This window comes from Lactuca virosa, chromosome 8 (assembly GCF_052849685.1).
Source record: "Lactuca virosa cultivar CGN04683 chromosome 8, Lactuca_virosa_CGN04683_v6, whole genome shotgun sequence".
NCBI classification, from domain to species: domain Eukaryota; kingdom Viridiplantae; phylum Streptophyta; class Magnoliopsida; order Asterales; family Asteraceae; genus Lactuca; species Lactuca virosa.
Window position 1 is genome coordinate 157595420 of NC_136433.1, and position 72089 is coordinate 157667508.

A 72089-nucleotide genomic window follows, 5' to 3' on the forward strand; every position below is an offset into this window, starting at 1 on the left:
AGGTGAACGTTTATCTCGATATGTTTGGTCAACTGATGAAGAAATAGATGACATCATTCAGTAATGTCGTTTTAGCAATTTTACATACAAACAAACGAGTGAATAAAACATAAGGCACTAAAAATTTAAAACTTCAAAATATAATTGGTTAGTATTTGATTGATATTGGTTCCAAAATATCATAAGTTGTATAAGACTCACATCAAATTATATACCTCGAGCCAGGGTCGGTCCTTTGATTTTGAAGGTCTTGTACGAAAAAAGAAAATATACCTCCAAATATAAAAATTTTCTATATACCTAAAAAAACATTAATACTGCGTTAAGTCAATAATTGTTATATAATTAATCAAAAAAAAGTTGTCATTAACCTGTCACGAATTTATCATTGATATGCTACTAATCTCTCGCAAATTAATTGGTAAATGTACGTAACCATCCCACCCCCCCCCCCCCCCCCTTCAAACGAAATGGTTCATATGTTGTCATACACCCCACATAGCCAACCTTGCCTCAAGCAACTAAATTTAACTTAAAGTGTAATTTATCTCTATAAATTGAACGATTGAATTTAATTTAAATCTTAGTTGGTGTTTGAATACATTTCAACTCAAGTGTCTTGGGTTGATCATATTAATTAACTAGGTTACGGCCCGTGGGAACCACGATTACAAAATTAATTAAATTTTCATAGTAAAAACTTATAACTATTAATAAATTATTGTAAAGGATTTTTTAATTAAGAGATATGTGGTTTTTTAGTTATGTAAAATTATAATCGTTGATTCATACAAATATATGAAATTATTTTTGAAGATATATGAGACAACTTTTATTTGTGAATTAGTGAAAACAATAATGATATTATATAATGCAATATTAAATTTATAATAAAAATAAAATAAGTGAAATAAATTAAAAAAAATAAGGTATATTAATTAAATTGGACATATATAATTAAATGATTTTTTAAATAATTTTATTTATTTTCAATAATGATATCTAATTTTAAAGTTTGAGACATTCGGTTTATCAATTAAACGTAATCATATTAGTCGACTTAGATATAATCATATGAATATATATATATATATATATATATATATATATATATATATATATATATATATATATATATATATATATATGTATTCAAATATGTTTATTTTATATTAGTATTTAAATAAAAATAACTATAAATAAATAAATAAGTTAGAAAATAATCCATTTAAACATAAAAAAAATATAATATGTCAATTAGTAACAACATAAATACAAAGAACTTGCCTTCAAAATTTAGTTAATAAAAACAACAAAATCATATATTTAATTTTAAATTTTAAAACATCAATATAATAAATTGTATTCTTCACTACAAAGTACACACATAGCATGTATACTGCTTTAGTGCTCTTTAGTGTTTAATAGAAAAATAGAAGGATATCAAACACTCTTTTTTTTAATGAAAACAAATTAGTAGAAAGAAAAATTAGTCTCTGGTGAAATAAAGAACGATAAAGACAATGAAAAACAATAGGTGTTAGGATTGAATCCTAGTTAGATCGAATAGATTCAAACAAGTAAATAATATGAACACGACAAACAGATCAAAATGTGCTTAATGATTATAAGCTACAGCCTCAGAAGAACTCGATGAAGAATTGCTACTATAGAGGCGTGTAGGGTTACAAGACTATATCCAAAGATCCAAAATATGGTGCATGCATGCACCTTAAATACTATAACCCTAATAATAAATAATGGGTGGACATGCCCAACCCGGATATACAAATGACTAAATAAAGGCCCAAAAGACGCAACACTAAAATATTCAACAATCTCCCCCTTTGCGTGGATTGAGGCGAGAGTCCTTCAAGGACGAGTTCGCTTCTGCACTTCAAAAACTTTTGGAATTACACCCAGCAGAACCTTCTGAACTTGAATATACTATAGAATCATATCCGAGAAGCACTTCTTGTATCCTTTGCTGTTAGCCTTGTGCTTATTGATGAAGTCCAAGATGTATTCCAAGCATAAAGTGGTGAATAAGTGTTTATCACAAAGATAGAAGCAAGCCTTGTGAAAGTTTGCATCTGGTCGTTTCTTGAACTGGAATGCGACACACCACCCTTCTTTATGAATCTTCCTAAGTTTCATTTTATCAAAACTGTAACATCCCGAGATTTTGCAGGTATTTCCGAATCCCCTCTTCTATCATTATTGTCATTTGTAGTCCTTGAGCTTAGAAGTGTAGAGCCAAGACAAGTCTGAGGGCCAAGGTTGCAACCTTGGATCAGGAAGGAGTACGTTGTGCGTACATAAGGGTACGCTGGGTGTACTTATGTCAAGAGAAAACCCTAATATTTAGGGTTGGGGGCTATATAAACATCCTTATGGCTCATTTCCTCTCATCATTCTTAGCCTCCATATCCCAGAAAATGTACCAAACCCTAGTTTTATGTGTGAGTGTGAGTTGGTGTGTGTTTTGAGCTCTTGAAGGTGAAGACATTGCATCAAATAGTTGTAGAAGGAAGGCAAGCTTGTAGATCTGAAGTTTCCTTGTGCTATAGAAGCTCCAGAAGGTAAAAAGCTTCAAATTTTATGCTTGTATGATATAGATCTAGCCATTCTAGCTTTATGGAACCATTTCTTGTCCCAAAAGTCCCAAGTTGGTGCATGATATGATTTGGACGAGATGAGCTGTCCTTTCAGACCTTACAGAGGGTCCTAAGTGATAAAAATGATGTCCCAATAGCTAAATGTGTCTCATGCATGGAGTAGGAAGGTCTTAATGGATTAAGACCATGTGTTAAGAACTTTATGGACGTCCAAAGTGATAAAGTTAAAGACTTTATGGTTCTAAGGCACTTTTGGTCGATGGATCTGGAGTTTGGACTTAAGTACTTAAGCCATTAAGCACTTATTAGGGTTTTGGCAAAACCCCGCGTACGTCCCGCGTAAATTCTGTATGCCCAGCGTACTGGGTCAACCACCCGGATGGTGGTCAACATCAGACAGAGTACGCCCAACGTACCAGAGGAGTACGCCCCGCGTACGTCCTCTGTTGGGCTTTTGACAAATTGGGCTTCGAGATTGGGCCGCTTTTGGACTAATTGGACTTGGGCCTTGTTGGGCCCTCTGAATAATTGAGGTTGGGCCAGTTTTGATAAGGGATCCTCTAATAAGGCCCAATTAGGAAGTTAGGCCCAAATTGGGAAATTTGGACCATTAATGGGCCTTGGATATATGGGCTTTTAAGATCATGGATTTGGAAATTGGGCCTTGGCCCAATAATGAGAAAGGACAAAATGGATTATGTGGACCCTTAGTCAAGATTGATATTCCATGTATTGACATAGTGTTTATTATTTGGATAGTTCGGGATTTTTGGTGAGACAACGATTCGGGAGTTTGATTCGTCAGTTGAGTTCGACATTGCGAGGTGAGTTATCCTCACTATACTAAGGGGTCTAAGGCACCAAGGCCAGCCCATTGGATTTGATATCCCAGTAGTCGATTATGTGTTGAGTATGAGATGATTATACATGCTAGTTTGCTATGTCAGTTAGGTAGATCTGTAGGACTACCTGTGTTACTATTTGATTATATGTATGTGCAATTAGTTGTATATGTAGACATGTTGTGTGGGTAGGGTTGAGGTTGCACTGTCTCGTGCAGTGACCAACAAACCCTAGAGTATGCCATATATGAGCTGAGGGCCGGGATGGCATACCAGACTCATACTGAGGACTCATTAGCATACCATATACGAGCTGAGGACCAAGTGGTATGCCAGACTCGTACTTAGGGCAGACCAGTTATGTTTCAGTTTTAGGATTGAAGGGGGCAAGCCAGTCATAAGCTGTGGGCTCGAAAGAAAACCAGACTTATGTTGTGGGCTTTGAGGCAAGCCAGATGTGAGCTGTGGGCCCGTAAGGCAAGCCAGACTCACACTGTGGGCCCAGGGGGTAATCCAGTCTGTAGAGCTGTGGACCCATTACATGCTGTTATTATGTGTGCTCTTTGTTATGTATCGGTATATTGGTGGAAATCACTAAGCTTTGGGCTTACAGTTTCAGTTTTGGTTTCAGGTACCTCAGATGATCGCGAGAAGGCAAAGGCATGATCGTACAACTCCTAAAATTTTTATGACTATGTTTCTGGGATACTCTTATATAGATCTATTTTGAAAACAAATTTGTAATAACTGTTGGTTTCTAAATGTTTCAAAAAGTTTAAACTTAGCATGATTTTTATGGATGTTACAAGTTGTTATCAGAGCCTTGGTTTGAGTGAATTGGAGGAACACTTTTGTGAATCCAGTCTCAAGCTAAGGAAAATATTTTCAAAATGATTTTTTTTAAAATTGTTTTCAAAATAAGAAAAAGAGTATGCAGAGGGTACGATCAGCCGGAGCCAGAAAGTAGACCCTAAAATACCATGCAGTTATTTGATTATGTGATATGATAGAACAACATGCTAGTACAAGGATAGGGATCTTCAGGAATTGCATGATAGAATTTCCTGATTGTATAATGCTTGATAGCCTAGGGTTTTCCTTATATGATATTGACATCATTACTGTAGTTGCTTAGTGTATGCACCACGGTCATACCTAATTAAGATCTTATAGCCTGAGAATGTTTGGTTTTGCCTTATTTCCTGTTCTTGTTTGATGAAGGGCTTAAGGTAGGATCAGGTATTCAAAAGTCTATAGGGTCCAGCGTTATGTATGACTAGCATACACTAGAGCTGCAGGGTTGGTGAAAGTTTCATGGATGATTGAGTTGTGCGAGGTCAGTAGACCAGTCATGAGATAGTTAGCTTTCCTCTAGGAGTGAGGATTGAGCGATCACCATGCATATGTATGTTGTTAGGGCATTGTGATGATACTTGAGACAAATATGGGTAGGTGTGGAAGGTAGTATGGGCCCGTACTACTGAAAGCACAGGACCCATACACGTAGCAAGGAAGTCACAATCCCTAGGGTTTAGTTGGGAGTTGATTCCCTAATATTTATGCGGATTATCTGATATCTTCCTGGTGTATTTTCAGTATGGTGGTTACGAGGCGTTTTGTGACCGGATCCGGCTCGGGATTAGGGCAGGGGGATCAGGGTGCTCCGACAGAGCCCGAGGTTATCGGTCAGGGTGGGCCAACGTTTACAGAGGATCGTGTCAGGGAGATCATCCGCGAGGAGGTGGTCGGGATTGTCCGGGGTCAGATTCCATAGATGTTTGGGTCTATTAAGACCGCCATGATTGAGTATTTTGACAACAGATATGCAACCCTAGCTGAGATGGCTGCTGCAGCAGCTACAACGGTCGTAACTGCGACATGGGGAGGAGCTGGCAGAGCTTTTCAGTACCGGGACTTCGATAACACGAAGCCCCCGACATTTAATGGTACTCAGGATCCGATCAGAGCCATGAGGTGGCTGTCTGACGTGGAGGGCTGTTTCTTCACTTGCTCATGTCCTACTGACCAGAAGGTCAGATGTGCCCTGAACCTGCTGAGTTCCGGGATAAAGGACTGGTGGATACTGATGACTGGGTCTTATTCAAATGATCAGAGAGCTACTGTTACTTGGGAGCAGTTCTGGGATATGTTCCGCGCCCGCTATATTCCACGGGTCGAGCGGGAGCGGCTAGCTCATGAGTTTTTGGAGTTTAGATAGGATGGTGAGACCGTGACTGAGATCACCCGTATGTTCACAGAGAGGGCGATGTTTTGCCCAGAGTTTGCTTCCGAGCATGCTCAGATGACACGTTATCTGAGCATGCTCAAGACTGACATCTAACAGTTTGTTGCTACCCAGCGATGTGATACTTTGTTGGATTTATAGGAGGCCGCCAGGCAGCGTGAGCTGGAGATTGAGTTCCAGTTATGAGAGCAGAGGCGGGCCTCGACGCAGTCACAGCCGGCGCCGAAGCGGTCCAAGATCGCTGATACTAGGACCGGAGGTCAGCGTGGCCGCACTTGTGGAAAGTACGGAAAGGGTCATTCTGGAGTTTGTCGATCAGGTAGCGGGTTCCACAAGTGTGGCAAGGAGGAACATTATGCGAAGAATTGTCACCAGCCCACCCTAGTTCTGAGTGTGAGGTTATGTTACCACTGTGAGCAGATTGGCCATGTGAAGGCCAACTGCCCGTTGCTCACCGCTAAGTCGGCGCAGGCCCCGCACCAGCTACAATGAGGATCACTGACGGGGGTCAGGGTCAAGCAGCGCCCCCGAGGGCCCAGGGACGCGCCTTCCGGCTTACAGCCGAGAAGGCCAGAGTAACACCGGATGTGGTTGCTGGTATGTTTCTATCCCTTATCTTACTGATTATATCTGTTTTATGCTTATATGTTAGTACCTGTGATTAGGTACGTTTTTAGTGAACTCCTTACCTGCTTTGGTATTATTTGACTCGGGGGCGAGTCGGTCGTTTGTTTCTCAGACTTTCAGTAGGGATTTCGGTTTGCCAGTGGGAGAGTTAGAGTGTCCGTTGGGAGTCTCCATCGCCAACGGACACTAGGTTTCCGCTTCTTCGGTCTATCGGGTTGCGCATTGGAGATTTTCGGAGTATCTTTTCCGATAGACCTGATTTCGATTCCCATGGGGGAGGTATGTGTGATCGTGGGTATGGACTGGCTTAGTCGCTTTGTGGCTATGATCGATTGAGAGGGTCAGCGGTTGGTGTTTCGAACCCCAAGTGGCGGAGAACTGATTGTCTATGGCGAGGGTACCGGATTGGGATCAGGGTTTTGTTCAGCTGCCAGGGCTCGGCAGTACATTCAGCACGAGTGTGCGGGTTATCTAGCGTATGTGGTAGATACGCGGGCCAAAGATCAGGTTTCAGTTTCAGAGTTTCCGGTGGTCAGGGAGTTTGCCGATGTGTTTCCGGAGGAATTACACGGAGTGCCTCCAGAGAGGCAAGTCGAGTTTAGGATCGACCTAGTGCCCGGTGTGACCCCTATCGCCAAGGCACCGTACCGGTTGGCACCACTAGAGATGCAGGAGTTGTCATCACAGCTGTAGGAACTGTTGGGAAAGCAGTTCATTCGTCTGAGCAGTTCCCCATGGGGAGCACCGATACTCTTCGTCAGGAAGAGGGATGGTTCACACCCGATGTGCATCGACTACCGGGAGTTGAACAAGTTGACGGTGAAGAACCGTTATCCGCTCCCGAGGATAGATGATTTATTTGATTAGTTGTAGGGTGCATCTTGGTTTTCCAAGATAGACTTGAGGTCTGGGTATCATCAGGTCAGGGTCAGAGAGGAGGACGTGGAGAAGACCGTGTTCCGAACGCGTTATGGACATTACGAGTTCGTGGTGATTCCGTTTGGTCTCATCAATGCGCCATCAGTGTTTATGTACATGATGAATCGGGTCTGCAGACCGATGCTCGATTGCTCGGTCATAGTATTCATCGACGATATCTTGGTGTATTCCAAGACCCAAGAGCAACATGAGGAGCATCTGCGGGAGTTATTGGGAGTTTTGAGGCGATAACGACTTTATGCCAAGTTCTCGAAGTGCGAGTTTTGGCTACAAGAGGTCCAGTTCCTGGGACATCTCGTTAACCAGGAGGGGATTTTGGTCGATCCGGCCAAAATCGAGGCGGTCATGCAGTGGGATGTCCCGAAATCTCCCTCAGACATCAGGAGCTCTTTGGGATTGGCCGGGTACTACCGGAGATTCATACAAGATTTCTCCAAGATTGCAGTACCCCTCACTCATCTGACGAGGAAGGGGGTGGATTTTCGGTGGGGCACTGAGCAGCAGAGGGCGTTTGAGACCCTCAGACAGCGGTTGTGCAAGGCTCCAGTCTTGACCCTCCCCGAGGGAGTGGAGGATTTTGTGGTTTACTATGATGCATCCATCACAGGTCTGGGAGCGGTCCTCATGCAGAGAGGATGAGTGATAGCCTACGCATCGCGGCATCTGAAGCCGTACGAGGCGAGATACCCTACTCATGATCTGGAGATGGGAGCGGTGGTATTCGCTCTCAAGATTTGGAGACATTATCTCTATGGGGTCCGTTGTACCATCTACACGGACCACAAGATCCTGAGACACATCAAGGATCAGCCGGACCTGAACATGAGACAATGCGGGTGGCTGGATGTAGTCAAAGACTACGCTTGTGAGATCATTTACCACCCAGGTAAAGCAAACGTGGTTGCGGACGCTCTGAGCCGCAAGTCAGCTGGGTCTTCCACTCCGGCAATATGTATGAGGATATCAGTGGATTCTCCACTTGTGGGCTTGATCAGGGAAGCCCAGGCAAAGGGTATGCGTCGGGATAATTAGAAGTTGTAGAGGATTAGGGGTTAGAACACCCAGTTTGCTCAGGATAGCCGGGGATTATTGACCCGATGCGGTCGGGTGTGGGCTCCGATGTACCGAGATTTGAGTTTGAGCTACTAGTGGCCGTGCATGAAGCGAGAAAGCGCTTGGTACGTCGAGAGGTTCTTGACCTGCAGGATGGTCAAGGCCAAGCATCAGAGGCCACATGGCAAGCTACAGCCTCTAGAGATTCCCATGTGGAAATGGGAACAAATCACGATGGACTTCATTACCAAGTTGCCGAGGACGGTGAAGGGATTTGATGCTATATGGGTCATCGTGATCGATTGACCAAGAGTGCCCATTTCCTGGCCATACGGGAGAGCATATCGGCCGAGAAGCTGGCTGACGTGTATGTACGTGAGATCGTTGCTCGCCACGGAGTTCCAGTCTCTATTGTTTCCAACCGTGATGTTAGGTTCACCTCCAGTTTCTGGCAGAAGTTCCACGAGGAACTAGGCACGCGGCTGCACTTTAGCACAACTTATCATCCGCAAACCGACGGCCAGAGTGAGCGGACCATACAGGCCCTCGAGAACATGCTGAGCGCTTGTGTCATTGATTTCGGTGGGAGCTGGGATTCCCACCTACCCCTTGCAGAGTTCGCCTACAACAACAGCTATCATTCCAGCTTTAGCGCCCCACCTTTTGAGCTGTTGTACGGGCGGAGATGTCGCACCCTGGTCTGTTGGGGTGAGGTTGGTCACAGAGTGATGGGACGAACAGAGGTAGTCTAGCAAACTACCGAGAAAATTCAGCAGATTAGACAGCGATTGCAGACCGCTCAGAGTCGGCAGAAGAGTTACGCCGACAGACGCCGATCTGAGTTGGAGTTCCAGGTAGGTGACATGGTATTACTATGTAATTCACTTCAGAAAGAGGGGAAAGTTGGGTCCTTGATATATTGGACCATTTCGGGTTATTGACAAGGTTGGCAAGGTTGCATATAGATTGGATCTTCCGGAGGAGCTCCGTCAGAAACATAGCACTTTCCATGTGTCGCAGTTGCGAAAGTGCATTCTGAACGAGGAGGCGGTGGTATCATCAGATGACATTCAGGTCGACGAGCGCTTGAAAGGAAGGTGAAGATTCTGCGAAACAAGGAGATACCTTTGGTAAAGGTACAGTGGCAACATCGGAGGGGATCCGAGTGGACTTGGGAGCCAGAGTCCGAGATGCGGGAACACTACCCGGAACTATTTGCCGCAGCAGACTTCGAGGACGAACTCTAGGTCAAGTGGGGGAGAGTTGTAACATCCTGAGATTTTGCAGGTATTTCCGAATCCCCTCTTCTATCATTGTTGTCATTTGTAGTCCTTGAGGTTGGAAGTGTAGAGCCAAGACAAGTCTGAGGGCCAAAGTTGCAACCTTGGATCAGGAAGGAGTACGCTGAGCGTACATAAGGGTACGTTGGGCGTACTAAGGCACGCCTTAGTACGATGGGCGTACACTTGTGTACGCTGGGCGTACTTATGTCAGGAGAAAACCCTAATATTTAGGGTTGGGGGCTATATACCCATCCTTATGGCTCATTTCCTCTCATCATTCTTAGCCTCCATATCCCAGAAAACGTCCCAAACCCTAGTTTTGTGTGTGAGTGTGAGTTTGTGTGTGTTTTGAGCTCTTGAAGGTGAAGACATTGCATCAAATAGTTGGAGAAGGAAGGCAAGCTTATAGATCTGAAGTTTCCTTGTGCTATAGAAGCTCCAGAAGGTAAAAAGCTTCAAACTTTATGCTTGTATGATATAGATCTAGCCATTATAGCTTTATGGAACCATTTCTTGTCCCAAAAGTCCCAAGTTGGTGCATGCTATGATTTGGACGAGATGAGCTGTCCTTTCAGACCTTACAGAGGGTCCTAAGTGATAAAAATGATGTCCCAATAACTAAATGTGTCTCATGCATGGAGTAGGAAGGTCTTAATGGATTAAGACCATGTGTTAAGAACTTTCTGGACGTCCAAAGTGATAAAGTTCAAGACTTTATGGTTCTCACACACTTTTGCTCGATGGATCTGGAGTTTGGACTGAAGTGCTTAAGCCATTAAGCACTTATTAGGGTTTTGGCAAAACCCCGCGTACGCCCCGCGTAAATTCTATACGCCCAGCGTACTGGGTCAACCACCCCGATGGTGGTTAACGTAAGGGAGAGTACGCCCCGTGTACATCCTCTATTGGGCTTTTGACAAATTGGGCTTCGGGATTGGTCCGCTTTTGGACTAATTGGACTTGGGCCTTGTTGGGCCCTCTGAATAATTGAGTTTGGTCCAGTTTTTATAAGGGATCCTATAATAAGGCCCAATTAGGAAGTTACCCCAAATTGAGAAATTTGGGCCATTAATGGGCCTTGGATATATGGGCTTTTAAGATCATGGATTTGGAAATTGGGCCTTGGCCCAATAAAGAGAAAGGACAAAATGGATTATGTGGACCCTTAGTCAAGATTGATATTCCATGTATTGACATATTGTTTATTATTTGGATAGTTTGGGATTTTTAGTGAGACAACGATTCGGGAGTTCGATTCGTCAGTTGATTTCGACATTGCAAGGTGAGTTATCCTCACTATACTAAGGGATCTAAGGCACCAAGGCCGGCCCATTGGATTTGATATCCCAGTAGTCGATTATGTGTCGAGTATGAGATGATTATACATGCTAGTTTTCTATGTCAGTTAGGTAGATCTGTAGGACTACCTGTGTTACTATTTGATTATATGTATGTGCAATTAGTTGTATATGTAGACATGTTGTGTGGGTAGGGTTGAGGTTGCACTGTCTCGTGCAGTGACCAACAAACCCTGGAGTATGCCAGATATGAGCTGAGGGCCGGGATGGCATACCAGACTCATACTGAGGACTCATTAGCATACCAGATACGAGCTGAGGACCAAGTGGTATGCCAGACTCGTACTGAGGGCAGATTAGTTATGTTTCAGTTTTAGGACTGAAGGGGGCAAGCCAGTCATAAGATGTGGGCTCGAAAGTAAACCAGACTTATGCTGTGGGCTCAAAGGCAAGCCAGATGTGAGCTGTAGGCCCGGAAGGCAAGCCAGACTCACACTGTGGGCCTAGGGGGTAATCCAATCTGTAGAGCTGTAGACCCATTACATGTTGTTATTATGTGTGCTGTTTGTTATGTATCGGTATATTAAGGGAACTCACTAAGCTTCGGGCTTACAGTTTCAGTTTTGGTTTCAGGTACCTCAGATGATCGAGGGAAGGCAAAGGTATGATCGTACAGCTCTTCACATTTTTATGACTATATTTCTGGGATACTCTGATATAGATCTATTTTGAAAACAATTTTGTAATAACTGTTGGTTTCTAAATGTTTGAAAAAGTTTAAATTTAGCATGATTTTTATGGATGTTACAAAAACCATCAGGAACGTCTTTGGGAAGTACACTTGGCTTCTTTCTCAACACTGCAACAATCTCAACGTCCGTATGCCCGACCTCATGAATGTATGAGACAATCATTTGCTTGAGGTGAGCAAAAACGGGCTCAAATTTCTGTCCATCTCTCGGCAACAAGTTGTAAAGCACGATCCAGTCATAAGGGTTGAGACATGGCAAGTCAGCGAGGGTAAACTCGTAGACCTAACTAGATGAACCTCTCGCAACCTTAAACTTCGCATTTGGGAAGCTATCGGTTTCAAGTGGACCAGTGACCTTCACAACAGTGATCTTACTTGCACTCCACGTCTCGTATTGAGGCTTCATATGCTTGAGATAGAACGAGAACAATAAGTGGTCTGTGCCGCTGTCCGTTGCTGGGACATTCGCAACTTTCACAAAGCTACGAAACCTGAAGGCTTTTGGAGTGATTGGAAGGTCCAGTTGTGAATCTTGTGTATTCTGAAGTTCCAATGACACAACTGGTTCCAACCAATATTTATTTGGCATATCCACAACTTCACTCGAGATTCGCTTCAAGGTCCATACTGGAGACAAGTGCTTTCGGCTTTCTAGCGTGGCTTGAGCTTCGTGTTTGGCTTTTTCTTTTTCCTCAGCATCACGAATAATCCTTTGATGCTTATTCAATTGAGCTTCACGTTCATTTCTTCTTTTCATCTCGTGCTCATCAAGCTCTTCATCTTCACTGTTGTCAACAATTGGTTCTTCATTGAAAAACTTCTCTTTGCCTTTCGAAGCCGAAGCTACATTACCCTTCAGTTCTTTGTCAGTCTTGGGCTTGGGGTTTTCTTTCTGAATCAACTTCACACTTTCTCCCCTTATTTCAGAATAGTGTTAGACTCCGAAACACCCTAAATCTGGTTTAGCATTACGAACAACGACCTTAATTTTTCAGACAAATGCTTCTTGACAGAGATCATGATTATTGAGTCACGAGTCTCAATGATGTCACGGAGCAAGCCATTTGCATTTGCAACATAACTTTTGACAACAGCCTTTTCTGACAGAAGGTCAGTGATTTGTTTTTCAGCCAACTCAAGCTTCACAGCAAGAGCTTGCTCATTCGTTGTAGCCGCTGCAAGCTGATCCTTAAGACTGTTGTCAGACGCCAAGTCTTCTTGATGTTTTTGAAGTTGAGTTGAAATGGCGGTTTTGAACTTCGAGTGATCATACTGGATGCCAGTGCGAACACCTTCAAGCTTTGTTCTTTCAGAGCGAAGAGTGGATTCAAGGCTAGAAATAGCTTCATCGGCCTTCACAGTGTTATATTCTGATGAGCTCTGAAATGGCGAGCATCTGTAATTAGTTTATCGACTTTTTCGGTCGTTTCTTTGCACACTAAAGTAGAAGTATCTATAGCCTTGTTCATCTTTTCAAGGTTGGCGGAGTGCTCCTTGGTGAGGGTCTCAAGGATAGACTTCATCGAAGCTTTTGAATAATCATCAAAGGATGATGCTTTAGAGGCTTGGAGCAACGAGTCTAGTTTCTCATTTATCGCCTTCAGTTGCCCGCTTGTAACATGAACTTCGTCATCACTTTCAGTCCTAACATTGAATGGACTGTAAGTGAATCCTACGAATTCATCATCGCCATCATCACCATAGATCGTATATGGATCATCCTGGCGGAAAGGAGAGACTGGTGGAGTGGTATGGCCAACTGTTAACCTAGAAGCACCTTCCCCCACATCAGATGCGTTGACAATTACTGAAGTTTTAACAGTGGAGGTAGAGGTGGTGGCAGTGGAATCAGTGAAGAGAGGGGTTTGTATGTGCAAAACCCCCACAGACACTGGTGGGCAAGGACAATGGTGATTGGGGTAGAAATAGTGGCAGTTGGAGAAGGCACAGAAAAATCTTCAAAGAAGTGGTAATTGGAACAGAAGTTGCGATCTCAAAGGTTACCTCAGGGTTCGTAGAGACAGCTTGCGAAACCTTCGGTTGAGATGAAGTGTCTGCCTCGTCTTCGTTGTGAACCTCCTTGTGAATGCGAATCTCTGAAACCGTGTCTGAATCCGAATATGCATGGTCACTCGGTGTTGGACCTCTTGGTTTGCGAGCCGCTTTATTGATTTTCTTCTTCTTAGGAACTTGAGGGGGTTCGGAGGTTCCTTCATTAGACTTTCGTTTATGACCCTTCTTTGGTGAATTAACAGTTTCAAACGTACCGGCTTTCGCACCCTTTTGTTTTCCTCCTTTCTTGGGTTGGTCTGCTTCATCAAGTACTTTTTGAAATTCCGCAGGAATAGGGAGAAATCCTGAGAGAGATTGAGTGTGATAGGCTTGCAGTACCTCGCTCGCAGGAAGAACTTGCTTCTGGAATAGACCCGATAAAGTTGAACTTGGAGTTATCAACGAGAATAATGTTCTTTGGGTGAAAAGATGGAATCATAGCCAAAGCCGAACCTTCCATATAAGGAATGTTGAACTTGTTGATCTCCCTTTAAAAGGATACTTTGATTTTAAATAAGCATAAATTAGACGGTCCTTTCTTGTCGTGAAATTGGGGATGTCACAGTTGGTATTAGAGCATTAGTTTAAGCGAACTAGGAATTTGTAGGATTTCTAGACTTAAACATAGAATGCTAGGCGATGATTGTGAGATGAGTGTCTGCTATATTTAGGAAGTATGTTTGAATAGACACGGGTACTAGCTTATTTTAGGGAAGATGCTCAAATTACTTTTATATGCTAAATTATTTATGTTATAGCTATAAGATGCCTTATATGCTTTAGGATGTTATTATTTGATCGGATCTATGTCTAAATTATTTATGTTATAGCTATAAGATGCCGAAACATTTAACTACGATATTAGAAGAACACGCATCGACGTAGGAAATGTTAATGGGAACTAGCAGCCTGAGCGACATGTATTTAAGCATGCACCAGTTGTTTCCCCTACACCTGAACCTATCACGTTAGCAATGATACAGGCGATGTTGGGTCGTCAGATGGAAGAGACAAGGCATCTACTTCAACAAAATATGGATGGACCTATTGTGCCTGTTGTGCAGCCCGAACTGAATGAAGAACAGTTGGAGGAGGGAAACTACAGCCAGACTGTTAGTCGAGTGGAACCCCAAGTTATTAGGATATATGACCCTGAGGAAGAGAATAAAGGAAATGGTTGCAAGTACAAGGACTTCATGGAAGCTAAACCACATAGCCTATCTGATAACCCAAAACATGTGCAAGTTATGAACTTGATCTCCAAAATGAAGATTTTATTCCACATTTGTAACTGCAACAACAGACAGAAGACGATTTTCACTGTTTGACATTTGAAGACGGGAGTGTTGAGCTGGTGGAATCTATTGGCAGACTCGATGCTAAGGAGAAAAGCAAAAGGATTTCATGAGAGGATTTCCTTGCACAGGTGAAGAGGGAGTACTGCTCTGAAAGAGACCTTCTGTATTTCAATAATTAGTTCTAAAACCTGAAGAAAGGAAAAATGAGTGTTAGTGAGTATGTTGCCACTTTCACTGAGAAAATGAAGCTAGTACCCCATTTGGTCCCTACCGAACTCTCAAAAGTTGACAAATTTTCTAACGGACTACCGACAGACTTTGGTCTAATGGTCAAGATAGCAAGGAATCTGAAGGAGGCCATCTAGTCATTAAGGAACGTGAAGACCCGGATTTTGGAGAAGGGAGGTAGGAGATAAGAGAAAGTTTGAGGGATCACCGAGGTCCAACAAGAAGAGCAGATTTTCAAAATTTGGTTCCAAAATGTTTAGAGGTGGAGGAAAAGCAAAGTGGTGCGAGAAGTGCAAGAAGAAGAACTCTTGGAAGTGTGGTGAGGAGTTGACCTGTTTCAAGTGTGGAAGGACCGGTCATTAGTGATAGGTTCAATAGGTTACGAAAATTCATGTGATGGAAAATAACTTAACTCTTAAGTTCACATGCAACCTAATTGGATCTATGTTTTCACTATTGAATGCTATAATCTATTGAACATCAAGAACCATAATGGAAACCTAGTAAAATTGAAAATCATAAAAGGTTTAGGGTTTACATACCTTCTTGATTATTATAGTAAATAATCAAATAAATCCTTCTTGAATTGACTTGGAAGCTAGCACTAGAAATTTCGTGCCTCTAATGGTTTGTACCCAAACCCTAGCAATTAGATCACTTTGAGGAGAGAGGAGGAGAAAGGATATTTTCGGCTATTGTTTTGAGAGAAGGAGTGGCCGAAAATGTGAAGGGTTAGGGCCCTATTTATAGCTAAACTAGGAAACCCTAGAAACCCTAATTTGAATATAATACAATTATTTGAAATTAGGTAATTATCCAATCTCCTAATTATCTCCAAGGGATATTATAGAAACCTTAGAATATACCTCCAAAACCATCCACCACCTTGGGAAGGTTCTGGAACCCTTGTTGTTCAATTATTAAACAATTACAGCTTAGGTCCTCACACTTTTAGTTAATCCAATTAACCCCAAAATTAATTCTAATTGATTTCTGATTAATTCTTAAGTAAATAATAATATTTCTAATTAATATATTATTCTCATAATATATTAATAAATCATCAGTTGCAATTTATTAATCTGATAGAAGATCAATAAATCAACCTCTCTCTCCAAAAAAACATTCTAGTCAATTACTAGGTTTGAGGGCAACCCAAAAGGGCTTTGCTAATAATTCAAGTATATACCAATTTAGTTATTGGCTTAGACACCTAATCCAACAATTACACCAACTAGTGTACATCCAACAAAAGGGTGTGTTACTGATGTAATGAAGAAGGGCATATTGTGAAGGATTGTCCGAAGAAGAATGAGGCTAGAAAGGAAAATATGTTGCCGAAGCCAAAGGCGAGAGCATTCCAGATGACTCTGGAAGCAGCAATGGAGGAAGCAGATGTCGCTTCAGGTACATTTCTTGTAAATGGGTTTCCTGTCAATATAATTTTTGATTCTGGAGCTAATTACTTTTTTATATCGCATAAATTTGGTAGAAGACTAGCATTGACTATAGATAAACTAGACAATGCTTTAGTAGTAGAAGTTGCTAGTGGAAAATTCGTACATGTTAGTGATTGCATTAGGAACATCGCCATCGAATTGAATGGGAATAAATTCCACGAAGAATTGTTGTCCATTGAGTTAAATGGCTTCGACATAGTGTTAGGGATGGATTGGCTTAGTGCGAACGATGCCGACATCAAGTGTAGAAAGAAGATTGTAGTGATCAAACCACCTGGAAGAGAACCATTTATGGTGTACGGGGAAAAACATAGAGTAAATTCTGGAATCATCTCCCTGATGAACGCCAGAAAGTGTTTATCCAAAGGATGTACATCACACTTGGCGTTCTTGATCGATGCAAAGAAGGAGAAGAATAAGATGTGAAGGATACCCTTGGTGTGCGACTTTCCGGAAGTCTTTCCCAAAGATCTTCCTGGATTGCCCCATAACAGACAAGTAGAGTTTAGGATAGACTTGTTACCAGGTACCACACTGATAACAAAAGCACCATATCGATTAGCACCAACGGAGATGAAGGAGTTAATGATACAACTTCAGGAGTTGTTGGACAAAGGTTTCATTAGACCTAGTTCATCACCCTGGGTAGCTCCGGTGTTATTCATGAAGAAGAAGGATGGGAACATGAGGATGTGTATAGATTATAGAGAGCTGAACCAAGCAACGGTGAATAAAAAGTACCCTTTCCCAGGGATTACCGACCTATTCGATCAGTTGCAGGGTGCAAGCTGTTTCTCGAAGATCGATCTTAGGTAAGGATATCATCAGATGAAGGTGAGAGAGTAGGATATAGAAAATACTGCATTCATAATGAGATATGGACACTATGAGTTTTTGGTTATGTCGTTCAGACTAACCAATGCTCCAACATCATTTATGGATTTGATAAATAAGGTCTGTAAACCTTTCCTATACAAATCTGTAATAGTGTTTGATGACATTCTTGTATACTCGAAGAGTCAACAGAAGCATGGCAAACACTTACTCGAAGTGTTAGAAGTTTTGAAGAAGGAGAAGCTGTATGCAAAGTTATACAAGTGTGATTTTTGGATTCAGGGAGTCCAATTCTTGGGTCATGTGGTTAACCAAGAAGGAATAATGGTTGGCCCAACAAAGATTAAAGCTATAATAAAGCGGGAACAACCAAAAGTCCCACCAAGATTGAAAGCTTTCTAGGATTAGCTGGATATTATAGAAGGTTTGTCCAAGGTTTTTCTTCGATAGCTGCTCCATTGACAACTTTGACCCATAAAATAGCTACATATACATGGAGTGAGAAGCACAAAGAAGCTTTCGAGGAATTAAAGAAGAAATTGTGTGAAGCACCGATTCTTTCATTACATGACAGAGTTGAAGACTTTGCAGTTTATAGTGATGCATCTGGATTTGGGATAGGTTGTGTTCTGACCCAGAGATATAAAGTGATAGCATATGCATCTCGACAACTGAAAGAGCACGGAAAGAACTATCCCACTCATGATCTGGAGTTGGCGACGGTAGTATTTGCATTAAAGATATGAACGCCTTATCTTTATGGCATGAAGTGTAAGCTCTACACTGATCATAAGAGTCTCTAGTATCTCTACGATCAAAAGGAATTGAATATAAGACAACGAAACTGACTGGAACTACTCAAGGACTATGAATGTGAGATACTTTACCACCCTAGTAAAGCGAACGTCATAGCAGATGCTTTGAGTAGAAAGATAAACTTGGAAAGGAAGAAACCAAGAACGTTGAGAATTGATATTTGTCTCAACAATTGTAGAGAGTATTAAGAAAGCTCAAGAAGAAGATTTGGAAGGAGATAATCGAAAAGAAGATCATTTAGGCAAAATGTTGGAATTCTATACAAACGGCCAAGGGTTGGAGGTAGTCCAAAATAGGATATGGGTGCCTAAGATGGGATGAATGAGAGATATTCTCATGGAACAAGCTCACAAGACCATGTACTCTATTTATCCAGGCATCGCCAAGATGTATAGGGATCTGAAACCTTACTACTGGTGGCCGACGATGAAGCTCGATGTTGCTAAGTATGTAGCTGAGTGTGTAACATGCGCGAGAGTTAAAATGCAATATCAGAAACTGTATGGGAGTTTAGAGCCCTTGCCTGTACCTATGGGTATGTGGGAGGACATCACCATGTATTTTGTGACCAAGCTACCCAGGACAAAAAGTGGTCACGACATGATTTGGGTAATCGTGGATCGATTCACAAAGAGTGCACACTTTATAGCTGCCAATGAGAGATGGTCTATGGATAGGCTTGAAGATGTCTACATGAATAAGATTGTAAGAATTCACGGTGTTCCCTTAACGATTGTTTCGGATCATGACTTTCGTTTCACCTCAAGATTTTGGAAGAGCCTACAGGAAGAGATGGGTATAAAGTTGTGTTTGAGTACAACCTACCATCCAAGTACTGATAGTCAGAGTGAAAGGACAATTCAAACACTGGAAGATATGTTCAGAGCATGTACCCTAGAATTCAATGGTAATTGGGATAAGCATCTACCCCTAGTAGAGTTTTTCTAAACCAATAATTACCATTCGAGCATTAAGATGGCACCTTATAAAGCCTTATACGGATAGTAGTGGCGTACACCGCCTTGTTGGCTTGAAGATGGAGAAATGCAGTTCATGCGACCAGAGATAGTCCATCAGATTGCTGAAAAGCTAAAGGTGATTAGAGAAAGGGTGTTAGCAAATCAAGATCGTCAAAAGTGCTATGCTAACAAGAAGAGACGACCAATGACCTTTGAAGTTGGAGATTTGGTGTTGCTTAAAGTCTCTCCATGGAAGGAAATTATAAGATTTGGAAAGAGAGGAAAGCTGAGTACAAGATTTATTGGACTATTCAGGGTTCTTCAGAGAGTTGGAAACCAAGCTTACAAGATGGAATTGCCAGAAGAATTGAATGGTATTCATAACACTTTCCACGTGTGTTATTTGAGAAAGTTCACGGGAAACATTCCCAATATAATTCCACTTTCACAGGTGATGATTGAAGAAGACACGAGGTTAATTGAAGAGCCTGAATAAATTGTTGACCGTAAGACGAAGAAGTAGTTATGTAAGATGGTCGAATTAGTGCTAGTGCGATGGAAACACTTGAATGTGCCGAACCTCACCTGGGAGACAGAGGATGACATGAACAGTTGCTATCCACATCTGTTTCCTGATGCATGATTCTGAGGACGGAATCATCCTAGGGGGGAGAGAATTGTAACGCCCATGTTTCCCTCTAGGAATTAATAAGATGATGTAATAGTTAGAGTCAATAATTGTAACCTATTTGAAGTAATAAAGGAGAATTATTTGAGTATTATGTGATTTATGTGTAATTTTTTACTTATTATAATATAATAAAGTAGAATAAAATACACGTCTAAATAGAATAATAATTAGGATGATTATCCGTGAAGAAAGTTCAAGTAGTTGTAACGATGATTCCAGAGATATAAGGAACACTTAAATCAGACTTAGAACGAAGAAGTTATGAGCATTTGAGGATTTGCAATTCGACCCGATACGACAACGCACGTCGTAAAAAGTGAATTTTTGTTAAGTTACTTTTTAGCCTTAGTGATATAACTGGAAGTTGTAGTAATCGTTAAACCGATAGCCTGCATATAGAGAACGTCTAAATATGACTTCACTAGAGGAAGTTATGATTTTTCTAAAATTCAGTGTAGTAGTATACAGCTCAGAAATCGAATTTTAGATCGGTCGACTTTAGCCCAAATGATCTAAATAAGAATTGAATATCTCATTAATAGGAGTTCAACGATATACAGACGGTCGGAAACGGATGCCGGATGAGAGAGTTATGGATTTTATACGAGCTTTAACAGTCTAAGCCTTTGTAAGATAACTAAAGTCAAAATTAGCCGACAGGGTCTAAATAAAAGTTGTAGATCTCATCGACAACTATCTGTGGATATAAAGAACATCAAAAGCAGAACTCTTATGAAGAAGTTATGCAATTTTGAAGATTTGAAAATCGGTACGCGCCCGTGCGCGGCGTGCACAACGTGTTTCCCGAAGATAGCCAAGTCGCCCTGTAGAAAACCGGCACGTGTCAAGCCCTGCGAAGAGGAGTACTGACCAAGCCAATTCGAAGAGCGTATAGCCCTTTGTACGTCGCACAAGGTCGTTTCTCAGCCTATAAATAACTGATGTGAGTTCATTCATTCCACACACCAATTCTATTCTCTCTCTCTCTCTCTCTCTCTTTCACTCCATTTTGGTCGGAATTTACTTAGAGTTTAGGGTACCTTAGCAAGTTCTGAGGTCCCTAGGAGCCCGACGTCTAGTAGCTATCAGCCCAAAGTTCTGCTAGTGTAGTTTTCAGACTTTTGTCTAGGGAATCCCTGTAAGTTAAATTACACTCTATTTTATTTTAGTGTAATTTATATTTAAATTCATAGTCATTGTTATGAATTTATAAATAAGAACTATTAATAATTCCAAGTTATAAAACTGATTGATCTACTTATGAGAGAGGTGTTTAGAATGGCCATCTTGGCTTGGTTGTTGGATTTCACAAAGGTTATACGCAGAAATGGTCCTGCCTCCCAACTGCCCTACCTGGTTGATCCGTATTTGATAAAACTATTGGTATTCATTGGAATGATTGATAGGTCTAGACTATTTTCAGTCACATAGAATGTTAGACTAAGACGTGGTGATAATGATACTAGGTTACGTCAAAGGAAAAGTCAGTTGCTAGAAGCAAAGAGCTGTCTGAGTTTCAAGTCATCACTTTAACAAGTGAGTGCATAGTTACTTTCATCTTACACATAGATACAAATAATTTAAGATAATTACATGCGATATGTACCTATTATCCATGTTCCTGATATCTATGCTAGATGAACGATTTATACATGTTTTACTTGATTTAAGTTGTATATGTATTTTTATACCTACAAATATATTGGGTAGAGATGGATAGATGAAAAATGATATAGATGATGAGAGATGAAAAATGAAATAAATGATGAGAGGCCTTGACTTTAAATATGATCTAGTCGTCTAACAGAGTATAGATGACAACCACAGACTATTCTAGATAGTCCACTGGAATGCTAGTAGACTCGCAACCTGTAGGTGTTTTTGAACTAAGTGTTCACTTAGTGTATTCCATCCCCCCACGGTTGCCTTATTGACATATAGTGCTAAGGAATCCCCTAAGAATTATTGTCTATCCTGAAGATGATCCTTAGGATAGGTCCCTCGAATTAGATGCCTTAGGGACAGATGGTGAGGATAACGAAATGGATAATCGGGTTGAATGATTTGATGAAAATATATATAATTAAAAGAAATTGATTATTGGGGTTGAAAACCCTATGTTCTCACCAGGCTCCCAAGCCTGACACACTCAGTTTCTTTTATTACATGTAGTGGTACGAGGGCACATGTGTGATGATCAGATGAGAGATTTATGGATTATAGGACAGTACAATAATAGATGTTTGTAAGGCGTGTATTATTTCCGTTTATGCTTATGTATTGTGTTGATGATGATATCCCAACATTTTTAATATAAATAAAAAACATTTCTTCGCAAATGCTTTGATAATATTATTATCATCTTTTTTGGGAACAAATTCCACAATATTATTCTTTAAAATGGATACTATGATTTTAAATAAGTACAAATAAATTAGTCCTTTCTGGCCGTGAAATTAGAGATGTCACACATTTCAACCATGGAGTTAGATATCCTTTCTTCTATAAGTCGCCGACATTGATCATGAATTATGGAGCATTTATTTTATCTTCCTTGCTTTTGTAGTGTCATCGGGTAGAGTTCCCACTGTCAAATAATCGTATATAGGAATAATCCAAGTAGTTTCCTCTGGTGCTATTACGTTAACTGAATCTTCGTCTATGCTCTTATTGTATAATACTTCTACTAACATTCTTTTCGACAGATGATTGAATGTCGTTTCTGTTAGCTTGCTCAACGCGTCATCTCTTTTGCTTTCACTTCGTTTTATCTTGTGAACGTTTCAAAAGATGTCGATGTCTTGCCTATTGCATTCACATCCTTTTCTATTAAGGCGTATTTCACGTCGTACGTCCCATTAATTTGGTTGGTGACAAGTAGTGAGTCAGTTAAGACTCTCTGTTTTTTGGCACCCATCTTGATTGCTAGCTGAAGTCCAGCTAGCAAAGCCTCATATTCTGCTTCAATGTTAGACGTTACGAAATCAAAGCGTAACGTGTAGGTTATCTATTGGAGCATGGAAATTCTCTACAAATAATGAGTGATAGTTAGGTTATTTATTTCCCTTTATTGTATTGTTGGTGTATTTTCTCTCCCTCCTATATAAAGGGAAAGGTGGTCATTTTTTATGTATGCACCTTTTCTAAAAATGTAATTCTAGAGAGAGAATTGGTGGGATCTCTCCCCACCAAGGGAGAATCTTCTCTCCCATGTTCTTTTCATGTTCTTATTTTTATCTCTCTTTTCCTTCTTATCTTTCTAAGAATTCTCATCATATTTTCTTCATGATTATATTTTTATACATGAGAAATTTCGAGATATTTTCTCTTCCGCATCCACCGTTCTCTCAAAAATGGGTTCTCTTATCAATTGGTATCAGAGCCGTACCTTGAAGGTTTAATTGACTAGTTCAAGGGAACGACTCCCGTTCGGTGATTATCTTGAAGTTTTTCGTATTTTTTGCAAGAATTTTTGGGTCCAAACCGGAAATTTTTGTGATGAGTTTTCTATTTTTCTGGGTTGATTCAGGCTTAGAAGAATAATTATGTTGTTGCTGCTCATTCGAGTTTTCTGCTGGAATTTATGTTCTTGAAGTTCTTATTAATTTTCTGTTGAAGAAATGAAGAAAAATGGGAGAAGAAATTAATTTCGTGGTCTTTAAAATGTTGAAGATTTGCTCTAGGAGATTTTCTTATTCTTGGAAGAAAAGACACAAATTATGTGCTTACTATTCAAGAAAGTGGAGAATTTTTTTTACCCAGCAGCTTGTAAATCTTCATGAGGTACGAAGCCCTTTATTCCTCATTTTTCTTGCTGTGGATCTTTAATTTGAAGAGATTTGGACGTAATATGTGTTTTCATAAAGCACATTGTCCTTTTTGCTCTTTTGGGTAAAGTGTATTCTACTTATATTTGTCTTCCCAAGTAAAAATCATGTGACATTGTCCAATCCCATCAACCTTTTGTCCCTTTAAACCACCTGCACACTCTTTTTCCTTTGACCAAACCCTCTTTTTCTTTCTTTTATTAACAAAAAAAAAATTTGGACCGAGGTCTGCTGAGAATACCTCAACCCTTTGTTACTGAACCTCGTCCTACCACAGCCCTTTGTCCCTTCTAACCGTAGCATTTTGCCTCCTCTCTGACTCCGGACAGCAGCCTCGGACCGAAGCCTTAGTCCGCAGGCACTCGTCCACTTCACTTTTGACCGCGTCTGCTTCATTCGCAACTTCGGACGCATCCTTCCCCACTCCGGTTTGAACCACTGCCTTCTTTTCTCCGGTTCGGACCGCATCATGCTCTTACTTCCTCGCTACCGCAGCTCATCCGCCGCTGCCTTGCCTTGCCTTCCTTCACACCCGCGTCCGAACCGCAGTCACCCCATCCGCACCCTTATCCCTCTGCATCCCCTCCTCACCTCCACCCGCAACCTCCCTTCCCTCCTCCTCTCAGCTTCGCCCCTCCCTCCTTTTCTTCTTTCTTCCTTCTTCCCTTCTTACTCCTTCCCCCCTCCTTCCCTCTTCTCTTCTTCTTTCCTTCACTCTTTATCTTCTCATCCCCCCCCCCCCCCCCCGCCCTCCTATTTTTTTTAAACCCGCTTATTTTTTTTAGTCCTTTTTTTTTTCTGTTCAGCCATTATTATTATTATTTTTTTTCTAATTATTTTTTTTAACAACAATTATTTTTATTTAGATAATTATTTTTTTTAAGACCAAATTTTTTTATTTTGCCAATTTTTTTTATTTATTTATTAAAACCAATTTTTTTTTTAAAACCAATTTTTGCCACAACCTAACCTTGGTTAGTCACATTGGTTCATTTCATGCAGATTATTTTGGAAGATTACTCCATACCGCAGTCGGACTTCATATTATTCTTTGTGATGTTTGCACCGCAACGCCACCTGATCATCAAAGTTGTTTCGCATTCTTCACTTTATGGGATTTTATGACTTGGCGCTCTTGATCTTCGGTTGACGAATCATGTATCTTGAGCATGTGGACTTTATTTTCTTTTGAAGACCACTTCGAGAGTTTCGGCACCACAGTTTGGGTATTTTGGTATATTTTCGGCACAACATATTATTTTCTCATGCAGAGTGATTCTTCTTTCTATGGTATTTGTTCGTGCAGCTTCAGCAATTCAATCACCCATCTTCTCATGACAACAGAGTATCTCTTTTACTCTATTTCTCGTGTCTTATCGAAACCCTTCATACATCTAGGGAGAGCCTTCTTATCTCTTGGTATCCGACACTCTCCATCCCGATGATATATTTATTTTTGATATCCGGTCCTTGGTTATCAAAAATAGGGAGAGAATATTATGATATCATCCAGATATGTTTTTATGATTGTTTGAGTTTGGATTTTTGAAGACTTCTGAAGACGATGATTTATTTAGTGATGCGATGTGGAACTGATTTTTGGTGTTCACGGATCAAATTTTTGGCATTACTAGATGTTTCCCGGTTCCAGATTATTTATTATTCGGACTCCATCATAGGATGATTCTTTGTGTTTGCATCTGGTTCAGATCTTATGATTTTTCGAGTTTGGATTTGTGATATTTTGAAGACGAAGATTATTTTGGCGATGTGACGTGACACTTATTTTTGATCTTTTGATCAAAATTTTGGCATTGCTGGACCATGTCATTGGACTCACATTATTTATTATCCGGACTTCATTTTGTTTGGATGCTTCACATTTTTAGCAGGTTATTTTTTGAAGAATTTTGGTGTATAATGATTCGAGAACTAGAGATGTTTTTCTGACTTTTTGAAGCCGAAGTGTTTCTTTTATTGGATCTTCAACTTTCTCATGGTGAACTTCTTCTTGTTCATGGCGCTTATGACTAGTTTGAAGATTTGGATCTTATTCTTCTGCGTCATTGGTGGTGCTTTGAAGCCGAAGACCTTCATTGTTTAGAGATTCATGGCGAGTTTCAGACATCACAGACACTTCAGAGTTTCAGAGACATTTCAGCACTTGGTTCTCATTATGTTTCATTTTATTATCACACTTGCTAGTCGGATTATTGTATTATAGCCTTGTATCACTTATTGTATCTCTCATCATTTGTAAGCATTTAGGGAGAGAATGTTGGAGCATGGAAATGCTCTACAAATAATAAGTGACAGTTAGGTTATTTATTTCCCTTTATTGTATTGTTGGTGTATTTTCTCTCCCTCCTCTATAAAGGGAGAGGTGGTCATTTTTTATGTATGCACCTTTTCTAAAAATGTAATTCTAGAGAGAGAATTGGTGGGATCTCTCCCCACCAAGGGAGAATCTTCTCTCCCATGTTCTTTTCATGTTCTTATTTTTATCTCTCTTTTCCTTCTTATCTTTCTAAGAATTATCATCATATGTTCTTCATCATTATATTTTTATACATGAGAAATTTCGAGATATTTTCTCTTCCGCATCCACCGTTCGTTCAAAAATGGGTTCTCTTATCATTATCTCGTCTCCGTTGGGATTGGTAAGGATGAGACCATCTCTTGATCCCTTCTTTCCTGCTGTGCCATCTATATATAGAGTCCACATGCATGGTATCTCCACATGGTCTTGTGCTTAGGATCTATATGGTTGATGTATTGTTCGTGCGGTATCTCTATCAAGAAATATGCCAGCGCTTGACCTTTAATGCTTGTTCTCGGATGGTAATCTATGTCATGTTTTCCCAATTTTATGGCCAACTTTTCCAACCTTCCTGACTTCTATGGTTTTAGCAACACAAGTTTGAGCGGTAGTGTTGTCAGCAACTTGACATGATGGGCTTGGAAGTATCGTCTCAATCTCCTTGCTACGTAAACCAGTACCGATACCACCTTTTCTAATATAGGGTAATTCATTTCAGCCCCTTGCAATGCTCTGCTAAAAAAGATACAGGAAATTGCCTTTCTCCTCTCTCAACCGTCAAGACTACCGATATGGCGTCATTTGTGGCGGACAAGTAAAGTGACAATGTTTCACCTGGGACTGGACTAGCCAGGGTTATCAATATCTAGAGCGCTTTCTTTAATTCTCGTAATGCCTGTTTTTCTTGCGGTGTCCATCAGTAATTACGCTTTTCTACACAACCCTTCAGTGTTTGGAATAGTGGTAAGGCTTTGTCTGCTGATCTTGCTATGAATCGACCCATGGTAGTGATCTTTCCTTTCAATACTTGAATGTCCTTCAAGCTCCTCAGTTCTGTGGTGTCTAGCAAATCCTTCACCTTCTCTGGGCTCAAACGTATTCCTTTATTGGTGATGTAGTACCCTAGAAATTTCCCTCCTGTACTCCGAATGTGCACTTTGCCAGATTGAGCTTCATGCGGACTTTTTCCAGTGTCTACAATGTGTCTTGGACATCTTTCAGTAGTTCTATCTCACCTAGACTTTTAATCACCATATCGTCCACGTATACTTCAATATTTCTTCCAATATGATTAAATATTTTGTCAATCAATCGCTGATATATTGCTCCCGCATTCTTCAAACTAAAGGGCATTTTTTTGTAACAAAAGGTTCCATGATCCGTGTTCAATGCGTTATTCTCTTCATCTTCTTTCTTCATCAGTATCTGGTGATAAACCATATACACATTTAGGAAACATTTCCATTTAAATCCTTGCAGCGATTTGACTTTTTTTATCTATTTCTAGGAGTGGATAGGAGTATTTAGGGAAAGCTTTATTAAGTTCTGAGTAATCTGTGTACATCCTCCAGCTTCCATTGCTCTTTTTCACCATAATTGGGTTTGCAATCCATGTTGGAAAAATGGCCTCCCCGAGTCCCGACTATGTTGGACTCCACAAGCTTGGCGATCTCAGCATTGATTGCTTTGTATCTCTCTTCGACTTGGCCTCACTTTTTCTATTTTATGTTGCAACTACCTGGGATTATGTTAATATTATGCTTGATGACATATCGATCAACACCCACCATATATGTTGGTTTCCATGCAAATACATGTACGTACTTCTGAAGTAGCTCTATTAACTTCCTCCTTGTTGAAACAGGTAGTAGTGTAACTATATGTGCTTTTGGTTCAGGGTAATTTGGGTTAATAATCTCATTTTCATCCGATTTCTCCTCTCATGGGCATTTGACCCCCTTTTGGATATCTGCTACTCCCATGACCTGATAATATTTGTTTCGTGTCGTGTTTCAGCTACGATGACTGCAGGTCCATTGGCCATGTGGAATTTGACAATTCCATGGATTGTCGATGGTATGGCTCCGAACCTGAGTAATGACGACCTTATGCGGATAATATTATGCTCCGTTGGGTGGCGCATCACAACGAATTCTACCAACACTATCTTTTGCCACATGTTATCGTGACTTTGCAAGGACAGTGGTAGGCGGATCGTTCCTGATGACTAGAGACTGACCTGTAAATCCGGTTAACCATTCGGCCGAGGGTTGTAGTCCTTCTCTCCACTCCATGGGAAGTTGGTTGAAATAATGTTCGTAAATTATGTCAACAGAACTTCTCCTGTCTATGCATGCCCTGTGGATCACGGATTTACATATGTATGCTTGAATTGTTAACGGATCGGTCCCATTCCAGTTTCATGGCCCGAGATCATCTATAGAGAAGTTAAGGTTCATCATGTTATTTTCCAGGTCATCTACATCTTTTTCCCATGAGTAGCTCCGTCGATGTGTGTGAATAGATAATAGTTCTTGTAGCTTCTCCATCCTCTTAAAATTATCCATTGTTAGTCTATGTGGTGGTCTCCTTTCTTCCCATTGGGCTCGCAGATTTCTCATTATCTCGATGAAATTTCCTTTTAGTTTCTTCTCTTTAATTTCTCGTCGGAGAGAGGTGCAGTCTGCTCTGTCATGTGTTGTACTTCGGTGATACTCACATAATATGAGTTTTTCTTTGCCACTCTTCTCTTCCTGCCTATCAGCCACCACATAGACATTTGTCTGCCGTGATCTTATGTCGTCTCTTTGGTATGGTTGGTACCGCCTCGACAATCTAGCCAACTGGAAAGATTGCCAGTGATTACTATTTCCGCCCTCAATGTTCTAACCACCGCGTTGATCGGTGTGTCGTGATTTGGCATCAGCTATTGCTTTGAGATATGCTTGTTTGACCGTTGTTACTATTTCCTATCGTAGGTATTTCTCTACCCGCTCGTTGAGTTCATTTCGTGTCTAAGGTGTCTTCCATATAAATATTTTGAATAATTCACCTGGAAATAATCTCAATGTAAATGCGCCAGTGGCCATACTTCCATCTTGACCTGGTATGTCTAGAGTCGCTTTGGTGAAACGATCAAAATAATCCTTCACCAATTCTCCTTCCTTTTGCTTGAATCTAATGATTGCGTGTGTATCTCCCCGGTATCTCTGTAGTTGCATGAAGTTTTTTAGGAAAGTGTATTTTAGTTGTGCAAAGTTGCTTATACTTCCTCGGGCCAATGTTTTAAACCACGTTCCAACATTTCCATCTAAGGTTATGTGAAAGTACGTGCACCAAAATCTATCATCCAGTTTCAACGAGGTCATTATCCACTCATACATGTCGATATGTCTGTCTGGATCTGTTGTTATGTTATATGTTTTCAATTTCGGGAGTTTGGAGGTGTTTGGTATCTCATAATTCAATGGGTCTGCTATGAACGGAGAGCTCAAGCTATGCCCTATTGAGTTGTAGGCGAAATAAGGTTGATAAAGTGGTGTGTGGACAAAAGTATGGTGAGTAGTGTAAGGATATGAAGGGTGATATTTCCATATTTATACATATTTTTAGTCATTATTTTAATACATTTTAAGCTATATTTTGGTTAATTGCAAAGATATTTTGTACTTATTAAGTTAAATTCTATTTTGCAACATAAAATGGACAATCTCAAAGAAAAGGATCAAACCTGAAGATTGCTCGAAACTTGGAGGTCAAAGTTACCATTCAATAGAGAAGAAGCGTACAAAAGAATGCATGCCACAACGTGGCAATCTAAAGGCCACGACGTGACCACCTTTCTTGACACAAAAGCTTCCCGGGATTTAGGGCATACGCATTTTAAGTGATGACCAAAGCGTGGAGCCTAACTCCAAAGACGTGGCAGCCAATTTTTGGAAACTATATATATATATATATATATATATATATATATATATATATATATATATATATATATATATATATATATATATATATATATATATATATATATATATATATATATATCGAACCTTAGGTCTAATTTCAGGAGTTGTCTTGGGAATTAAGATAAGAGCTGTGACTAAAACCCCCTGGAGAACCCTAGGAAGTTTTGAATTCGTTTGGAGATCAAACTTTGAATATAATTAGAAGAAGAAGAACTTATAATCATTCGGTTTTCATTAGATTAATCATGTCTAGTTTAAATTCTTGTGTTTTTATGTGTTTATTTTCTGCAATGAGGATCTAAATCATTAGGCTTTCATTTAGTGTATATAAACCTTAATATTATCTGTTAGTTTCTCTTTTCATTCATTTTATGAAATTGGTTTAGCTTGTGTTTGATTATCAATACCTAGCATGCTAAAGTTTTAATCTTTGTTGTTTAGATTCAAGATAAGTGTAGTTGAGTGATCAATTTAATTGCATGAACTTGTTTACCTAGTTATTTATGATCATTAAATTGCTAGAGCTAGGATTGGCCAAATTCTAGATTATATAATAAAGGTAACAACTTTAACTATGTTAGAGAACATAATTTGATCATAATTGTGTTTGGTAATTTGTCTTGATCATAGATCATTGTCTTAGATATGTCTTACATAGCCCAATAATCTTAAATAATCAATTATATGTTCACTTGTGTATGATCATTGCATAGTAGTTCATGAATTGGTGAAAAAATTAGGAGATCGGATCAAGATACTTAATAATATCTATATTGGTAACCAACTGAATAAATCAATGATTTGAAACTAACCATAGGAAAAAGGGGGATTCAAAGCTAAACGAAAGTGTCTTCATAATCTTGATTACAATCATCTTAGTTAATTTTTTGCTTGATTTTGAGTTAATTAAGTAGTTAAGTTAATCTGAACTTTCAAAATCAGATAAAACCCCCAATTTAGCTATTGTTTTTAGATTAATTTTCAATAATTACTCTTAGTTAATCGATCCATTTTGTGAGGTAAAAACCACAAAAAGTTATTTTTCTGCATTGTTTAATTTTTCTGTGTAACCGACCCCCACCGTGGCGACTAAATTGCCACGACGTGGGTGTTGTTCATTTTCAGTTTTTCGTTTATTTTTAGTTCGTTTTTATGCTCTTATTTTCAGTTTTATTTTAGTGATATATGACCAGGGAATCACATCTTCCTATTGTACCACCACTTGAAGATCTAGAATCTGTTTTCCATAAAAAGAAAGACAAAAAGGTTGACGGGTCAACTAGTAGTTTTCACTTCGATAAATTTGAAATCTTTGATAAGACTCCTGATAAGAATGGTATTGGGTACGAGCCAGAAACCGAAGACGATTCAGAGGACGACGCAAAGAGCAAGGTAGAATAGATGTTGGACATCACGACCATGACGATGGAAGAGTACAAACGAAGGAATCGTAACGATAACGGTCCTGGTGTTGTTCCACCCGAAATACTAGCTGCAAAAAACTTCGAGCTCAAGGGCTACATTCTCGCGATGCATAAAGACGTACCGTTTTTCGGGAAAGACTATGAAGATGCTTTCAAGCACATTGATGAAGTATTGGACATTGAAAACTATTTCAATGTTCCAAATATTTCAAGAGATGCAGTTTTACTAAGGATGCTTCCAGTGACATCTACTGGAGATGCGAAAATTTGGTTGAAGTCACTTGCACTTGGAACTATTAGAAATTAGGCCAACCTTCGTGTAGCATTCATAGAGCAATTTAGTCCTCCGTCAAAGATAGCCAAACTCAAAAAGAAGATTGTTAATTTCCAAGAGAACGATGGTGAGTCCTTATATGAAGCTTGGGAGAGGTACAAGGGATTGCTAAGCAATTGCCTTCAACACGATCTCAATGTGTAACACAAAGTTTCTGTACTCTATGATGGGGTATGACCACAAGGCAACTCCTTGATTCTCAAGGACCAATGACAAAGAAGAATCTCGGTACTATTAAAGAATTAATAGAAGAATTCGCCAAACACTCTAGAGAATATCACAACCCTCGAGAGGATATGATAAGAGGTAAAGGAAGTGGAAATGGAGCTTCGGAGGAGTTAGTAGCTATGATGGATCAACTAGAAAATATGGACCGTTGGATGACAAGGATGGGTCAATAAATACATGCCACACAAGTGGGGTGTGACAATTACAATGGACCACACTTAATGAAAGATCGCGATTTGTATGAGAATGGGAACCGAAAAGCGCAAGTATGCTACTCTAGTGGTGACCAGTTTGATGAATATAGGAGGAATACCAAGAGGGAATGGTTGTCATATGAAGAATACAAGAAACAAAAAGAAGAAAAGTATTGGCAAACTGGGTGAGGCTTTTACCAAAAAGAACAACCACCACCCGAGAAGAAACTGGATTCCGAGTCAATGCTCAATAGATTCATGGAATATTTTGAAAAAAGACATGATGTTGCTGATGTTACCAATAGAAACCAACAAGCTTCCATTAAAAACATCGAGACTCAACTTGGTCAATTGACTAAGCTCATTAACGAACAGTTACCATCCAAAAATCCTGATCCAAAACCACAACCTCACGTCATGGCCATAACCATTAAAGAAGACACTGTCTCTAAGCCTTTCGTGATCTTAAATGAAGCCTCTAAGTAGCCCAATCCAGATCCAAAAGAAGCGGAAAAAGAAGAAAAAAACAAGTTGATGCCCAGTACCCACGACGTGGCGACGAAGAGGCCATGTCCTAGCCACCGCAAAATGAAAAATCTTCTTTGAAATCGTATCGGCCTCCACTTCCTTATCCATCTCGAGCCAAGCGAAACCCACTGGAGTTGGAGCAGAAAAAAAAATTTGGAACATGTTTAAACTTACACAATTTGCTAAGGATGTAATGAGAAATCGGAAAGAGTTGGAAAAAGCGTCAACCATCGTGCTTAACGAACTATGTACTGCATCCATCACTAAGGGATTGCCAACAAAAAAGGGAGATCCGGGCCGGTTAACTTTACCTTGCGAATTCGGAAATTCAACTATTATAAATGCTTTAGATAATTCATGAGTGAGTATTCATCTAATTCCTTATTTCTTTTAAAAGAAGCTCCGGTTGCCAAAATTGAAGAGCATAAGAATGACAATCCACATGGCGAATCACTCAATTACCCATCTGCACAAAATTGTAGAAGATTTATTAGTCAAGGTTAGGAAATTTGTTTTTCATGTCGGATTTTTTGTGCTTGACATGAAAGAAGACGAGGACCTTCCCATAATATTGGAAGACAATTTATAAGCACCAATCATGCCCTTGTTGATATCTATGACTCTAAGCTTACACTTAGAGTGGACAATGAAGAAATAACTTTTGGAATGAACCAACGAGCAAGTCCAAACCAATTTATGAATGAAATGTTAAGAGTAGATGATTTAGATGGGGTAATGGAGAACAAGGAAAATGAGGAAGGAGTCAGTGAGTTAGAAGAAATAGAGAAAATGATGGAGGAGATAAAAGTTTGGAAGATACCACAACCGCAAAAGGATGTTAAGCTCACGAAGCCTTGAGCTTCAATTCCAGTGACATTTGAAGAATTCACATCCACTACACCAAAGGTGGAAAATAAAGAAAACTATTCTGGCGAGGAGATGAGTGAAAAGGAGATTGAACAAGAGATAAATGAGTCGATCCTTGAAAAGATGGAAGTGGAAGCAAGGAAACACTCAGAAGATGAAGGGAAAATGCAACTTCTTGGACAAAGCAAAGGGTTGAAATGCAAACACGAGGAAAGCGCCAACGAAAAAGAAGAGGGAAAACACGAAGATAGAGTATATAAGCAGAGTTGTGGCCTACAAAAGGAGGTGGAAGGAACAGAAGTAGAAATGCGAGACTCCACTCTACTTGCAGCAATGTAGAGTGGGAAGGAGTCCAACTCACGACTCCTACAAAAGAAGCGCTTGTCGGGAGGCAACCCGATCTATTTGGTTTGCATTTTCTTTCATTTTCCTTAATTACTTTTTGTTTTCTTTTTAAATTTTTGTCTTGGATAGTTTGTCTTCTCATATTTGATTCCTGCGTTTATTCAAGTGTGGGGTAAATTAATGCATGTTTGTGGGTAAATTGGATACAATTTTGGTTGAAAATTTTGCATTTTCATTAAATTTTAAACCCCACGGCGTGGTTTCTTAAGTCACGACGTGGCGATTTGAAAATTCTCATAATTTGTGTCGTGAAACAGACCACGCTATGGCCTTTAAAAACGCCACGATGTGGCTTTTAAAAAATGCCACGATGTGACTTTTAAAAATGCCACGACGTGGCGTATAAGGGGGGCCCGTTCATGTTTTTTAACCTAAAATAGATAGATTTTATTATTACTTTCTCATAACCCACGATTGCACCGATTCTCTGCCCCACACTTCGAATTTCGGCTATCTTCTCCAGTTACTTTTTGATTTCGTGTTTTATCCACTCAAAGGTACGAATCCTTAGTTATGTTTCACTTAATTTTGCTTGTTTATGCTTAATTTTAGATAAGGGTCCGATTTTAGGGTTTGTTTGTAGAAATTTTTATTTTTTTAGTAAAATGTTGAATGCATGCCTGATTTTTGAGTCTAGATAAGTCATACATTGAATCCCTTTTGAAAATTGTGAAAAAAACCGGCTAGAACAAGTCCCGATCGAACTCTTGCTGTCACACGTAGGCCACAACGTCACGTTTATGAACCACGACGTGGGGACTTGGTTCACATAACCTATTAGTTTTCTATTTAAGCTCATCTTTTGGGTTTTTTGTTTCGATTGGTTTTTATTATTTTTATTTTGTAGAAATGGCAGGAGGGAGAGGTTCTCAACAAGCTCAAAGTGACGTACCAAACATGCATCCATTTTACCAATTCCCACAAGATATGCCACAAGATATTTTGGAACGATTCAACAACCGTTTGGGGTGGCTTCATAATTGGGACTTTGCAGTTGGTCTCGTCATTGATTGGGCTTGGTTGACTCGTCATGGGATTATGGATAGAGTGAACCCGTATTTGGACAAATTTTATAAGGGTGATGGGTTTTCTTTTGCTTGTAATGGGTGGAGGAGCTTATTTGAAATTTAAGAACCCGTTTACTGTGAGTTATTAGTTAAATTCTTTGCAACAGTTAACTTTGATGTGAACACTATGGATTTGCGGTTTGGGAGGGCGCTTACTTTTCGACTTGGAGGGCAATATCACGAGTGTAGCCTCACGTAATTTTCTTGGAAGATGGGATTATATGGTAGAGATGAGGTTATTTCACCTCAATTTTCTTTATTTTTCCAAGATACAAGGAGAGGTTTTCCTCCCGAGGTGCAAGATGTAGGGTATTGGCAAGAAATCACCAATAGGACGTATGAATCAAAATCATCTCAAGAAAGTTATATTTGGTCTTTGATTCATCGATTTCTTCACCGACTTCTCATGTTTAGCATAAATCAAAAGAAGCACAGGGAAAAAGTTCCAAGGAAGAATATTTTCTATTTGTGGAGTATTATTACACATGGCATTTTCAATGACATACCCTATATTTTGGCTCGATTCCTAAGAGAAAATGCGGTGAATTCGAGGGCAGGGAGCCTAATAACCGGTGGACATTTATTGACCTTCTTAGCGAGATCTTTTGGTATTTTAAGCCCGAGTTTGGTTGGTTCATTGACTCATATTCTGAGAAATGTTCTCACTACTCATTTTTTGGAGACGATATGAGCGGTAGAGATGGTGAGAGCGGTTTATTTGATACCAATGGATGACCCAGTATTGCCCGTTGAGTAAGTGGAGGAGCTAGGCCAAGGGGGCGATGAAATGTTCGATGACGAGAGGAACAAGACCAACAACCACCGTGAGATATACCCATGGGAGGCATTCCGTATGACCCATTTCAAAACGGGGTTGCACTTATTTAGACAACATTCGCAGGGGTGTGAGTTATATAGGACAATCTTTAGATGGGATATATTCTCATTTTCACATTGAGCGCTCACCACAAATTCCATAACAAATGCCTTACATACCGACTTGGCAAGTGTTGTGGGCCGTTGGAAATGATGGAGTCGGGATTAGCGTGGCGCGAGATGATGATGATGAGGAGTGATGACAATTATACTTTTTCTTTTTAGTTTTTAGTTTTATGTTTGGTGTGGTTTGTTTGTTTAGACTATTTATTTGTTTTGATTTTGGTGTGTTTTATTTAAGTTTGTAACCGGATGATGATGTTGTTTTCTTCTATTACCTAGGAAGTTTGTTTTATTATTTGGTTGTACAGGATTGAGGGTTATTTTTTAGTGAAAATTTAATTCGTGGGAGTTGAAGCGTGTAATCAAGAACCATAACTTTGCATAAGTGTGGGGTGCGTCTCGAGAGTTTGTGAGAATTCTAGATATAAAGAAGATTAAAATCTGCCTTGTGCATGAGTGAAGTGAATTGGAAAATTTCCCAAAAGTGCATTTTTGCTGAAGTTGTGTTTTGGCGTATCTCAGATTCCACGACATGACTTTCAAACTACCACGTCATGGCATTAATATAATTCCCGATGAAAACGTTCCTAGATACCACGACGTGGCGTATGCTTTCCCGCGTCGTAGCTGCGTTATAATGAATATTCTTGAAGAGTTCACACCACATTTTTTGAAGTCAACGTTTTTCATTCTATTTATCCAGCACATTCACAAGAAGAGGGTCCAGTTTCCATATATTAATGAGATGTTCAAGCTTTCCTACAAAGAATCGGATTCGATCTCGCTAGTACTACCCCAGGGGAGTCTGTTCATTTTTCTCCATTTTCTTTACTTTTATATGCTTTAATTGTGTTAAACATACAATGAGGACATTGCATTAATTAAGTGTGTGGTAGGGGATTGAAGATAGGAATACAGGCAAATTGATAAAAATGACTAGGATTAAAAATTTAGAGTATAAAGACTTAAAATAATGGTCTAATTTTAAAAATCTAGTTAAATTTTGATATATTGGTTTTGGGACTTAGGTTGCTAGTGTTGTGTCGGACGATCCGATGCAAGCTTTGATGTTTAATTGAACCAATATATGTTTTAGTGTATTTGTCGCTTCCCTATCCTAATGAAATCATGGGACAAAAATATAACTTTGTTTAGCTTGAGGGACATACTACGTTTAGAATCGTAGGGGAGCTTATGTAGTCATTGCATTTTAGACTAATACCTTTAACCAATACGGGTTGAAGTTAAGTTCCCTTGCTTAAGCATATGTTTTTCTTTTTAGGATTTTTAGTTTTGAGTGAAAAAGTGAGTTGTGAAAAAGAAAAAAAATAGAAAAGAAAAAAAAGTTGCAAAAGTTTGAGTGAATAAGAGTCTAAAAGCTATGAAGATCAAGAATTATGAAGAAAAGTTCAAAAGTTCCAAAAATTGAAGACTCAAGTTGAAGAAATTGAAGAATAAGGCAAAAGTTCCAAAAATCAAAGTTATATTATTTATTGTAATTTTTCTTTCTCCGTGACATGTTACCACCATCCTGATCTGAAATACCATGAGACAAAATGATCAAGATACCCAAAAAGGGATCCTTCCACACCGGTTCTCCTTAGAGCTTCCAGATCTAACATTAGTTCGGGTACAAGTCCTGTGCTTCCAGTAGTATGGGCCCAATACTACCTTCCACGCCTACATGTACCTTCCCAAGGCTCTACCTGATAACTCTAATTCGTCCCAGAATAAAACATATTTCACAAACTACCGCATAACTCAAATCCTATGCTATCCTAAGATTTTCTCAATCCGCTTAAACCAGAACTCAAATCAATCATAACAGGTTGCCTTATGCATGCAAATTATACATAGAACATGATCAAATAGACTTTCGAATAACAGACTCTACCCTAGGACCACAACCAAACAAGGAACAGGAAATAAGGCCAAATCAATTATTCTAAGGCTATAAGACCCTAACCGTATATAATTTTGAAAGCATACACATAGCAAGATCCATATGATTATCACATTCCAAATATCAACCTAGCATGGCTAACATTCTGGGGAAAATACTTACTTGAGCTCGACCGATTACGCGCATTGCACTCTCCTTTTTTTCTTACAAGAATAGATTTTTAAAAGTTTTTAAATTATGATTTTTGAAAACAATTTTTACCATTTCCTTAGTTTGAGTCCTGACACACCCGAGAGTGTGCTCGAACCGCTCAAACCAAGGTTTTGATACCAACTTGTAACAGCCCAAAATCCCAATAAAATTTTTCATTTTTAATTAATAATTCATTTCCATAAATCATAAAATTCCAATCACAATTGTTTTCAAATCCATAACATCAGATAACTTATTCATAAAATCAGAGTGTCCTCAAACAAAACGCCATAGAGTGCATGTCGCGCCATCACGCTGGGCCCTTGCCCTTAGATCCTGAAGTACCTGAAACAACCAACAAATTGTAAGCTCATGCTTAGTGAGTTCCCCCAGAGCATACCCCACATAACCATATAATCATATAATCCATATCAATCACATAAGCCATACATATAAACATATAAGGATGTCGTGGGCGTCTCCCAGGGTCTTGCTCCAGGATGCCATGGGCTCCCCCACATGGTCTTACACCTATGTGCCATGGGCTCCTCCCATGGTTTTTACCTGGAAAGCCATGGGCTCCCCCACATGGTCTGACATCCAAGTGTCATGGGCTCCCCCATGGTCTTTACCTAGAAAGCCATGGGCTCCCCCACATGTTCTTACATCCAAGTGCCATGGGCTCCCCCCATGGTCTTTCATGCAAATATCACATAAACAACTAGCATACCACGTAGCATATAATCAACTAGCATACCATATATCACTACATCAACTAGTGTACCACATATCACAAAATGGGCCGACCATGGTTCCTTCGACCCATTGGTATGGTGAGGAGACTCACCTCTGTCTGCAGAACCTGGAACTGCTCTCCTAACAGTCTGAAACCATCTGTGTTGAACAATAATGACATTAACCCAAAAATTAGGATTAACACAATCTAATTAAAGAGCCTAATTATCTAAACCCAAGTCCTTCCATAATGGCCCAAAAGTCTTTCCTTTGCTAATGGGCTTAAAGTCCATGTACAATGCTATTAATGGGCCGCATGGCCCAATAAGGACCAACCATATCAACCATGGCCCAAAACAGATAAATTGGACCACCAACTCAAAACATGACCAGGCCCAATAACTGATTAAGGCCCAAAGGGATTACAAGCCCAAAACAAGCCCAAAGTCCAACTAGAGTGCGTACGCCCTGCGTACCACTCCAATACTCTCAGCGTACTACCCCTTCAAGCAGTACGCATTGCGTACTCCACTCTACGCGCGACGTACAATCCGGATGTGCACATTTGACCATTAAGTGCTTAACACTTGGGATTTCAACGTCCAACTTTATATCTGAGTCCAATAAGACATCCTAAGGCATAAATTTGGCAACTTTATGCCTTTGCATTCTCCATATGTCCCCAACAACCCATTAAGACCTTTCCAAGGGTCTTAACTCTTGCATGTGGTCAACACACCCATCAAGATTGCATTTTTATGGTATGAATGAACCAAGGGACCTCAGATCTACTCTTCCTACGCTCTGGAGTTGCTCCAACTCTCAAGAGATGATCCATGAACACAAAAAGGGACTATATAGAAAACCCTAACTCTAGAAATGACAATGATGACCAAGGAGAAAGCTTTTTACCTCCTCAAGCTTCCTAAGCGGCTCTAAATGTAAGATCCAGAAGCCCTTCGTCGTTTAATCTTGTTTCCTCCTCTTCCTTGTAGCTAACACACCAAGAAGATGGTGTTAAAGCACTCACAAGCTCAAGAACACACACTCTAATGATTTTAGGGTTTTAGGGACGTTTGAGGGTGAAGGAGGCTGATTAGGGTGATGTTAAATGAGATAAGGATACTTATATAGGTCTTATGTCCGAAAATTAGGGTTTGAACATTCTTCAAGTACGCCCCGCGTACCCTTTGGTACGCCCAACGTACGTGCTGACCCTCTGCGATCATCCATGCATGGTACGCTAAGCGTACTCCTGAAGTACGCCCATCATACTTAAGGGACCATTATGCATTACTTATAATTTCAAGGGTTCAAATGGTAATACCTGATTTGGAGTGTTACAATAAATTACACACCAACATAGTTCCAAAACCAAAATCATGAAATAGAGTATCCCAAAATCATAAGTTAATAAAAATCCAAGAAGATATGCACAATTACGCCTTTGCCTTGCCCCTGCTCCCAGATGTACCTGAAACCATAAAATCAAACTGTAACCCAAAGCTTAGTGAGTTCCCCTAAGATGCCACCACACAAACATATAATAGCATGCATACTAGGTCCTCTGTCATCATACTGGACTACCCCTAAGCCCACAGCTAAATCTGGATTTCCCTCCCGGCCCACAACTTATGTATGGTTGCTCCCGATCCCACAACATAAATCTAGATTGCCTTATTGGCCCTCAGATTATGTCTGGATTGATCCCAGGTTTATTGGCTTCCGCACAGAGTAGTATTGCCTCAACCCAACCGCACTCTGTCGACATATGCAACAGATAAACATATAACCGGCAAATAGATAATCATGCATATCTACCAGTCTAACAGAACACAACAATATAGCAACATCATATATACCAGGATACATCAAACAACCTAGTGGGCCAGCATTGGTGCATTTGACCCACTAGTACAGTGAGGAAAACTCACCTCACAGCCTGAAAGATAGCTGAACAGGTCACTGCTCCAAACACTGTCTCTACAGGTCACATATAAAGTAAACATGCCCCTAGTCTCAATCTACTATTCAAATTACCCCAAATGACCTAAAGTCAAACTTGGTCAAAGTCAATAGTCAATGGTCAAAAAGTCAAAGGTCAATACCAGACAGAGAACGCCCTGCGTAGAGAATCACTTGGCTTTTATAGGACAACATAGAGATACGTGTTGCGTACCCATATGTATTCCCTGTGTACTTACGTTGAAGCTAAACATTCTATTAAGTGCTTATTTCCTTAATACCTTTCACCCAATACTCATATCTAACCCTAATGAGCATACCAAATCATAAATTTTCCAACTTTATGCCTTTGCATTAAAAAGTTTCCAAATCTAAAACCCTAGCTTAGTATACAATCCCAAGCTCCATATCTCATGCATGTATGGAAAAAAAATTACCAAGATTACATTTTTTATGACTCCATGCGCATAAAAACATCTGAAAATGATACCCATAGGGTCTGGAGTAGCTCATACCCAACTAGACCAAGAATATAGGCAAAAAGGACATAGACCTAAAAGCTAACAAGATATATCAAGATATTCATCAAGTTCTGAACTTTATACCTCCTGGAGAATGCTTATAAGATGTAAATCCCATATCCACAAGGCTTGAAGCTTTCCAAGTGCTCCCCAATGGAATCCTTCCTTCAAAGATGAACACAAAACACTTAAACAAGCTCAAAACTCACAAATGGAGATTAGGGTTTTGAGGTGGCTACTTAAAGGGAGTGGATGATGATAATAGAAGGCCTCAAGGGGATTAGAGACTTTAATTAGGGCTCAAAACCCCGAAATTAGGGTTTGTGCTCTAGCCACGAACGCCTTGCGTACTCAGACTTAAGCCCTGTATAAGTCATTAAAACCCCGCCTTCAAGCATCCTTCTACGTGCTGCATAGAAGGCCACATTATGTCCTGCATAATGGCAAAACTTCACCATTTATTTTTGTAATTAGGGACAGAGATTTACATGTAAGACCGGGTGTTATAATTCTCCCCCACTTGAATCAGACTTCATCCTCAGTGTCCTCAGCTGCAAATAACTCTAGCTAGTGCTCCCACATATCTGCCTCAGGCTCCTAAGTCCACTTAGAACCTTTTCGATACTGCCACTGGACCTTGACCAAAGCTACCACATTGTTGTGCAAGTTCTTTGTTTTCCTATCTAAAATCACTATTGGTCTATCCACATAATTTAGGCACTCATCAACATGAATTTCCTCCAATGGGATCACCGCCAAATCGTCAACCACACACTTTCGGAGCTGAGAAACATGGAAAGTGTGATGGATCTGACTAAGATCCTCAGGTAAATCCAAATGACGGACCACCTTGCCTACACTGGCTACCACCCAGAATGGTCCGATAAATCGGGGCCCCAACTTACCCCTCTTTCTGAAGCATATAACACCCTTCCAGGGTGATACCTTCAGCAAAACCATATCCCGACCTGGAACTCTAACTCGGATCGTCGTTTATCGGCGTAACTCTTCTGTCGGTTTTGAACTATTTGCAACCTCTACCTGATCTGTCGGATGAGCTCTGTCATCAGGAGGACTACCTCAGTCCTCCCCATGACCCTGTGGCCGACCTCTCCCAAACACACTGGTGTACGACACTTTTTTCCGTAGAGAAGCTCGAAAGGCGGTGCACCAATACTAGAATAATAATTGTTGTTGTAGGAAAACTCAGCTAAGGAAGGTAGGAATCCTAACTTCCACCAAAATCAATGACACAAGCCCTCAACATATCCTCGAGTGTCTGAATAGTACGCTCACTCTAACCATCAATCTGGGGGTGATAAGTCGTGTTGAAGTGCAGTCTAGTGTCGAACTTTACGTGAAACTTCCGCCAAAATTGGGAATTAAACCGACCATCGCAATCAGATACAATGGAAACTGTTACACCATGGCGAGCAACAATCTCGCACACATACACATCGTCCAACTTTACGGCCAAAGAACTCTCCTAAATAGCAAGAAAATGGGCACTCTTGGTCAACCGATCAACGATAACCCAAATTGCATCAAATCCTGTGGCCGTCCTTGGCAGCTTGGTTATGAAATCCATAGTGATATGTTCCCATTTCCATATGGGAACCTCCAAGGGCTTCAACTTGCCATGCGGCCTCTGGTGCTCAACCTTGACCATCTGACAGATCAAGCATCTCTCCACGTACCATGAAATCTTCCGCTTCATGCATGGCGACCAATAACTAAGTCTCAAGTTCCAATACATTTTGGTGGCTCCAGGGTGAATCGAGAACCTAGACTTATGAGCCTCCTCCAATACTATCTTCTGAACTCCCGCAGAAAATGACACCCATACCCGACCGCACCGGGTCAAAATTCGGCGACTATCGGTAGAAAATATGTCAATCTCACCTCTGATCCTCTCCTGTTTCCAGTTCTCCCTGTTGAATCCATCGGCTTGAGCCTCCCTGGTTAGATCCAAAAGTAGGGAGTCGATGGTCATCCTCAAATAGTGCTCTCAGACAGGAGTACTAGCCGCCTTGCGGCTCAAAGCATCAGCGACCACATTGGCCTTACCCGAATGATAGAGAATCTCACAATCATAATCCTTGACCACGTCAAGCCATCTGCGTTGTCGCATATTCAGATTCGGTAGATCCATGAGGTACCTCATACTCTTGTGATCCATATAGATGGTATACCGGACTCCATAGAGGTAATGCCGCCAAATCTTGAGGGAAAAATACCACTGCCCCAACTCCAAATCATGAGTCTGATACCTAACATCATGATGCTTCAACTGCATAATGCATATGCAATGACTCTACCTCTCTGCATGAGAACCGCCCCTAAACCTGTATACACATTACAAAATACCACAAAGTCCTCAACACCCTCATAGAGGGTCAATACCAGGGCCTCACATAACTTCCTCCTGAAAGTATCAAATGCAGTCTGATGCTCAGGCCCCCAACGGAAATCCACACCCTTCTTCGTCAGGCGGGACAAATGAATAGCAATCTTGGAGAAATCCTGAATAAATCTCCTATAGTAACCCGCCAATCCCAGAAAATTCTGAATCTCAAATGGGGACTTCGGAACCTCCCACTGCATCACTGCCTTAATCTTGGCCATGTCGACCAGAATCCCATTCTGATTAACAAGGTGTCCAAGAAACTGGACCTCCAGTAACCAGAACTCACACTTGGAGAACTTGGCATAAAGCCTCTCCTGTCTCAATACCCCCATCAAATCTTTAAGATGCTCCTCATGTTGCTCCCTGGTCTTGGAGTAGACCAACATATCATCAATGAAAACAATAACTGACCATTCGAGCATCAGCCTGCATACCCGGTTCATCAGATCCATGAACGTCGTCAGTGCGTTGGTGAGCCCAAAAGACATCACCACGAACTCGTAATGACCATAACGAGTCCAGAACGTTGTCTTCTCCACTTCGTCCTCTCTGAATTTCATCTGGTGGTAACCCATCCTCATATCAATATTGGAGAACCAAGATGCACCATGGAACTGATCAGAGATATCATCAATCCTAAGAAGTGGGTAACAATTCTTCATTGTCATCTTGTTCAACTCCCAATTGTCTATGCACATATGATGAGACCCATCCTTTTTCTTCACAAATAGAATCGATGCTCCCTAGGCTAAACTGCTTGGCTTGATAAACTGCTTGCCCAATAGTTCCTGAAACTGAAAGGACAACTCCTGCATCTCAGGTGGCGCAAGACGATATAGCGCCTTGGCAATCGGCCCCAGACCAGGGATCAGATCGATCTTGAACTCCACCTGCCTCACGGGAGGCACACCAGGTAAATCCTCCGGGAATACATATAAAAACTCCCTAACCATTGGCACATCGGGAACTGAAACTCTCCCCTCATCCTGTGTATCAACCACATAAGCAAGAGAACCCAAACATCCATGTTGAAGGTACGGTCGAGCCCTGGAAGCTGAACAAAAGGCCGAACCAACCCTTGTACCCTCGCCATAAATAATAATTTATCCCCCACTTAGGGTTCTCACTACCATCCGATGTCTCTCACAGTTGATCATGACTCCAAATATGCTTAACAAGTCCATCCCTACAATCACGCACACATCCCCCATAGGGATGGGAATCAAATCGATCGGATAATACACCCCAAATATCTCCAAGGTACAATCCCGAAAAATACTCAATGCAGAAACCCCGTGTTCGTTGGCGATGTAAAATCGCAACAGACACTCTAATTCCCCAACAGCCATGACAAAATCCTTACTGAAGGACTGGGATACAATGGATCGACTCGCACCCGAGTCAAAAAGCACAAGAGCAGGCAAAGATTTCACTAAGAATGTACCTATTAGAGATACAAACATAAGCATATAAGAAAATAACTTGACAAATGATAAATAAGAACATACCAGTAACAATGTCAGGGGACTCCATGGCCTCCTCTGCTGTAACATGAAAAACACGACCCCTGTCCTTCGGGGCCTCAGCTCTCTCCTGGCGTTCATCCGTAATCCTCAAAGTAGCCAGTGTTGGAGCATCCACTAGTCTCGCAGTAAGCAAGGAACAGTTGGCCTTCACATGGCCAACCTGATCACAGTGGTAGCACATCCTGGTGCTCGGCAATGGGGCCTGTTGACGACAATCTCTACTGATATGGCCCTCCCTGCCACATTTGTGGCACCAAGTAGCTGATTGACAAGCGTCCTCATGCGCTTTACTGCACTTGCCACAAGTGTGGCCCCTCTGACCTCCAGATCGTGAATCAGCGGGCTAGAACCGCTTTGCTGTTAGTTGTGATTGAGCTGGGGTCTGCCTCTTCTCTCTTTTCTAGGTCTTAATCCCAATCTCTCTCCTCCGATCAAAACACTATAGTTCAGAGGGAGAACTTTACCGTTGGGTCGATACAAACTCACGGATCTCTATCTTAAGCATGCTTAAGTAACAGGACGTCTGGACCTGCTCCAAAGCAGCATACTCTGGGTAGAAAATGGCTCTCTCTATAAACATCTTGGTAATCTACGTACCAACTCTGTCGTCTGCCTCAACAATAGATATTACTGGGCTAACCTCTCCCTCTCCACCATTGGTACATACTCAGTACGGAACATCTCTGAAAACTACTCCCATATCATTGCGGCTTTCTCCACAGGAGAATAAGCACCGATCACCAGCTTCCACCAATCCTTCTCCCTCAAATGAAGAAGGTTTGGGGAATACCTGACCTTCTGGTCCTTCGTACATGAACAAGTGAAGAAACAACCCTCCATATAGGATAACCATCTAATAGAAAAAATCGGGTCCTTGACCCCATCAAACTCTGAGGGCTTCGTGTTGCTGAAGTCCCAACAATGAAATGACCCTCTCCCCTGGAGTCTCGCAACAGCAACAACTGTAGTGGCTACTGTTGGATTAACGTCTAAGTCCATAACTATAATTGGTAAGACTTGACCCGACCCGGCATGGTCCATTTGGGTTGCATGGCATCATGCATTTGGATAGACTATAATGAGAGAAATAACACTTAAGGTTGGTTAATATATTATAAGTTCTAATATATTAATAAGGTTATTTAATTAGTATTGATCAAGAATTAATTTGGAATTAATTAAGTGATCAAAAGGAGACTAATTAAATATATGGGTTGATTGTGTAAATCATTCATTTTTATATATGTGGGCTTGTGATCCAAGATTCCTTATGTTAGACTAAGTCCATGGGGTGACCCATGGATACTCCATGGAGGTTAAAATCCATGGAGCATAAGGAATGGGTAAAGTTATGAGTTACATGGTGTAACCCTAATAGCCACCATATAAAAGAATCCCATGGCTCAAGAAATCGTGCACTAATGTGTGAATATGAGGGCTAGACGATTTCAAGGAGTGTTCCATTTCTCTCAAGTCATTCCATGTGCATTTGGTGTTGTGTGAACCATTTGAGGTGTCACACTTGGGGCACTAGGCACTCAAGCTTCATGGAGACAAGCTACATCAAACAAAGGTATGTATTCTATCCATTTGATTACCCAAGTATCAAGTATTGTATGCTAGATAGGGTAATACCTTGGAAAGTTCATAATTGCATGTATAATAGAGAAAACATAGATCCAAGGTATTTAGGGTTGCATGTACACTTAGGAGTGTTAGAATGCGCAAAACACATCAGTGGTATCAGAGCCAAGGCTTGTTTTCTTGTTATACTTGCAAAATTAGCTGAAAAATCGAATTGTATTAGTTTAAAAGTTATGCTAATTACTTGAAAAAAAATTTGATGTGAATTATCTTTGTTCATATGAGTTAATTAGATTAATAGAAAAGTTAATTGATTATGTGTTTTCAATCCATTTTAATCTAAGAGTTGATTCTAAAATGTGTTTTTGTAACTTGTCCTCAAGTTATATGAAAAGTCACATTTAAGTTTCATAAAACTCATAAAAAGTTGGCAATGGTTACAAAAATGAAGAGTCTTGTCCTCATTAAATGGTTTTATGACTCCATAACTTGTCCTGAAGTTATGGAGGTTCAACAGTCACTTCATTAAATGATAAAATGTGTAACCTTAATTAGTTCCATAAGTTACAAAAATAAAGAAAAATTACATTCTTTTATTAGTTTAAAGTCTTCCATAACTTGTCCTCAAGTTATGGAACTTGAAGAGTTTTTTTTTAATTAAAACTACTTTAAACACATAAGTTATGGAATTAATTAGTTTTGAATATTTTCAAAACTTGCCCTCAAGTTTTGGAATTTGTAAAGTTTTCCCCATGAATACTTTAATTCCAAGTTAGCCCTTAGAATTTTAAAAGTTAAAATTCAACCCTTATACTTTATAGTATTATAAGTTAATAATAAATATATGTATAAGAGCAAGTCAGTCTTACCGTTAGTAGGCCTCATTCACGAAGCCGGTCTATAAGGGGGGTATAAGGTTACTGCCTATAAAATGGCAGTTTAATGGGTGTCCACTCTCACCCACCGCTTCCTTGACTGGTGGAGGGTCGTTAGCCGAACGGGTAGGACAAGGACTATAATTCTCCCTTCATTAAAAGTATTAATGATAAATACTAAGTAACTAAACACTTATAAATTCCCAATCTTAGTTACTTAGGAAAATGTGAATAAGGTGCTAATCCATGAAATTACACTTTGCACTTTGTTTAAACCGTTAGTGGAGCGTGTGTGGTTAACCGGCACACTAACCTGGATTTAACAAAGTAGGCAAAGGGTAACTTAATATTTATCATAGTATCGGTGGAGCTCGTGTGGTTAACCGGCACATCGATTGAGGGGTAAATATTAAGGGTACCAAGTATATTTTCATGGTTACTTCACACCTTGTTTTGTGATCCTCGGCATCCCAGTCACAAAACCTGAAGGGCACACTCGAGATTGAAACATGCCATTGAAAAGTTCAATGAATCTCAAAAGATCTAGGAGTTTCAAATCCAATTAAAAACCTAATTACATTATTTCGTTTTTCATGGTGGAAATTGGTAAATCGTCATTTACCTACCTTCAACTATTTTATAACTCGGATTACGGCATCCCTCTTCCAGTTATAAATAGGTTGTTGGATCCTAGCCTTAATATTTCATATTGGGTGTTATATTAAGGACTTTAGATCAACTATCTTGAATATCTCCCAAAAGATGTCTAGTTCAGACATCTATGATCTTCCCAAATCTCTTGGAAATTTATTTCCTCCACCTCCTCCAATTATTCTCCCTAACCCACAAGTTCAAGGTCACTCAAGCCCTAATGGCAAGCAAGGTCTATGTGTGATCACATCTTAGAGATGAAGTCATATATTGACAAGCTGGGAGAGTTGGGTGTCAAAGTCTTGAGAAAGTTGGATGTTCAATCACTTTCTAAGTCACATAGTGAGTTCCTTTGGGACTACTATGAAACAGACTATGACATGAACCTTAATGATCATATCTATTTGCTTGGTGCTGCTGAATCAGCAATGATTTGGAACGATAGTAAAGCAAATTTGATTAGAAGATCAACTTCCCAAAAACTTTATGGACAGTGACAATGGTGACACTGGAAATCCAGAAAAAGCATTCTCTTCCCAATGGAAAGGGATTGGCCATAGTCAACCCGGTTGACCAAATGGTAAGGAGAAAGGCTAAGTCTGAGATAGTCCCATTACCAAAGGGTCCATATGTTTATTTTGCCAAAGGAAGGGGCGTTGATTGCAAAGCTGCCAAGTTTACCTAAGGATGTTAAAGTCAATAAGTCTGACTCTACTTCAGGTAGAGCCCATTATCTAACTCTGTTAAGTTTCTATTCTAAGATCCTCATTACATGATGTGACTGGGTCACATGTTGATGTTTTAAGAATCAAAGAATAGAGAGAAAGCTTAAAGGAAGTATATGCTGATTCTGATCGCGTAGGTGGATTTCGATCGCATCAGAATTTTGAACGTGTTACTTAGGAGTTATGATATATTGCTTAGGAATAGATAACAACAAGTTTTTCCGTATGCATTTGCACTATAAGGATAAGTTTTTTCCGCAAAGTTTTGAAATAAAATAAAAGTTTTTAATTTTATATTTATTTTAAATATCCTTACAAGTGGCATTTGTGAAAAATGGTTGTTTATATGATTCCATTGATAGCAATATTTGAAAAAAAATATGGACTTGATTCTTTCGTTTGTGGTAGTGTCATAATTTACCAAATAAGGAAAGATTCTCATTCCCAAGGCTTCAGTTGGATAGAAACTTGGAATCATGCAAGTTGAATAGTATGATGAATGAGAACTTTCAAGCATTGGAAAATTAAGACTTGTTCACATGGATGTGTGAGTCAAGTTAAGGACTAAAGGGATCGAGTACACATTCTTGTGCACTGGTCAAGTCCACCACAAAGCTCGTTAAGACTATTCGTCATGATTTACTAAATTTTAGTAAATATGGTTATACTTACAAGTTTAAGTATAATTCTGAAACATTGGAAAAGTCTCAATGTATGGCAGAACGAATGGGAAGAATCAAATTAGGCAGACAGATAAAAGTTTCTCAAATCTGAAAAGATGGGAGAGTACTTTAGTATCATGTTTTGTGATCATCTTAATGATTAAAGAACCACATCACAATTGGTCTTCTAAGGACATCTTAGTGCATTCTTATGACTAAGAAGAGGAGTCATGAATTGTTGAAATGGTTAAATCAAGAAGATGAGTCATACTTCGTTTCAAAAACAAGTCTTAGAGTCATACTCCAAGACTATAAGTTGAGTGACATATCTTAAAGAAAGGTTTATAACACTTCTCAAATGTAAGAGTAAAAGTGTCCTACTCTTGTACATTTGAAGTTGGTAAGTTGTGATGTTTTGGATTAAACAAAGACCAACTAAGGCCAACTGTGTGAAGTGTTTGTCTTGATAAAGAATCTGCACTATCTCTTGAATATTTGGCAAGATAGTCTTATATGTCAAGAGGACAGTGGGAGTCTTAAAGATCCTAAAAAGAATTTCAAGAACTAATCAAGAATAAAACCTGAGGTTCTTCACTAGCACATGACTTGAGGTTTATAACCTATCATGTTGACATATTCTATGCCCATTCCAGTTAAAGTTGGCTTTGCATAGGAGTTCTGAAAGTTCTCAATTGGTTGCATAACAACTTGGAAGCAATGGCAGACCCTGTACTGTCAGGTGGCAAGAAGTTAAGATTTCAGCTGATTTCTGAGTACATGTCAAAGCTAGTGGGAGCATAAGTGTTATGCTAATAATCATCATGTTAGTGGGAGCATGATAATTATTGTTAGTGTTGCAAGTTAGCAATGTTAATTATAGAAAACAAAAGTTTCAATTCGTGAGGCTGCAGGGATTGAAAAAGTTGTTTTGCTATAATTAAGGGAGAGGATATACTTCATTTCAGTTCTAAAGGCTTAGATTGAGACCTTAATCATCTTTAGTCAAGAATATATATATGAATTTCATGTTGGATTGGTTCAACCTAAGGAAATTCTATATATTGCGTTCTCAAAATTCGATTATGATTACGGCATCCCTCTTCATAGTCAAATTTTGAAAACATGGCAAATAAAAATATTGTAGCAAAAGACTGGTCTAGAATCATGTCTTTATGTGAGACATCATGAATCGTGTACCATTTGCTTTGGGTACAGGATCGATTGCATGTGCTATAATATTTGTCATTTCTAAATTTTTCCAAATGCCCAGAGGCATTAAGAAGGGAAAAGGTCTAGAATTGGATATGACTAAAATGATTAAGCAATTGTCGAGGACAATCTGAGGTTTACCAAAGATTGGTTGCTCAGGGACAGTTGGAAGTATAGTGCTAATTTTGGAAGGACCATATTGACATATTCTGAAAAGAGGCATCTCTTATTCAGAAGTGATAGTCAAAATGAGAATATGGAGTTGTCTCCATAGGTGGAAGTTATCTGTGTAAGATTAGAAAACTTAATGCAAGAAGCATGTCCAAAGCAATGTACTTTGAATATGAGACTTAGTTTCCATAAAGTTGATCTCCATTGGAATACCTTATAATGACTGTTGACAAGTCTTTGTGACTTTGTACATATTCATTACAGGAGGGTCTGTGCATATAAGTTTAAAATCTAAACAGATTTCGATAAATGATAGGAATTTGAAATTCTCACATTTTTCGATAAGGATTTGGGAGTGTGAAATTAGAATCATTGAAATTATGTTCAATTGGTTTATTTCACAAAGTAAGGATCATAGACAAACATAGAGTGCATACTTGGTGTATGGCAAAGCTATTGTTTAAGAAAAACATAATGTACATGCTTGGAGCATGGGACAACTAGTGTTTTTAATTCAAGTATAAAGTTGATAAAGCCGAAACAATGAATAATGAGTAATCAGTATGGTGATAAATAAAAGTGTTTATTTATATTCATAGGGTTTGATACCATATTTGATTCATTTATTCTTGTGTTTCACTTTGCATGTTTTGACTTCCAGAATAACTAAGTCGCTCTTCCTGAATGATTAAGTTATTCAAACCATCCACAGTTGGTCATATGTTGGAAGTAGATATGAATCAAGACTGTCATGGGTTGGTTTGTAGAGGTCCAAGTTGGTGGACAAAGTGGTGCTACAACACTCATGAGTGCTCATAAGTTCTGAGTATTGGATTTAACCCGCGCTCATTTGAATCACTTCATGGATTTTATCACGAGTGATCATGAGACGATAATATCTTATATTCTTCAAACCTAGAGATATGAGTTGTTACTATGAGTTGGTTGTACATTGATTGCACGAAAACGCATTCGGTAACTCGATGTTATAAAACGTGCCTTTGTGTATGATTCAACAAGTAGTAGAACAAGCCATATGAGTCGAAGTTTATCCATTCCTTTTACCTTCGGGATAAAAGCGATATCTGTGGGCCCCTCGATGATTTAAAGATGATACATATGAGTGCTTGGCCAAGCCAGGACTGATTTGATTTGTTCAATCAGTCAGTCATCATGAATCGGAAATCGGGAAACAACAAATGGACAGAGAGAATGATTGATAATCCATGTCTCAGTCCATATGATATCTAGAATGGAGGAATATATGATACCTTATCTAATGGACAAGTCATTGACAAAGGTCAGAGTTCATCGACAAGGTCAGAGTTCGACAGGAGCTTTTGAGAGCTACGATTGCTGATCGGTTCCTGAAGTCATACACAATAATAGTTTTAGACTTATCCAAGTGGGAGACTGTTGGATTAATGTCTAAGTCCATAACTATAATTAGTAAGACTTGACCCGACCCGGCATGGTCCATTTAGGTTGCATGGCATCATGCATTTGGATAGACTATAATGAGAGAAATAACACTTAAGGTTGGTTAATATATTATAAGTTCTAATATATTAATAAGGTTATTTAATTAGTATTGATCAAGAATTAATTTGGAATTAGTTAAGTGATCAAAAGGAGACTAATTAAATATATGGGTTGATTGTGTAAATCATTCATTCTTATATATGTGGGCTTGTGATCCAAGATTCCTTATGTTGGACTAAGTCCATGGGGTGACCCATGGATACTCCATGGAGGTTAAAATCCATGGAGCATAAGGAATGGGTAAAGTTATGAGTTACATGGTGTAACCCTAATAGCCACCATATAAAAGAATCCCATGGCTCAAGAAATCGTGCACTAATGTGTGAATATGAGGGCTAGACGATTTCAAGGAGTGTTCCATTTCTCTCAAGTCATTCCATGTGCATTTGGTGTTGTGTGAACCATTTGAGGTGTCACACTTGGGGCACTAGGCACTCAAGCTTCATGGAGACAAGCTACATCAAACAAAGGTATGTATTCTAACCATTTGATTACCCAAGTATCAAGTATTGTATGCTAGATAGGGTAATACCTTGGAAAGTTCATAATTGCATGTATAATAGAGAAAACATAGATCCAAGGTATTTAGGGTTGCATGTACACTTAGGAGTGTTAGAATGCGCAAAACACATCAGCTACGACAACAAGAGCCTCGGTGACGACAACATAGCGCTCGTCAAAAATCTCGATAATAGCGGTCTTAATAGACCTAAAAACTTCTAGGATCGCCTCCCTAAAATCCATGGTTGACCTGAGTGGTGATCATCTCACGGATCTCCTTATCTGTCAATCCTGGCCTCTCTGGGCCGCCAACTCCTGATCCAGAACCTCTAGTGATCGGAATACTGAAAACAAACCAGAATACATCATAAAATCCACAAGTCATACTATTACAACATTACGGAATTACTAAGCCCATGGGTTTTGTGACTTCCTTGCTACGCGTACGGGTCCTATGCTTCCAGTAGTATAGGCCAATATTATTTTCCACACCTACCTGTATTTGTCTCAAGTGGTCATCGCGGACCACCCGGACACAAGGCCCAACATCTAGGATACACATATATCATATCTATATTCTCTCAAGAGTGGCTAATTCTTCCACATACTGGCCTGCTACAATCCATACTCACTCATGAAACTTCCATTAACCCTGCAGCCGCTCGTGCAGGCTCATCATACATAACATTGGATTCGATAGACATTCGAATATCTAATTCTACCCTAAGCCCACAACCAAAAAAGGAACATGAAATAAGGCTAGATCAAACATTTTTAGGCTATAAGATCTTAGTTATGTACAACTATGATGCGTACACTAAGCAACCACAGTAATAATGTCAGTTCCATATAGCATAACAAGAAACTCTCCTAAGCTATCAGGCATCATACATTAGGCAATTCTATCATGCAATTCCTAAAGATCCTTAGCCTACATACTAGCATGCAATTCTATCAATATACAAAACAAGTGTGGGTATCTTGGGGAATCACTTTCTTTGGATCCAGCTGATTGTACACATCGCATCCTTCCTGTCAGTTCTCTTATGGTTAAATTTTGAAAAATATTTTGTAGATCCTTAGTTCGAGTCTGGAATCACACCAGTGTTCATCCAATTCACTCAAACTAGGGCTCTGATACCAACTTGTAACATCCTAAAAATCATGACAAAATTTTCAATTTTAAAACCATTCCAAAATCCATAAATTACACCAAAACATAGTTCCAAAACCAAAACCATGAATCAGAGTATCCCAAAATCATAAGTTAATAAAAATTTAAGATGATGTGCACAATCACACCTTCACCTTGCTCCTGCCATCAGATGTACCTAAAACCATAAAATCAAACTGTAAGCCAAAGCTTAGTGAGTTCCCCAAAAATAGCACCACCCAAACATATCACAACGTGCATACTGGGTCCACATCCATTAGACTGGATTACCCTTGAGCCCACAACATAAGTCTGGATTGCCCTCCTGGCCCACATCTTATGTCTGGATTACTCCCGATCCATAAACATAAGTCTAGATTGCCTTCCCGATCCTCAACTTATATCTGAATTACTCCTAGGTTTGTTAGCTTCCACACAAAATAATGTTGCCTCAACCTAACCGCACTATATCGACATATGCAACAGATAAACATATAACCAGCAAATAGATAATTAGTTAGATCTACCAATATAACATAACACTACAACATAACAACATCCTATATACTAGGATACATCAAAAAACCTAGTGGGTCGGCATTGGTGCCTTCGACCCACAAGTACAGTGAGGAAAACTCACCTCACAGCCTGAAAGATAGTTGAACCGGTCACTGCTCTGAACATTGTCTCTACAGGTCACCTATACAATAAACTAGGCCCCAGTCTCAATTAACTATTCAAATTACCCCAAATGATCTGAATTCAAACTTTTTCAAAGTCATTGGTCAACAGTCAAAACGTCAAAGGTCAATACCAGACCAAGTATGCCTTACGTACCAAATCTACGCCCTGCGTAAAGCATCACTTGGCTTTTAAGGGACAACATGTAGCTACACGTTGTGTACCAATATGTACGCCCTGCATACTTATGCTGAAGCCAAACGTTCCATTAAGTTATTATTTCCTTAAGACCTTTCATCCAATACTTAGATCTAACCCTAATGAGCATTCTAAATCATAAAGTTTCCAACTTTATGCCTTTGCATTAAAAAGTGTCCAAATCCAAAACCCTGGCTTATTACACAATTCCAAGCTTCATATCTCATGCATGGATCAAAAAAAGGACCAAGATTGCATTTTTATGACTCCATACTCATAAAAACTTCTGAAAAGGCTACCCATAAGGTCAGGGTAGCTCATACCCAACTAGACCAAGAATATGGGACTAAATGGGCATAAACCTAAAAGATAACAAGATCTATCAAGATATTCATCAAGTTCTAAACTTTATACCTCCTGGAGAATGCTTATGAGATGTAAATGCCATATCCACAAGGCTTGAAGCTTTCAAAGTGCTTCCCAATGGAATCCTTCCTTCAAAGATGAAGACAAAACACTCAAACAAGCTCAAAACTCACAAATGGAGATTAAGGTTTCGAGGTGGCTACTTCAAGGGAGTGGAGGCTGATAATAGAGGGCCTCAAGGGGGTGAGAGCCTTTAAATAGGGCTCAAAACCCCGAAATTAGGGTTTGGGCTCTGACCACGTACGCCTTGTGTACTCAGACTTATGCCATGCGTAAGTCATTAAAACCCTGCCTCCAAGCATCCTTCTACACACTGCATAGAAGGCCACATTACGCCCTGCGTAATGGATAAAACTTCACCATTTATATTTTCGTTAGGGAAAGAATTTACCTGTAGGAATGGGTGTTATAGTATGATAATTATAAAATCCGTTTTGCTTGGGGTAAAATTTGCGAAGGCGTATAAGGATTTATATTGCCATTAGTCAAAATTGTAACCATTACCGTTGAGCGTGTTGGTTGTCAGTGGCGGATCCTTTATGGGGCTAGGGGGGCCATGCCCCCCTCCCTCCCCCCCCCCCCCCCCCCCGTTTTTCACTATATCTATGTTATTTGCCATAGATGTTTCAAAGGAAGGATGCCGGAATGGTTGGGATCAAGGCAACTACCCAAGGAAAAAAAGGTGGGGAGGTATATTTGTTAGGGAATCATTTCTACTGAATAATCAAGATGTAAAGATGCAAATAATGAAATGGAGACAAGACTGAAACATGATCACTTCTTCCCTTCAACCACCATCGATTCCATATTGTACTCTATATATCTCTTTCTCTTTCTCTAACTTTCTCTTGCAAACTCTAAGTTCATACATTTCTGCTTATGTATTAGGTGTTTTTTTAATATGTTGATTTGATCTCTTTATTGCTTGACAAAAAAATGTACATTGTTGTCTTTTGTACCACAATTTAATGTTGCCGGAATTGAACATGTAGAGTTGCACATGAAGTGTTTGTGAAAAGTCCTCAATGAGATTTATTTTGTGAAAATGAGTTTTGATGAACATATAAAGTTTCAAAATTTTATCTGTAAGCTCTTCTTTATTTTTTCCATTTGGAATTGATCTAGTGGTCTTTTATATCTATGATTTATATTATGGGTCTAACTACAAAATGTGGTCTTGAAATTTTACATGCTAAGTGTTTGATAAAAGTGCCCAGTGAGGGTTTTGGAACTGATCGGACACCCTGATATAAGTTTATCCATAATTTGAGCTACAATTCTTCTTATGTAAGTCTATACAACCATATATATACACATCATATACATGTATAGTTGTGTGTATATGTATATACCCGTTCAAAAAAATGTATATGTATATACATATAAACATGAACGGAAGGAGATACATACAACTATAACCTCATTTTTACTATGAACTTATTGCTTGATATATTTTGTCATACTTACATGATTTTGTTTTACTGGTTAGGCATTTTACAATTGATTTATTGGTGATGTTTTATACTTGACTAAATGTAGTGTATATAGTAACTATGGCTAATACACCAAAAATTTGTGATCATTCGAAAAGCATTTAACGAAGTTTTGGTTTTGGCCACCCCACTTTTATTATTCGTGTTCCACCCCTGTTGGTTGTGTCGCCTGGGGTGTACTGGTTGTTGGTGTGAACATGTAGTTTTGCAGAGTGAACAACGGTAGCATTGATACCAATAATGGCAGCATCTGAGCGTGATGCTGGAACAGAATAGGTGTTGTCCCAGCTGCTACATTGTAGGAGATGTTAGTAACGGCGGTTTGGTAGGGATTGCTCAACAGTATTTGTAGCCTGTCTACTAGTGGGAAGAGTGGTGGCATCAGGACTTGCGTAAGTCCTATCATCCATATTCTACTCAATAGATATGTAGATGTGGCCAGAGTGGTTGTTTGGATCGATATTGGTAGAGGAGTCAGTAGTACTGTCGGTTCTAGTGGTTGCATTGGGCGGATCGGACTTTGGGCATCTCCACCCTTGTTTGGAGGATATGGTTGTTTAGCTTTTTGTTCGGTGTTATACAAAGTGGATGGTGCTAATGATTTAACGGTGATCCCTCTAGCTCTTTGATATAATGAAAACCTTCGAGATTTGCAGTCACACTCAACAAACGAATATGTTAGTCGCGCCCCGAGAGGAGATCCCAGGGGAGGCGCTCCAACGATCAAGTCAGTGATCAGTGAGTGGTGGTATCAGGTCGTAGTATCAGTAAGGTTCAGATCGTACCTCAGAAAAGTTGTCCTTTTCCTTATATAGGTAGGTTTTAATGTACCTCTCCTTTGGGAGGCGTGTGGGCGCGGGACCACTGGATTATTCTCTACAACGTCCCCTCATTTTTCATTGGTCGATGTGGTGAAGAGAAGATTCGCAGTCATCCTGATTGGTGAGGACATGATCTCCATTAGTGAATCAGGGGTAATCCTTTCGCTAACGTCAGTCCCATGCATTTCAACCCACACTTCTCGTTTATGCCGGTGAGGCATAAACCCGTACATGTTGGTTGTCTTGTCGGCTAGCCAAATCGATGAATAATAGGATTTTCACAACATAGTGTTCTTCGCTCTGTCCGGTCTTCCTTGTAACGATGTATCCGAGGGATATGTCATTATCTTTCATATAGGTAATTTTAGTAGTAGACATTACTCTGTAAACAAATGCAATTAAACACAACAAATAACAGTAAAATCCATATTTAACAATGTACTTTGTTTGTATAATAAATATTAAATATGATAATATAAAATGAGTTATAACAAGTATCATTAATCAAGAAAATCTATAAAAAAAAAAAGCAGTAAACAAATTAGGCTATTTTAAACAGATAAATCAAGAAATTAAACGAATAAAAAAATCTATCTGAAAAATAAAGTATATAACTATTCTCTTAACCAAGAAAATAAGAATGTACTTTATTTTTTTAATCATATAAAAATAGGAATATAAGAAAACAGTAAACAAATTAGGCAATAATAAATAGATAAATCAAGAAATTAAACAAATAACAAGCATACATCGACACATATATATATATATATATATATATATATATATATATATATATATATATATATATATATATATATATATATTCAGAAAAGATGAGAAAATCAATGATTTTGTTATTTGTATAACTTGTAAGACATATTACACAGAATATTACAATGGCTTTAAACATAATATTCTTTAAATGCAGGTGGGACAGATGCAGGTGACATACATTACTTATATGTTAACAATCATAATTTTAATAGACGCCGAGGAGCAGCTTCTTTTCAATCTACTGGAAGCAAGCCACCGTCTAGAAGAGCCTTCGGTATGGGTTTTCGTCCTAGCAGTTATCAATCGATAAAGATGATAAAGAAATCAACTTATAAAGAAAGTATAAATGCGAAATTTAGGAGTTAGATTTTAAGGGATTTATTAACTATATATGTTAAACATTTTAAATTTCAAAAATACAGGGATAAATGTTTTAAATATGAGGTCTTAGGAGGATATATTAAGGGATTTATTTACCATATATGTTAAACTTTTCAAATTTAAATTATAAAGGGATAAATGCTTAATATAACCTCTTATATACAGGAATGTTGACGATTATAACCAAAGTTTTATAACTGTTAGCAGATTTATAGGGATTATTATTTATTATTATATGTAAGCGAATGTTTAAATGCATACTAAGAAATGGAGGTGGGAAAGTAACTATAGGAGTAAACCTGGGGCTGGCACGTGTCAAACATTGAAATTAAAGACGTAATAAAATGGCATGTAGCAAAAAAATTAATATGAAATTTCATTAGAGGGACAAATGACAAAACAAAACTATTTTCTTTTATTAGTATAAGTAAATATGTTACAAATATAAGATCATATTTAAATGATCGTGTTAGTGTCTATTAAATCTTATTTATATAAACAAATGTAATGCAATGAACTATTGAAATTTTAATATCGCAGTGAATTAGTTATATTTAAGAAAATGCATAGAAGAAAGTATATAAACGATCACATGTTTTGAGATATTTTTATGTATAAACCCTTTTTAATTTTCAAAAAAAAAAAAAAATTACATCTTTCCAATTTATTTTGTTATGATCTTTTAGTGGTTTATCCTTAATTCCATAGCAAGAACGATTTTTTCTAAAAAAAAATATCAGTTTTTTACTTTTATGGAAAAGACTTTTGATATAAAAATCTTCAAGTTTGAGATTTATCCCTGTGACGTTTTTTTGTTTGTTAATGCTTAAAGTTTATTAATTTTTTTATTCTTGTCTTTATTCTTGTATGTTTTTACTCTAAGTATGTTTTTCAACTTAAAAAAAACCATTAAGTTTACATTTTTGTTATAATTTTACCCTAAACATGTTTTTCAAATTTGACATAAAAGTTTTTGTGTTTGTCAAATTTTATCGGTTTTGTCCTTAGAAACCTACTATTACAAGTAACAAGGACAAAATTGAAAAAAACTTGGCAAACTTTAGATATTAACGAACAAAATTTTTTCACAAAGACAAAATTGATAAAACTTACCAAACTTAAGAACTTTTATATCAGAAGCCTTTTCAAAAATGACTTTCGAATTTAACAAACTCTTAGTATGTGCCAACTTTTTTGTTTATGGCTCGAAATTCTTTATTCTTGTTGTTTTTGTTACTTATAATGTTCTTGATAGATTTCTAACATTAAATTTTGAAGGAAGCATTAGACTGTTTTAGGAACAAAAGGAGGTAGAATTCTAAAGGAAACATTAGATTGTTTTAAGAACAAAAAAAGAGTGAATTTTTCCTCGGAAAATGCATACAAAATCTATTTGCATAATGATTAGAGATTGAATCGGGTGGAGAACAATGGTCTAGGCTAGCTTGACATGTTATATTTTTTTTCAAAATCAAACACAAATTATATAAAAAAAGACATAAGAGACCGTGTCTAACCGATATGAGATAGTCTAACAACTGCATGTCTTAAACCATGACGTCATATCCGAAACATATTTCCTCTCCTACTTGTCTTGTTATCTATCCAATCCTCAACAACCTACATATGCATCACATATTGTTTCACCCATGGCCATGTCTAAACAACTGAGATGTCTCTTCTTTTTCAGTGTATAGATTCTCTACGCTCCCAATACTCTTCCCTTTTTCAACTATTTTGCAATCTTATATCTAAAACCTTTGCTTTAAGGAATCGACGACTCAAACCCATCCTAATAATCACTACGTTACACCCTTCACACATTCAAGCAACTATTATGTGTGCTAAAACACACCGCATGCATGGGTTCAAGATGGTGCGACTCTATGTGAAGGGCTTTCATATGTATCAAATTCTAAACAACCTTTCTTCCTTTTTTTATTTATTCAACTTACGTCCATAAACGTAAGTATTAAAGATGAATTGCATGGGCCTAATTTGGTGCAAGTCTAGGTGAAGTTTTCTTCTGAATTGCTTAGAAAATCAACTCACATACTCTTCATGTTGGAGTTTGTGGCCAATTTAGTAATGGAAGACTGATGATTATGGTAATGTTATGGGAACACAAACTTCTGAATAGTCCATATGTGATTATTAGTTGTGGTGATATGTAGATAGCCATATGTAACATCTCAAAAACATTAAAAAAATTAAAATTTTCAAAAGCAACCCATTTCAACCATAGAGTGTTTATAAAACCATTCTTTCAAAAGTATAAACATAATCAGAGTTTTTCCCAAGATCCAATATCATAAAAACAGGAAGATGTGCACGATCACGCCTTCGCTTTCCCGCGATCATCAGAAGTACCTGAAACAATAAACTGAAATTGTAAGCCAAAGCATAGTGAGTTCCCTCAAAGTACCACCATGCAACACATAACATATACAATTCGGTATGTTGGGTCCACAACCTCCCGGTTGGATTACCCAGGCCCACAACCTCCCGGCGGTTGGAATACCCCAGCCCACAACCTCCTGGTTGGATTGCCCCGGTATGTTGACTGACAGCACAAAGCAGTAGTCTCAACCCCAACATAACATGTCGACATATAACAGATAACACACATATTCAGCAGACATATAATCATACATCCAGTAATCACAAGTAGTCATACAGATCTACCAGTCTAACGCATATCAGCAGCTATCATACACTCATACAGATCTACCACATACTCAACATATCATCAATAAGTATATAAAAGGATATCAATCCAATGGGTCAGCATTGGTGCCTTCGAACCACAAGTACAGTAAGGAAAACTCACCTCTCAATCTGAAATGATCGATAAATATGACACAACTCTGAATATCAGCTCTACCGGTCACCTATCCAATAAATAGTGACCAATTCTCAATTACAACTCAAAATACTCAAAATACCCCTGTGCCAAACATGGTCATAGTCAACGGTCAATGTCAAAGTCAACTGCAGCAGGTCGCCAAGCTGTGGCCACCAAATGACAAAACAGTCGAGTCTCAGCCCAGCCGCCACACCGTGGGCACTGGGCTCCCCAACAACTTAATGGATTAAGTCGGTTTCCTTGACCTTAAGGGCTCCAAAGCCTACATCTGGTCCATTCAAAGGTTTAAGTGGATAAAGTTTCCAACTTTATCCCTTTAGACTCTCTAAGGGATAAGGATCCCATTTCTAGACCTAAAAAGGGCAAGAACATAACTTCTCTTAGCCCATTAAGCACTTTCTCTTGAGGACTACTAGATCTCTATCTTCCAGAATTTTTCTAGCAAATATCAACATAAAATCCTTACTTTGTAGACATGCATGCCCAATGCATGTCTTGGACTCTATTAGGTCAAAATGAGGGTTTTTGGCCAAATCTTCCATGCATGATGCTAGAACTCAATGCTATTCCAGATCCAAAGCATCTAAGGTCCAAAATGACTTGGAGATTCATAAAGTTTGCAACTTTATGAGATCTCACCACCCAATAATCAAAGACAAAAATATTAAGGCATAGAAACCTAGATCTATGCACAATAAACCAAAAGGCTTGGAAGTTGGGGACTTACAAGGGTCCAGAAGATGCACAATAAGATGGTGAGAAGAGTTGCTTGCTAATTCCAAACCTAGAAGTCACTTCCTTCTTCTTCAATTCCCAAAAATCAACACAAAAAGCTTAGAGAGCAAAAATGGAGGTTAGGGTTTGCTTGGAGGTTTAGAGAGTGTGATGGAGGTTGAGGGTGATCAAAATCTAGCGATCACATTCCCTTAAATACGGCGCAAACCCCGGATATTAGGGTTTCTAATTAAACAGCTTCCACGTCGTGGCCATAAGTTGCCACGCCGTGGCGGCCATGTAATATCTGTGATACATCGACCATCACCACGTCGTGGGATTCTTTCACCACGACGTGGTGCCGCCCAAAATCCAAAATATATATTAAATTAAAGTACCTCCAAAAATCCGGATGTTACACCATATAACAAAACCATGTTAGGAAAAATTGGTGTTTTAAAAACCGATTCGAACCGGCCGGTTGAACGGGGAAGTGGGGAAGAGAGCGTTTCAACAACGCCCGATTTTATGCTAAGTTCTAGACCAGATTGAACGGAATAATTTCTTCAAAAATCGGGTTAAACCGGTGTGATAGAACCCGTAAAACCCATTTGAACTGATTTATTGGACATGGATAGTTGTTTTTTACTTAACCCATTAAAAAACAGTCCATTTCTAAAGAAAATTAAGTAGCTCGATCGATCAGGTTATCCAGAGTGTACACAACTTGAAGACCGACGCACACTACTGTCAAACGTATACCGAGGGTTTAACCGGTTGAATTGAGAATCGGTCATCAGACCGGCTCAACTAAAAAACCAGTTTTTAAAACATTGGGAAAAACATTTTTTTCTTAACCCCTTTGTCTTCGGGAAAACTCGGGGAACGTGAGTTTTTGTTTTTTTGTTTTTTTTTTTTTTTTGAGAAAACATTTGTGTGCCCTCCAAAGGTGACTTGCCCATTAGATAAAGAGTTGGTTAAAAGGACACCATATTTTACCATATAGACACCCTCTTTGGTTATTCAATTTTTTTTATTGTTTGAAACTGTATTGTTTTCCGAAAAAATCAATTATAAATAGTGAATGATAGGTTGACTTTTGATAAATGATGTCAATGAAGTGGCTATTTAGATAAACAAACAAAATAAAAAAAACAAGTAAAAATGTAGGTTTTATTTTCAAAAAATAACTAAATAAGTTTTGTTTTAAACCATAAAATCGTCAAGCTTATAGATTTTTTTATTAAATTAATCATTTTTATATTTTCTGTAATCATACGGTCATTTTTTTAAGAATCTAAACTTTTTAATATTCCTGCCGTCGTTGTACACGTTCAAAATGACATGTTAAAAGTCAAATGTAAAACAATTACAAATTGCAATAATAGAAGACAAAATGAAGTTAGGTTCATATTTTACGCATTTAACACATTTATTATAGATATAAACGTATTATTGAAACAAATGAGTTAAATGTTATTAGAAAATATTGTATCAAGGGTTTCTAATTCAACGTTTTTTTTTAGGTCTATGGTTCAAGTACGTTCTAGGAAATAAATAGATAAAGAAATTATGAGTAGTCTATAAAATTATATTAGATTTAGGGGTGTTTGAGATTACTTTTCAAGATCAAAAGTCCTTTTTGTAGAAGGACTTTTAATAAAATGACTTTTTGTGAAATTAAATTAGATTTAGTGCGTGTTTTGAATGTGTTACAACTTTAAACTGCAACACACAAACCACTAGACCATAGCTATATAATTAATCATATTAATAATATAATAATTATTTATAAACAAATAAATAATTTTTAAAATAATTTATTTAAAAATTTGCTTCATATCAGATAACTTTGAAAATTCTTTCTGCAAAGGTTGAAAAAAGAGACTGATGTCTTGTTGTATCCATGCCTTAAACCAAACTTTTAAACAAAAAACATGACAAAACGGAAAAGTTGAATGCAGAACAATTCCCAAAGAAAACGACAATTAACAACACTTAAATTGTACTTTTCGCAAATTCAGAAAATAAAACAACCCCAAACATAAAAATTGCGCCTTAAAGCATTGGGTATCGGCAAGACCCATACCCACCCACAACTCGGCCACATCACCATATTCTCTCCACAATGAGATTAGGGTACAGTGTTCTCCATGTTATACCACCGTTAAGGTGAAGAAAAGCAGATGAAGAAAGAAGAAGAAGACGTCGTTGCTCTAGGTTGTCGTCATCACGAGAAGCAACAAAACGAGCAAGTGAGGCGGTGTGTCTCGCTTTAAGACGACATTATGGGCCCTCCACATAGGCAATAACCGCGTGGAGGGTACCCATATTGTATACTCTTAACCATTTTTCCACAATATAGTCCGTTAGACCTCAGTTATTGCTTTTAGAGAAATAAATATCTTCTTATTTTTCTTCACACATATATTATTATAATTTTGAAATGATGACAAGTGTATTAAAATATTATTAATTTTATTTAAATATATCACATGTCATCATTTCATATAAGTATGAAGATAAATAGGAAGAAAATATAGTAGAATTATCTTGCTTTTAATATTTTTTTAGACAAAATTATACGGTTGGTCGTTTAATTTGTTAAAAAAAAACTAATTCAATACAACTACCTAAATCTTAAAGTGATTGGTCATTATGATTTCATTAATTGTTTGGTTTGTCCTTTTATCCTCTATTTTGTACTCTATTAATTATTTTACTTTTAACTTGTTTATTTTTTTATTGTATATATTTTTTAATTTTTATTAAAAATAAGTGTGCGAACCTCTCTCTCTCTCTCTCTCTCTCTCTCTCTCTCTCCCCAATGGCAACACCTACAATCCTACGACCACCTTTGATCCAACACCAAAATCACATCTCACTCGTGAAACACATGTACCCTCTTGTCTCCCTTCCTCTACTCACCACCTCACATTGCATGTAGTCTATTTCCATAACCATCAGTCCTCTGCTAGTGACCCACATCACCAACTTCTTCATTTCTCTTTGGACCATCGTCGCCACCGTTTGCTGAACTAAGTTAATATCACAACCAAACTCGTGCCGAAAAACAAATGTTGCTGGCAGCCTCCAACCAACGTCGTTATATCACAGTACTTGGTCGGCGTTTACTCCTCTTTTTCTCTGTGAACCAAACACAATAATATGCTCTTTTCGAGCATATGTAAACATTCCACAAGCTTCTATCGCATATCCTGATTGTCTTAAATTTATATTATTTCCACGTTGTATGATTAATCAGAAGACTTTGTGCAAGCCCAATCATCACCTCATCTAGTTGTGCATTTTTCACAAATTCTAGCATTTGATTCATATGGGTAAACCATTCATGTTACAATCGAATTCCTAAAAAAAATATCCACGCAACTGATTCTGCCACCAACGCTTCCTCTTGTGTCCTCCATTTTCAGTAACAAAAACTCAGCGTGTACACACTAAAAAAAGCTTACCATTGATTCTTGAAGACAAATGTGGGAGTTCTTTAGGGATTTACTAGATCTAATGTTGTAATAAGAGAACATAAAAATGGAGCTAAAATACTATTTTATCTTTGATGTGGCCTTTGTAACACCTATTGTTCAGGTATTTTTACATTTCAACCCCTTAGTGTGAAATGTATTGCAAAATTGATCCCAAACCCCCATTATGGGGGATAGGGGTGTTCGTTTGAATGAATCGGTCTTAATCCGATCCAATCAAGTGAATCCAAATTGATTTCGGTTTTCAAAACATGGATCCGAATAGTCCAAACTAAATTCAAATCCGATCCGATCCGATTACAATTCGGTTGGATCGGTTTTTATAATTCGGTTTTCAAAAACCAAAACATTTTAAAACGACATATAATTATAATATTATCCAACTTTACACAAGAAACGAAAACAAAATATTTAGTTGTGATTTGAAATTTATAAACAATTACTAAGAAGATATATTATAGTTAAATATTTTATAGATAAAAAACTTTTGAGAGAAAATGCATATTAATGTTTTTTTATCGGGTGAAACGTTTTGAACCTATTTGAAAAAATAAATTACAAAATTAATAAATAACTATAGATATATATTATAAATAAATAAATAATAAATATTAATCGGTTTTTTTGGACTATTTGGTTCTTATTTTGTAAACCAAAATCAATCCAAAATAATAATTCGGTTTTGTTGAAAACCAATCCAAAAATCCGAATATCCGAACCAAATTGTCCAATCGAAATTGTCCAATTGGACAATTCAGTTTTATCCAAATAATGAACAACCCTAATGGGGGATGCGTGATCTTTCTCGTACATTGGGCGTACTCTTAGGTACGCAGGGCGTACGTGGCATAAGTGCAAACCCTAATTTTTAGGGTTTGATCACTATTTAAACCTCATTAACTTCTCAAGAACTTTTCCCTCATCAGCCTCCACCTCCCAATTCGTCCCTATCAAACCCTAATCATTTGTGTGAATCTTTTTGAGCTTTAGAGTGCATTTTTGGTGTTCTTGAAGGAAGAAGAAGGAAGTGGAATCATCTTGGAGGCTCAAGGCATCTTGGATCCAGAGGTGTTTCGCCCTCAATCATCCTTTGAAGGTATAAAGTATGAAACTTGATGAGTTATTTTCTTAGATATTGCCAGCCTTGAGTTTGTGTTCATTTTTTATCCCTTTAGCTTGGTGTTCATGAGTATGAATTACTCTAACTAGAAGAGATGTCATTTCAGACGCTTTTGTGTGCTAGGAACCATAAAAATGTGATATTGGTCCTTCTATCCCTTCCATGCAAGAGTTATGATGTCTTGATGGATTATTAAGCTAGGGTTTTAGCTTTTGGACCTTTTCTAGCCATTGAAAGTCATAAAGGTGGAAACTTTATGACTTAGAATGATGTTTTCGGTCTAAATCTGAATTTGGATGAAAAGTATTTAAGAAATAAGCACTTAATAAGAAGGATTGTGTAACGCTTGAATCTTGGTAAGTTTCTCTTTTGACCTTGCATTATCAATTTGTCCTATTTTGACCCTTGAGTTGTACGCGGGGCGTACAACGAGGTACGCGTAGCGTACAAGTGATGAAGCGAGTACGCGGGGCGTACCAGGTGGTACGCTTAGCGTACTTATGCGAGGGGTTGATCGGGATTGCGGGTGCATACGCGGGGCGTACATCTTCGTACGCGGAGCGTACGCAAGGTTTAATAAAACCCTAATTTTCGGGGGTTAGCCACTATTTAAGCATCCTTATAGACTTGAAACCCTAATTTTATCAGCCTCCTTGTCCTCCTTACCCTACACTGGAACCCTAATTCCTGCTTGTGTGTTTTTGGAGCTTAGAAGGCCATTTTGAGGTGTATCTTGGTGCTTTGGAAGAAGGTGTCCATTCTTGAAGCTTCATTGGTGGAGTGAAGGTTTATAGATCCAAAATCTCATCATCTTTTGGCACTCATTTGAGGTATAAAGTCTTGAACTGGATGCTAATTAGCTTAGATCTCTTTTTTTGGGTTTATGGACCTTTTTGGTACCATTGGTGAGATTTTATGAGTTCATATCATTTCTGAAGCAAAGAGTTGCCACTCTTGGAGTTATTTGGGTCCTTGAGTCATAAAGTTGCCATTTTGAGGTTAGAATCCATCCATGCATGAGTTAGGGCCATTTTCATGATAATAGAATGTTATATTTTAAGTTTGGGTTCATTGGAGGCATGCAAAGTCACCAAGTTCGTGACTTTATGGGTTTAGACATTGATTAGGACTAAGATCTGTGGTTTGGACCTTTGGGATAAGCATTAAGTGCTTAATGGAAAAAGATGGCTTATTAGAGGAGTACATTGGGCGTACAAGTATGTACGTGCAGCGTACAAGCCAGCAAGCGAGTACGCGTTGCGTACAGCTGAGTACGCCCTGCATACTTAGTCAGAAGTGTTTTTTGCATAATTGGGCCTCGGTTTGGGCCATTTCTTGGACCTTGTTGCTTTGGGCCTTGGTGGACCATCTGAAATTAGGATTTTGGGCTAAGGATATGATTGGGCTTTAGGGCAAGGCCCATTAGAGGGGTTTGGGCCCAATTTAAAAAATTGGGCCATAAGTCGGCCACTGGTGGGCTTTGGGAGATCGTTTAGTGTTGGGCATTTTATATTGTGGATTTGGGCCTTAGTCATGAATCAAATTAGTCTAGGGGTAAAATGGTCATTTTACCCCAAGTATAGAGTATTGAATGATGATTGAGACCCAAGTATTGATTGGATGTTATTTTGTACTGATAGCTCAAGGAGTCGTCAAGGCAGCAGCTAGGGATTTCTTTCTGTGAGATTCAGCGTTTGAGGTGAGTTTCCTCCCTGAGTTAGTGGGTCTAAGGCACTAGTGTCGGCCCTTGTTGATATGTTAGGATGCTAGGAGTCTGTGTGACTCTTGCATGGGTTTTGTGTTGTTATGTGTAACGGGCGGGGCTCGATGCTAGGCGAGGCCTAAGGACTGAAACATATGCTACTGTTATGATATCTATATGTGTTAGCATGATTATATGATATTGATTGTATGTGTATAGCGGGCGAGGCCCGGTGACAGGCGAGGCCTGAGAATGACGGATTTGTATACCGAGTAGGGCTCGATGCTGGGCGAGGTCTGATGTCGGGCGGGGTCTGATGTCGGGCGGGGCCTGATGTTGGGCGGGGGCCCAGTATGTGATTTGTTATGTATGGTATGGGGTAGTTTGGGGAACTCACTAAGCTTGGTGCTTATGGTTTTCAATTTATGTTTCAGGTACTTCCGGTTGCAAAAGGAAGAGCTCGGGTTGACTGCATCGTACACACAATTGGGATTCCGCATATGATGTTTTACTCTGACTTTATGACATTTGATACATTGGTTTTGGTTTGACATGTTTGGATAATATTTGGAAATACTATTTTATCTATTTTAAAAATGAAAATTTTGGGACCATATTTTAGGGATGTTATAAGTTGGTATCAGAGTCTTGGTTTGAGGGATTCGGGCACACTCTCGGGTGTGTCTGAACTCAAACTAAGGATTTGGTAGAATTTTCAAAAGAAAAACGTTTTATAAAAAGGATTTCTAAAAAGAGATAAAGGGTGTGGTGCATGCAATCGACCGAGCTCAAGTAAGTTTTCCCAAATTACCCATACATGTTATTTGATATGCTTGAACTTGTGAATCTGTGAATCACATGCTAGTTAGGGCTAAGGATCTGCTCAGTTTTGCATGATAGAATGCTTGGTGAGACGCCTTTATATGCCTATTGTATGAGCTTGTAGCCTTGCATGCTGGTACTGATCAGTCAGTGATAGGATGGCCTGATTAGGTTATGCTTGGTTCTGATACTTGATGCTCGAATGCTACTTGCTTTGCGCTTTTAGGAGATCTTGTTGGGTTTTAGTATACTACAACATCCTATGGTCACATACAACCCTAAATACCTTGGATCTATGTTTTCACTAATTATACATGCAAATGGTTTCCAAGGTATTAAACTTATAACTAGCATGCAATTTGACATAAACAATACAAGATACTAGTTTGAGTAACATACCTTTTATGTGGCTTGAAGTCTTGATGTATTTGGTGTAGCTAGAAAGACTTTGGCCTTTAAGAACTTAGTGCCCCAAGTGTTACACCTCAAATGAAATCACAACTCACCTAGGACAAAAGATGATACTTGAGAGAGAATCCTAGCCTCACCAAACCGTCCATATCCTCCAAGAATACATTAGTGGTGATTTTGGCTATGAAGTAACATATTTATATGTGGGATTCCAAAGGTCATGGGTTAACCTAAACCCATACCCATGGGTTTATGATCCACGGTTCATGTGGGCTAACTGATGAGACAATTAATCAAGTATTGAACGAATTAGAGTGTAAATTCAAAGTAGAATTGAAAGATTTGAACACCGATGTAAATATGATATGTTTGGCTTTATTACGCTTTTGCAAATTTTACAGAGTACAATGAATATTCTGTAAAGACTTTTCTTCTAAGACACTAGTAACCACTCCTATTTATAGAAGAGAAAAGCGTACAAAAAATATACTAAGGACTAAACATGAAGCTTCGAATATTATGCCCTAGTAAAATACATTACAAAAATGTTCGAAGACCCTAAATACAAACTTCGACTATTACAACATTTCGACCCTAACAATCTCCCCCTTTGTAATCAAAGTCGAAGTCTTCAGTTTGTAAGTAGAGTAATGGAGTATAGCAAAACTCTTCGAACCTCAGTATACTAAGAAATAATTTTCTTCAATTCCTTCTTGTCTCCTTCATTGTTCTTTTTGCAGTGGTTCATACGAACAATCAAGTTTGTATATTGAGATGTAGAATATCTCTCCACTTCGCTAGCTTGGAACAAAAACCGCTTCGCTTTTCCAGCTTTATCCTTTCCAGCAAAAACTATTCCAAATGGCTTTAAACATATTTCTCCATCAGCATATTTCTTTAACTCAGTCTGAGTCAACGAAGGAGCCATTGGAACTTTTACTTCCATTCCCTTTGCAGTAGCCAACTCGACATCAGTCAGTGCTAGGCACTCATAATAATTCTCAATGAAGATTTTGATGTGAGCAACTCCAAGTTTGAATTCCTCTGGATCTGTGTTTTGTAGAAAAGAAAAGGATTTGTCTTTCAGAAGCAATGCCACTTGTATAAGGTCATACAAGTTCATCAGAGGAAAATCTGCAATAGTGAATTCGCATGTTTTTCCATTTGCCCTGGCCACAACATATTTAACATTTTGAACAATGTTTTCAAAGACCACATCCTTTTTCATGCTTATCACCTTCTTGATCTTGATCAGTGACCAAACATCCTCAGGGGCTTTGCCAAGTACTGCATGAAAACGAATTTTCATATGAGTCCCTTCATCTTTTTCTTTGAAATTCCCTTCAGCTTTGAACTGAGGCATGATGAACATCATCTCATTTATAGGGAAATCCAACTGGCATGCATCAGTGTTTGTAACCACATAACTCTGTTTTGGCTTCTTATCAAATGAGTACATGTGATTAAAGGCAACCAAGGCTTCGATTGTTTCATAGTTGTAATGTTTTGCTGGATCACCTTTATTCATGCCCTTCGGATCACCAGCCCTCTGAGTTATGATGCTTTGAATAAGCCTCATTTTCTCGAGTTCAGCTTCAGCTTCAGCCTTCTTTTCTTCTTTAGATTTTTCAACCAGAATTGATTTTCCTTTGTCTTTCGAAGCAGATTTTTCAGTTACGTCTTTTAGCTTCGAACCACTTCCACCAGATTCCAAAGGTTTACCAATTACAATTCCTTTCGAAATTGTTCTTGTA

The 72089-nt window shown here is 38.8% G+C and overlaps 1 protein-coding gene and 1 non-coding gene across 2 annotated transcripts; both read right to left on the bottom strand.

Moving 5' to 3' along the window:
• Positions 1–31897: 31897 nt before the first annotated feature.
• Positions 31898–32004, bottom strand: LOC145135205 (small nucleolar RNA R71). Its single transcript, XR_013719667.1, has one exon. It is a non-coding gene; the product is annotated as a small nucleolar RNA R71 (small nucleolar RNA).
• An 11696-nt stretch (positions 32005–43700) lies between these two features.
• LOC145130998 (putative mitochondrial protein AtMg00860) lies at positions 43701–44153 on the bottom strand. The gene has a single exon (XM_079065738.1). It carries the CDS (start codon positions 44151–44153, stop codon positions 43701–43703), a length of 453 nt encoding a protein of 150 aa, XP_078921864.1.
• Between the last annotated feature and the right edge of the window lie 27936 nt (positions 44154–72089).

Coding starts and splice junctions, on each gene's coding strand:
- LOC145130998 (XM_079065738.1), bottom strand. CDS start 44,153: ATGGGGGTATTGAGACAGGAGAGGCTTTATGCCAAGTTCTCCAAGTGT.